Below are 72089 nucleotides of genomic sequence, written 5' to 3'. Positions count from 1 at the left end.
CCAAGTTGTTCTAAAACATATATATATATACATGTATTAAATAGTTATAGAAAATACAAGACAAATAGAAACTGAACAAAACATTACATTACATTAGATAAATGGGGGTCAATTCACCTAGCGCCTCTGTGACTTAGACCAATCGGCCACCGAAGCCCCTAGCTGCTGTAAAATGAGTTTATAGCTTATTAAAAGAAACCATTTCAGGACATTTTTTATATATATTCAAACTAATTAACTGCATGATTGTTTGTCCTGTGACTATATAGGCTATTATGATCTTTTATACAGGGATGGTGCAAATATGATCAAAACAGACTATGAAGGGAACTTAATAACCGTTGCAACCCATTTTTTTTACAACCATACAAAATGATAGGATTTATGGTGTGTTAAAAAATATAACGATAATAACTGGACCATAAAGGATTTCCCCTCAGTCTACATTGAATTTAACAGTATTGCCTTTAAAGTCAAACCAATGTACTTGTAATATTTAACAGATTCTATGATATTTTGAACAAAATTTCTGCAAATAAGACAAGGTGTGTTAAAAATAATCACTTTTCATCTTTTGTGTCAACAGAATAATTCAATAATAAACATAATCCCATGTGGCACCTCTCTGTGTTGGGAGCCAGCTGATTCCACTAAACCAATGAAATTACAGTATAATGACATGACCTTGAATCATAAATATCATGTGTAAAAATCAATGCTATCACAACCGGAACCATACATAATTTTCATAATTGATAAACAGCTTTATGTGGTTGAATCGTGTTCAATGACGCAATATTGATAACAATATTAATGTGTGCTTGCACAGGATTTTATTTTGACAAACACGGTGTTGATCTTTTTATAAATTTTACAGGTAAATTTCGAACTGTCACCCCTCTATATAAACTCGTCCGAGAAGGAAGTGATCATCACCTGTGAGACTGTCAAACACAAAACAACGTGAGTTGTCAGTGATTCTAGAAAGAATAATAACATTTGGATATAAAGTGGAAATTCAGCAAAGTTTTAACCATGCAAAACGATATGGATAAATCATCTGATGGGAAAAGTTCCCTTTTGGATTCTTTGAAGAAATTTGTGGGCGCGGTTGAGGCGATGAACGAAACTGTGATGATTCCAAGTAGACTCAAAGACATGGAGATTTCAGCCTCCTCCAAACCAGTAATCTCAGAAAATAACAATAATGAAACTTGTTCTTCTTTGCCAGATATCGAACCAGGAACAAGCATGTACAGTTTTTACAAAGTGCTAAATAAACTTGAGAAGGAGATAGTTTCTGGACAATCTACAGAGGTTGATGATGCAGATTCCACCGACAGCAGTGACGATAATTCTGAAAATTCCGACGATTCTGCAAATATATCAGCAACTAATTTCAAATATCATTTACGGGGACTTTTCAATTCTTTGAATCAAATGACAGCTACTGCCAAAGTTCTAACGGACACGTATGAAACTGAAGTAGGACAGTGTACGAGGCATGCTCATTTTTCATCGTTCGCAGTTTAAAGTAGTGGTAACTTGTATGTGAAACACCGCATGTGGAACAAACAGCAGTCTGAGGGTAAATACTGTCATGAATGCTGATGAAATATTGAAAGGAGTAACGGTACTTGAACAGATCGCTTTGCCAGTTTCATAATTATTAAGTGCAATTTCTGTATGTTTTTTGTTAACATTTATTAAAACTTTCGCACCATGAAACTCTCCTTACTTCGGGCGTGACTAAGTGCAAGTGTTATTGAAGTCGTTGCCACAATACAGTAGGCATTTAAGTTGTGATTCAATATTTTTAATACGACATGCTTGGTAAATCACACTTTATTGATGTGTTCACATATATTATTTATTTAATGTTATCTATGTTATATGCTTTCAGTTTCTTTTGAATATAAAATTATAAATTTTTATTTTTTTTTTTGTTGGGTTTTCGATCGTGCAGTATGTACACATGTACAAATATAGTTAAATCTGTTATAATTGCGGTTCAAACGATAATTCCATAAATAATCACACCCAGAGTTTTTATTGGTACTAAGGTCTATGTAATACGAGGAAATACAAACTTTTCTATTTTGCCAGGGAAAAAAATAATCATGGATACCAGGTTCAAAATTTTGTACGCCAGACGCGCGTTTCGTCCACAAAAACATCTTCAGTAACGCTCGAAACAAAAGATATAGCATCCCGGCTTCTCATAGGTCGTCTTTATTTTTGCTCATTTCAAGGTTAAAATGAGCAAAAATAAACATTTAACTGATTATTGTTCTATTCTTTATTATAGAAAAGGGGGGGGGGGGGGTGATGTTTTTCGGTCTGTATGTCTGTCCATCTCATATCGGGTTAAAGTTTTGGTTTAAGATAAGTTACCAGGAATTTGTGCTCTCATCAACTTGAAACTTAATACCATGTTCATTATATGGTGTGAAGATTTTACGGCAAGACATGCCAAATTAGGATTTTGTCCCTAAGTAACATAGACATGTTACAGTGCAAGCGATACATGGTATCATTTGGACACATACAGTATTCTTTTTAGGTCAACTGACCTCCAATGGGCCAAGTGAGCTTTTCTCAACACTAGACGTCCGTCGTCATCCGTTAACTTTTACAAAAATCTTCTGTGAAAGAACCGGGTCAAATGTAACCAAACTTGGCCACAATTATCTTTGGGGTTTCTAGTTGTAACTAATGTGTCCGATGATCACGCCTGCTAATCAACATGGCCGACGTGGCTATAATTAGAACATATAAGGGATTAAAGGCAAGTTTTGTCTATCATCTTGAAAACTGAATTAGAGAAAATCTGACCGGCAGAAATGTTCACAATTTTGAGATTTACCTACTGTTTATTTACATCAAAAATGTCAGACCACTTCTTGTAGGAATTATTGCCTTCAAAGGACACATTTTACAAATTTTGTTCTCTTTTTTGCCTATTATCTTAAAAACTGTTATAGACGGAGATGAACTTTGATAGCAAAAATGATCAGCAAGACGAGATATACAAATGATTCAAATTATTCGGAAATCGTCAACGACTGCTTATTGTAGTTATTGGTCGTTAATGACGAATTTTACCAATTTATTGCGTTTTGCCTAACATCTAAAAAACTATAATAGATACGTTAGATAGAAACTTTAAAATCTAAAATGATCAGCAAGACGTCAACATATAAGTCAACATGGCCCAAACCGTAAGTCTAGTTTATAAGCTCAAGGTTAAAGTCAGAATTAAACATTATTTATGTCCACGCACTCCGAAAAAAATAAAAGTAGTCCAAAGAACAAAGACAGACAACAATGAACAGGACAAGATATATAGACGAACAAAGAACAACGAAATGCACATGATCCAGATACATGTACCTCGACTGGTACAGACTGTAGCCGTAAATTTGGTGGGATCAAACCATTTTCCGTGCGCACTAATCTTGCAATTTATCGGCTATCTAGAAGTAAAACACAATAGTACAGTAATACGACTAAATTAAACAAAGAAATAAAGGACGTCACATCATTTGGAAAGCAGGGTTTAAATGTGCTTGCTACTATAGATGCAGAAAGTTAGGTACATGTAGCTATTGGTTGAATACCGCCGCTTAAGTAAACAAAAAAAAAGAAAAAAAGAAAAGATACCAAGTACAAGAATGGAAGAAATAAAAACAGATTGGATAACAAACCTGGCAAATAAAAAGTTAGATCCTGAGTAAACGATTTTCAACTTCCATTGCAAATTTATGATTTTGATTCGTTACAATCAAACTTGATGGAATTATTACTGTTTGCATCTTCCACCTTGCACCATGTGGTCAACCTCATTAAAGGTAAGTATTTGGCATATCCAATAAACATTGTTTAGAGTTAATGTGTATGCTATATGGAATATTGTTGTCAGGGGAAAATGTAGATGGTATACGTACTCGCATGAGTCTCTACAGCCTTTTTTCCAAGTTTTGCTATTATAGGTTCAGTCATCGTTCTCGTTTCTATATTTTGATTAGTATACTTGAAATTTACCAAAATAAGCGAAAATTGTAGTTTTGAGCTATACTTACCTTTAGTCAATTACGTATAAAGGGTCATATGCTTAGAATACCCCCCCCCCCCCCCCAAAAAAAAAGTGAGGCTGTGATACTATGAATTCTAGGAAATATTGCATAGAAATCGTTTTGAAAATCGTCTTTGTGTGAAAAAAAGAAATTTGAACCTTTTTGTTTCACCAAAAGTGACCTAATAATACATTACAATTATATAGCACTGAAATATTGCATATGTTTTATGCATGCGAGTATACAAAAATGTAATGCGTCATTATGACATATCTGGTTAAAAAATGTACATGCACGAACATGCAGTTTTGTCATAGATTGCAGCTAATCTGTCTGGTTTTAAATCATATCAAATTAAACCATTTCGCTGCTTGCTCGCCCACTCGTCTGAATCAGTTTATGTGGGATGGCGGAAAACGGTGAACAGGCACAGTGACTCGGTAAGCCGGCAGATTATAATTTTGTAAATCAATGTTTTCAATTTGTTTTCGTATTGCCTGTCTTTTTATATTACATTATTAACTTAAGGTATATATTCATTGTTGGCTAGGATTTTGCAGTATACGGATATGGAAAGTAAACTGTACATTGATAGAAAACAAAGAAATACTGATGCCAATGTTAAATACGTTAATAATGTAATATAAATTGACAGGAAATACGAAATCAATTTTGAAAAACATTGCAGTTATTCGTGAATGAATAAACATATCATATTTATGGTGAACGGATTAGACCATTTGTCGTTTTTGTCTTTTCGCCTTTCATATTCTACAGGGTGAAAACACGAATTCGAAAACGCGAAATTGAAAATGCGAAAACTTCTCGTTTTCGCCCTATACAATATAAAAGGCTAAAACTCGAAATGGTCTTATCCGGCCACCATAATATTACGTGTATACTCATAAATTGTAAGTTGACTTCCTTCAGAGCTTGGTAAATAAAAGGGCAACCTGGGTGCCAGATAAATTTAATATATTACTACTGATTATTTTCCCTATAACGAATATAGAAATAGGCAAATGGTGTATAATTGCCAATGAGACAACTTGCATGCTTGCAATCTTGTCAACACAGAAATCCATAAAGACCAAATGACATCATTGTAAGTTTTACGTTATTTTGTTCTAGATATACCCTGACCGATTGACCTCACTTTCATGGTTCATTGTTTTTTTTCTCTTGTGATTAGGTAATTATTTCAGTTACTCTAAAAAAAAGGGGGGGATCTGAGGGAAGAGGTTAAATCATTATTTAATGACACTTGACCTTGACCTCGTTTTTATGGTTCGTTTTCGCGATTAAGGTCAATTTTCAGTTCACTGAATTAAGTACTACATGTAGTTATAAATAATTACAGCCTATTATTATTTATTACTACATGTAGTACTTAATTTATAGGTCAACTATATAAGTTGTATGATGATTGTAACATTTTCTCTCTTACAAGAGTTGCATCATTGTGACCTTATTTTCGTGTATAATGGATTCACATCGATTTCAGTGATTCAATCAATTCTACAGCATCTGTTTGCAATGTCCCTTGTTAGTTAACTTTCAGTAAACAGACCAGTCATAACCCGTCATGAAAACGAGATTTATCTTGCTTGTACAGTCTTGTTTTTGATTCGCACTTAAATGTGTATTTATTTACTTGAACATTTCATTTTTATTTAACTCATTTTATGGTTACCGTATTTCACACGTGTATATATAATTATGTACATACAAATGTATAAGTATATAAACAAGCAGTTTATGGTCCTATTACATAACTGACTATGTCATCGCCATCATGGATATATGTTGGTTTGCTAATCGAGATCACTTAATTAATTGGAACACTAAATATGATTTTTTTCTCGTTATAAAACCATAAGTATTTACACCAACTGTATACTAATTAATGTTTTCATTGTTTATGTGTTTTTAATTGTTTGCAGTTTAATTGTTATGATGCCAAAGGCTAACTAAAATAGTAAACGTCCACTAGTGTAGTGCCTATCAGACATGTATGATGAATTACATACCAGATAAAAGACACAAACAGTAACTTACATCACTAACATGTTATATATGTACATGTAGATAGAGCAGTGTCTTCTGTTATTTAACCTTGTGGTCTGTTCAAACATGAGATCCTTTACTTGGTGTTCTGAAAATCGTAAACGTAGTTCATTGGCAAATAAAGACATCCCTTGCTGCACATTACTGAACTTGGAAACGAATGTGTGATTGAGTTTTAAATATAAAATTTATTTTCTTATGGTGCATGATATATTATAATTTGATGTCTTTAGTTGTAATTTCTATTAAAGCTATAATCTTCAGAGATTTTGTAAAATCACTAGCAGTTTAAGTAATTATGTAAAATCCCTGAAATTGTAAGGAATTTTATAAAATCATATAACTGAAATAATGGCTATGGACTTTGTAAAATCCTATATATAGCCATATAAACAAATGTCACAAATGTATTGGAGATGTATTTTTGTCTAATAAGAATAACTTGTTTGAACTATTTTTGTCGAGCCTGCGACTTTTGTCGCAGAAAGCTCGACATAGGGATAGTGATCCGGCGGCGGCGGCGGCGTTAGCTAACTTCTTAAAAGCTTTATATTTTAGAAGGTGGAAGATCTGGATGCTTCATACTTTGTATATAGATGCCTTATGTTATGAAAATCAGGTCAAGGTCAGATGACACCTGCCAGTTGGACATGTACACCTTACAGTCCTTCCATACACCGAATATGCTAGACCTATTGCTTCTAGTATCTGAGATATGGACTTGACCACCAAAACTTAACCTTGTTCACTGATCCATGAAACGAGGTCGACGTCAAGTGAAAACTGTCTGACAGACATGAGGACTTTGCAAGGTATACACATACCAAATATAGTTATCCTATTACTCATAATAAGAGAGAAATTAACATTACAAAAAATCTTAACTTTTTTTCAAGTAGTCACTGAACCATGAAAATGAGGTCAAGGACAATGGATTGTCCTTGACCTCATTTTCATGGTTCAGTGACTACTTGAAAAAAAATTAAGATTTTTTGTAATGTTAATTTCTCTCTTATTATGAGTAATAGGATAACTATATTTGGTATGTGTATACCTTGCAAAGTCCTCATGTCTGTCAGACAGTTTTCACTTGACGTCGACCTCGTTTCATGGATCAGTGAACAAGGTTAAGTTTTGGTGGTCAAGTCCATATCTCAGATACTAGAAGCAATAGGTCTAGCATATTCGGTGTATGGAAGGACTGTAAGGTGTACATGTCCAACTGGCAGGTGTCATCTGACCTTGACCTGATTTTCATGGTTCAGTGGTTATAGTTAAGTTTTTGTGTTTTGGTCTGTTTTTCTTATACTGTATGCAATAGGTCTACTATATTTGTAGTATGGAAGGATTGCAAGCTGTACATGTCTGCCTGGCATGGTTCATCTGACCTGGACCTCATTTTCATGGTTCATTGGTCAATGTTTAGTTTTCTTGGTTAAGTCTGTATCTTAGAAACTATAAACAATAGGTCAACTATATTTAGTGTATTGAATGATTGTAAGGTGTACATGTATTTCTGCTTGGTTTATATGACCTTGATTTCATTTTCTTGGATCATGTCAAGTGTATGTGATAGTTGTAGTAAAGCTTTATATTTAGGACTATCAACATAATATCAATGATTAGTAAAGAAGGCGAGACATTTCAGCGTGTGCACTCTTGTTATGAACAGATATCATTCACCGGTTAAAATTGAGATACAGTGATTTTAAAAAGGCCGAATGGGATAACTATTTTACATCCCAGCTGTTCTAGATTACATAAAAAACCATTTACGCTTCATAACATCTAGTTTTAGAACGCCACACAATCATTATAATATACTTTATATATTACTATATAGTATATACCCTTTATGAGCCCCGGACACAATGTTTAAATATGCTAAATTAAGTGAGTTTTCATTCAGTCGTCCTGGTGTAGGGGTATGAATCGTGGGATATATGCTAAAGGTCTTGAGTTCGATTCCCAGCATATACACTGGATTTTTTCCACATAAATTTTGATAGTTAGTCTTTTCTGTATGTTACAGAACAAAGGAAAGCATGCAGAACAAAGAAACGCAAGCTAGGGTGATCTGGTAGTGGTGATCCGGCTCAGATTACCCCTGGTAGAACAAAGGAGCTGGGATGTAATTACAGTTGCACACATTACAAATTACCGCTAATGTTTTACATGATATAGTTTGGATGACGTCTATGCTGATACACAATTACCCTGCACCTATTGGCCCAAGTTCGCCACTTTTGTTTCAAGAACAACCATATTTTACACGATCTAATAAGCACAGTCAGACACAAATGACAGATAGTTCACTGCTTGACAAAAAGATAACATTCAGAAATTTATAAAACATCACCACGTTGCAGACATGTACATAGGGGATTAAAAAAGAGGGGTACTCACTCGGCACCGTGCGTGTTCCTTCTTAAATGGTTGAACATTTTTTTGCACTGCCTGATTTGGATCGCTACACCCCTAACCTCAAACCATAGATCCCCACCTCGACGTTTATTATTCAGGGACTTTTGGAATCCACTTTATGATAGGTGACTCGGACGAACTTGAAAAAATATAAATACGAAGCATGTTTTCAAACGCAAATTGAGGCATTTCTAATTGATATTTTCATAAACTTTGATGAAGTATCTTTTAATATGCACCAAAGACGAACACAAAAATAATATTAAACAAGCATTCTGAGAGTATTGCATGGCAATAATAGTCCCCTACCGGTTAAAATTCATTGTACTGGAACAAAATGCTAACTTGATCTATAACTTGTCATGGAGTAAACTATATAATAATTTTATCAAATCAATATATTCGAGCATGACGAATAAAAGTGTGGAAAACTGATTATTAGCATGAATTTTCTAAGTCCATGGACCATAACTCTGAAAAATAATCATCCGATCGGAACAAAATTTGAACTTGATCTGTAACATTTCATGGTCAAACTATTTACCAAAAATCAAAACAATATCTTCAAGGTCCTTCAAGCATAACAAAAAAAAGTGCGGAAAACTGATTATTTGCATGAATTTTCTAAGTCCAAGGACCATTACTCTGCACAAAATCATCAAACCAGAACAAAATTCAAACTCGATCTGTAACTTGTCATGGTCAAACTATATACCAAATATCAAATCAATATCTTTAAGCATGACGAAAAATAGTGCGGAAAACTGATTACTTGCGTGAATTTTCGAAGTCCAAGGGCCATAACTCTGCACAAAATCGTCAGACCGAAAAACCTTCAAACTCGATCTGTAACTGGTCATGGTCAAAGTATATACCAAATATCAAATCAATATCTTCAAGCACAAAGAAAAAAGTGTGGAAAACTGATTTGCCGGACTGACGGATGGCCAGACAGACAGACAGTCGGACGGAGTGCAAACCTATAGTCCCCTTCGACTTCGTTGGTAGGGGACTAATTAAATTTCTATTCCTTTATTTTAACAGAAGGTCTCAGAGGCGGATTTAGGGGGCAGGGGGCCCTGGCCCCCTTATGCAGCTTCATCTATATTGCTAAACGAAAAGAGTTGAAATTGGGTGTCGCGTTTTCTTCTTTCACATAAAATCCACGAATATTGTTTTATACCACAAAGGGGTAATGACCAGCGTAGTTTATTGTGTGTTCATTTCAAGATCTTTTGGGGGGTATTTGGGGGTTAAAATCGGAAAAAAGCCAGTTCGGATCGACCGTCCTTCACGACGTTCGGCTCTGAAATTTACGTGCCGTCATCATTTCCGTCATTGCACATCTGCCCGGCAAAATTAAATTTTATTTCGTAGCAGATACGGTAAATATTGACGCTCTCAGCAATTTAACAACAGATTTTTACACGTCAAGAGCTTTTCCTTCCAGGGAACCGAATCAATTCAACATGAAAAGGGTGGGGGGATTACTTCAGTTTTTGGTTAAAAATGGGTACCGAAGTGCGGCTGGAATGTGACCCACCCCTATTCATATATTAATGCATAAAATTTTCAGCCCGCTCATATATGGGGGTGGTTCTGAGCACGGAAACTCCAGAAATCAGGTGCGGGTCCAGGATTTAATGTTGGGGGGGGGGGGGGGGGGTTGCAAAAAATATTGTTCTGCGGAACGGAGCATGTTGCGAAATCTTTTTGGGTAAATTAGCAAAAATTTACGTGCCGTCATCATTTCCGCTTTGTCTGCAAGTACTATGGTCTGCTCAGCAAAAAGTATACCCTAAAGGGTGGGGGGATTACTTCGCCGTTGATATCGCCTTACACCAAAACTATATATCTTCAAATAATGAACCAAAGTATATTTCGCGGGTATTTTCTAGTATATGATAAATGCATAGACTTTTTACAAGGATCGCTCCAAACGCTGGCTTACCTGCCCCCTCAGCCTTTTCAAAATCCTGAATCCGCACCTGGGTTTGTCATTGGCGTAGCTTACGTTGAGGCAACGGTTGCCTCGGTAAAAAAAAATGAAAAAAAATAAAATAAAAACACTTTTCTTTATAATCTTTTAAACAATTTTCTAAAAAAGCCGCAGACTCGCTACTAAACGATACTATATACCAACTTGTATCGTCTTGTTGCCGTTTTTGATTCATACCCTTTGCGAGTTCAAGACTAATGGAAACATTTCCCTCCTTTAATTGGAAATCCCAATCCTTTAGTTTTTAGTAATCTAAAAGTCAAAATAATCGACACAATTGAAGCCTACCCTAAGCAAAATCAGTAGAATAGATGATGATCCAACACAAGAGCCTTCCCCGATCGAATCATTGACCATTCAGGTAAATTATTAAATTTTGTGTGAGAATAATTTCTAGTATATGAGGTTGGGTGAGGTTTACCGAATACAGAAACATGCCCTGACATAAATTTAAACTTATAAGAATAGAGATTTTTTAAACATGGTTCTTAAATATAAAAGAAATGAAAATCAAATCATGGACAAAAAGAATTAAAAATAGATATTTGAAGACCCCCATTCAAACCCTCATTTATAAACGGTAACGTCTAAAATTGAAATATCGTTGTGTGTTGACATTTTCCATAGCAGGGAATTTTAAATATTCGAAGGAGTCATTAATTCCAGCGACATATATAGCATATGTCTGTTAGTTCATACATATATCAGTTTCAATATAAAATTTTCAACCAAATACTGTTTTCATTTATTATGAAGACTTCAGAAAAAACATAAATGTTTCCGTTAGTACTTCACCGGTTGTCACTTTCACAATGGGAAAAAGTTCAAAACCATGTAAGGATCATGTAAGAATTTGAAGACCTTCCAAGAAATATCAGGGCAAAAAACAACCAATAAAATTGCCTTGGTGCACTTTACATGAGCATGTCTTTATTTCCTAGTTTATAAAGAAATGGTGCTAGCGGTATGTTTGGTAATGTTTCTGGTATTAAAACCCACATACATCAAATCCAACTAAGAGCATATTATCAGCATTGCAGAGCGCACGTTTTGAATCTTGTTGTTGCGTCCACAGCGCTAGCTGAGATCCTGAATTTGTTTGATTCTGTAAGTCAGCTGACATTGTTACTTGGTGGATTCACAGCTGTATTGTTGACTTGCTGTGTCATTAAAGTATACCCCATACCCATCTCCTTTTATTCGTAAAGAATTAAGATCTGGGAAGTTCACTGAAAAGATTCAATTTGAAAAAGTGGTAAATGTTTTTGAGAACATTTATGTATTCATCCGAACATTGAAAATGTATAGGTACCAGTAATCAACTAATAAATGTGAAGTATAACTTAGTGTAAGGCATATTAACATTGTTATGATGAAGTAAAATAAAACAACTGCTATAATATTTAATAGATTCTTCTTGTTCAAATTGCAAAACCTCAACAGCTTCTCGGGGGGTGGGGGGGGGGGGGGCACTTTCCGCCCAGACCACTTGCCTCGGTAATAACAGTAGGCAAGCTACGCCACTGTCTGTCGGTGTGATGGGTTTGTGATCTTCTAGGCTGTGTGAAGTCATATGTAAGATATCAGTAGTTTGTCTTTCTGAAACGGTTCATTTTTTAGTGTTTGGAATAGAAACCTGCAAAATAACGATTTACTATACATGCATGATAGACCATTACATGAAAAAGAGATTTTTTTTAATAGATCAAAGAATCAAAATTAAACGTGAGGAGTCACATTACATAACAGTAAAGTCGAACGTGAGGAGTCACATTACATAACAGTAACGTCGAATTACATAAACTGGGAAGGGATGAGTGAAAAAAATCCTAATTTAAGTTAGCTCGCAGTGACATGGTTTACTTTGAACATATCTCATTGTTTATAATGACGAATGTACCAGTCACATGTTTCATAACATAGTAAGGCCATAGCTGTCGTTTTCTATGATTTATGTCCGCTTGCCTGTAGGGTTTTTATGGTTTTTATGTATAAAAAAACAAGCACAGAAGTATAGCAGAAAATAATAATAAAAAATAATAATCATGATAAATATGTCTAAGGGGATTCATGAGCTTTACAGTCAAATACATTTTTAAACATAATTTTCTTCAAAATAAAAACCTCATTTCCTAATTCGTAGTTTTCTGCACCACATTTTAGAACAGACATTCTGATGTTCAAAATTTACCCAAAAATTGTATTCGTTGTTATTTGTGTTTTTCTTTCTGACAGAATTAGGATTTGAAAATTTTACTAAGAAAAACTAATTTCAAAACACACACGACCTAACGTTTTCTCCAAAATATATTCATACATATAGTCACGTTAATAAACATAACTAACATGTGACAATTATATAATAAATAAATTAAGTCAAGGTAAACTTCGCTTATAGGCACCAACCATAAAAATGCCAGACAAGAAACCAACCAATCATTAAAAAAAATAATAATAAAAAAATCAAAAACAAAAAAAAAACAACAAAAAAATCAGACAGGGATATAGTACCTTGGTGTGTCTCCATTTGCAAACAAAAATAAAAGTCTAAACAAAAATGGACATATCAATCGAATTGCGTAAGAATTGATGACAACCTCGGAACAGTTCATATTACATCCACTTATTTTGAACATTGGTGGATAGTTGTCTCATTGGCAATCATACCACATTTCCTTCAGACGGTTATTGCATTTACACAGCAACGGTAAGTATTAATTGATTTAACAATTTGTTATTTTTCATTTAAATCGATTGATACGTTACTGGGAACACACTACAACAATAATCAATCATCATCAATATGGTTACCTCATGAAACACTTTTCAACCCTTCCCAAGACCCGGGGGGCGGGGGAGGGGGAGAGGGGGGGGGGGGGTTACACAACCAATGTCTTCCTTGTAGCTGTATTATTACATTTTTCATAGTTTTAATATTCAACAAGACGATGATGATGATGATGATGATGGATTAATGTTTTTGTACAGTGGCACATATTAAAATTGAGAATGGAATTCACCATTACACCATATCAGGACATGGACATGTTAATTAAGGTGGTGAATATACAATTTAACCACGCTGTAATTGTACTAGACACATACTCTGAGCCAGATTTGTTATGTGCTAGCGTAGATCGCTAGGTAACAGTACACTAGAACGTTTGTCACTCTACACTGACACATTATTCTTACTCTGATCCGACAAGACTTTCCTCTTACTCCGAATGCTGCGTGCTATGCAGCGAAGCAGCAAATGGATTGTTTAAGTCTTTGTTCTGACCCATCCAGGGATTGTTGACTCTACAATACCACGAGACCACCTAGCTGGTTGTATATAACCAGAAGACACCAGCGTGTGAATTAGTTTAAACAATATTTATTTTCAGAAGTGCACAAATTACAATTATATACAACAGATAACAGGGATTCGCAAACAAGAAGAACTTGTATAAATCCGTCTCCCTTTGCGTGTAAATTGGATTAATACATTTTTTTCTTCAAAATTCACATAGTCAACTGATAAATTACATACATTTTAGTTACTAATGTTTAAAGAAGTAAGTGAACTATTCACTCCAAGTTCTTAAGCCTTATGATGGACTCAGTTTTGTTAGTCTTAGACGAATCTAATTTTCTTTTATGAACATTGTGGTGCGATGTTATTTTGAAATATTTGGTTGGGTTTTTGGGTAAATCTTGTTTTGATTAAGTACATTGTAATGCGTTGTTGTAATTTATTCATATATATCCGAATATACTTGAGCATGCACGAAAATAGCATAAAAAAATTAAAAATTGACATCACATTCAACAATTTTTGCAATTTTTTTAATAAAATTTAAACTAGAAATTGATTCTTAATACAAATACAGGAATTAAACATTGTAACGAACAAAAGACACACCACGTACATAAACTCATCATAGTCAAATATAGGTAAGGTATTCATTTGCTCATTTTGAAGTTTCAAAAAAAGTTGTTTGTCTTTAGAATGAACAGCGAGCCAGTACAATACACTCACTGTCTAACGAAATAATACCATACATTACCCTGGTCTTGTACAGAATAGAGTTTTTGCTATAAACACAGAAAACACTAATATGCGCGTCAAGGTACAGATGAATCCTTCGAGGACTGAGACAACATGATTTTATTCTAAGCTAAAAAGGCGTATCGTGACCTTCCTGAATATCATATGCACCAGCAAACACTAATTAGGTTGTGTCAAGGGGTCACCGACAAAGAAGCAGGCGATGCAGCATCCAACGTAAGGCCTAAAAGTATAGACGAGGATATTAATACTGGTTCCAGCACATTCATCAGGATATTTATTGTTAGTTGGGCGCATAGAAATCAGACAAGTGCAACATAATTATGTGTGAAGAAGGATAGCTAGTAGGGTACCAAGGCCAAACGTATTTTAAGCTGACTACCTCCTGGAAGTCTGAAATTGACAGATATATTTCTAGAGACAAGATAAATCTAGAAGAATGATAGTAGAAGATCACATTTTCCCGGGTCAAACAATTTAGGGAACCCGCAATTTGTTGGGAACCCATTATATTAAGTAAATTTGTTACAGTGGACCCTTGATGCAAAGGTTCTGTTTAAGGGGGAGAGTGTATATTTTTTAGATTGATCATATACATTTTCTTTGAAATGGGTATTTATGCATGTGTTTTATCATTTAAAAAAAGTGATTTTTTTAATAATGGGATATTTTGTGTCAATATATATGGCCAACGTCGATAAATAAAGGCGACAGCAGTTTACCGATGTTCAAATCTCATAAATCGATTAGGAACAACAGAAATCAAAGTAACAAACTGAGGGAATCGCATGAACTCCAAAAGGTGCGAGACCGGGTTCATCGGCAGGTCAACAGTCTCCTGCTATGCATGCATCACGCGCAATGCGACTTCAAACTCAGTCAAAATGTCATAATCTGGAACAGGAAAAATCGGTAAAATTACAGACCATACTATGCTGGTACTAGTATCTGAAGATCTAAGTGAGTGATAATGAGTCCTATTAAAAAAAAAAACTGTGGTAGTGTAACTACTATTATGGGTAGTCTCGGGTAACCAGACAGATCAGAATTCTCCTTGGTATATTATGCATACATGTAAGGATAGAACGGCTCGACCAGAAAATATGCCTTGCAACGGGTCAATTACGGTCTACTGAAAGAGATGGTGCATGGGATCTTAATGTCGCAGGGAGTACAGCATAATTAAGGCATCGAATTTAACGTTCCCATTCCGATAGGACGTGGCCGTGTATTTGTACATCCCATACAACCAAACAAAAGAAGCCAATATTAACCATAGGTTTTGCTGCCGAATAGGTTGAGAACTGGGTAGAACATATGTCTATACTACAGTCAACCCTTTAGAGTTATTTAAAAATGCGAAAAAATAAAAAAAAATTAATGCAGAAAATGAGGTTTTGCACAATGTGTCAACCGGAATGAAGAGAGGAAATTTAGGACCGCCACTAGGAAAAGAGTGCAGCATTATTTTTTATAGGAACAAATATTCTATTTTTTGTTTTTTTTTGTGACAGATTGTTTTTTTTTTGTGACAGATTGTTTTTCTTTGGACGAAAATGTGTGTTGAATTTGTGTGTGTAAGGGGGGGGGGGGGGGGGGATCGCTACAAATTCATACAAAGTATTTATCCATTTAAAATCCGGATTTTTATCATGAAACAATGGTATTTTCTAATGTGCACAATATCTTAAAATGTATCTCGTCTATTCTGATAAAAAAAAAATAATTCTGTGCATTTAAGTAGACACAATCTGATAAAAAATTAAAAAAACAACCAACAACCTGATATAGAATGACATGCATGATCATCTCTGATCATGTCATTGTTTAGATTCGCTGACATTAAAAATTAGATATACATGTTGTAATTTAATACGTCTGTGGGGTTTGCCTATAATAGATGCATGACAGATTATAACTGGGTGAACTTTAAAAAAAGAGGCGGAAGAGACCAACGGGATACTTAAGTATTCAAACCTCATAAGTCGAACGGGATAATAAAGTCGAAGAGAAAATGACAACTCATAGCAGAACGGAAAAACGAAGTCTTCTTCATATGAACAATGGAACATCGCAATGAGATGAGGAGCACTGTTGTTCCCTAAAGAACGGTGACTGTTTGTTGAAAAACACATCTACCAAAACGGAAGAAAAATGTTGTGAATTAATAATTCAAGTATCATGTAAATTTTCTAGTTCTAAAATCTTCTTTGGGTCAAGAGATTATTTACAAAGTATAAATTCTCCGTTTCTTAAAAAAAGATATTTTAATCTGCGTTTGATATATTTACGAAACACATTTGACTATTAATTTTGATTGTCTGAAATTAAATATCAAAGATTATATGTATTATGAGTATATTATAATATTATACTAGTATGTTATTTATGTATTGTATTATATGTCGCTGGTTACGGGTAGAACAGTTAAATATATATAACATCTCTGCTTTATACTATGATAGAATACACGTATATTTCATAATCTTGATACTTCTCTATTATTTTTTATTTCTGGTAGAAAATGTAGCGAGGCAGTTGCCTCACCGCCACTAGAGAAGAAGAAAGATAATTGTTGAAGTATTCTATTGGAAGGGACAATATTGTTTTTGCCATCTGAGGAATACCTCATGGTATTTTAGCAGAAAGGTTGTTATAGCAGACGACGACTGGTTACATCCTTTGAACAAGAAGGAAAAGCTGGCTACCAGTCGTCGCGAATCTCTTAAACCCAGAAGGGACAAGGTAAAATGACCATAGCCTAAACATTGATTTGCTGAAGTAATTCAGACGAAACTTTTGGTCAGGAAATTCTATATTTTCATTTGAATAAATTTTTTTCAGTTATTTGTCTTTGTATTTATCATGTCAAGTGTAAGTTTATGAATGCAAGCCAGACACTAACCAGAAATAACTGTACTAAATATATATCGGCAGAGGTCCCATGATGCTCTCTCGGACAGTGCAGTGCTAATCCTTTACCAGAGGAGAGCCTGGTCTGCTGTGATTCATTGGTTAATAACCACAGATTGAGACTAAACAATAATAGTTAAGCATTACTCTATATGGCTTATATAAACCAGCAGTAGTCATTTGAAGTTTAATAAACTTAAACGTGAATAAAAGACATGAACACGGTAATACAATAACACAAAGATCTGCTACCAATGATTATTCTAATTTTCTTAATGGATATAAAAGACAACCTGTGAGTAGGTTTTTGACTAGGAACATGCTCATAAACGCGTATCTGAGTTGAAATGTCTTTGTTAAAACTGAGTCTTCCAACATTCAATTTCGTTTAGAAGAGCCTGCATGGTCATGTCCCATGATGCTAACTGACATCCATCAATGGATATAATAACAAACAGTTGAAAAGAACGCACAGCAGTCCAGAAAACACATCTCAAAATATTAGTGCTATACAGAAAATATAAAACTCATCTACAAGTAAAATAATTGTAAATAAAAGAACAGAGTCCCAATGTCCCCCGCGTTGCACATATTTTATATTTCCAAGGGACATAACTCTAAAAAAAAGTCGATCGTCCATCATTATAGAACTTGTCCTGTCCGAGATATTGCTGATATTAACCTATAGTATAAGTTTTATAAAAATCTGACAATAATTGTACCTGTGAGAGCGCTAAAAAGACCGGACACACGGACGGACGGACGCCCGGTATTTCCATGTCCCCCACAACGCATTTGCCATCTGAGGAATACCTCATGGTATTTTAGCAGAAAGGTTGTTATAGCAGACAACGACTGGTTACATCCTTTGAACAAGAAGGAAAAGCTGGCTACCAGTCGTCGCGAATCTCTTAGTCCCAGAAGGGACAAGGTAAAATGACCATAGCCTGAACATTGATTTGCTGAAGTAATTCAGACAATTCTCATGTAAAATAATTGTAAATAAAAGAACAGAGTTCCAATGTCCCCCGCGTTGCACATATTTTATATTTCCAAGGGACATAACTCTTTAAAAAAAAAGTCGATCGTCCATCATTATAGAACTTGTCCGAGATATGGCTGATATTAACATATAGTATAAGTTTAATAAAAATCTGGCAAGAATTGTACCCGTTAAAGCGCTAACGAGGCCATTTTCCATAAATTTAATATTTCCAAGGGCATAACTCTTTAAAAAAAGTCGATCGTCCACCATTATAGAACTTGTCCGAGATATTGCTGATATTAACCTATAGTATAAGTTTTATAAAAATCTGGCAAGAATTGTACCCGTGAGAGCGCTAACGAGGCCATTTTCCATAAATTTAATATTTTCAAGGGCATAACTCTTTAAAAAAAGTCGATCGTCCACCATTATAGAACTTGTCGGAGATATTGCTGATCTTAACCTAAAGTATAAGTTTTATCAAAATCTGACAAGAATTGAACCCGTGAGAGCGCTAACAAGGCCATTTTCCATAGATTTAATATTTCCAAGGGACATAACTCTTTAAAAAAAAATCGATCGTCCACCATTATAGAACTTGTCCGAGATATTGCTGATATTAACCTATAGTATAAGTTTTATAAAAATCTGACAAGAATTGTACATGTGAGAGCGCTAAAAAGACCGGACACACGGACGGACGGACGCCCGGTATTTCCATGTCCCTCACAACGCATTACGCGGGGGATAATAACCGTATGAAACAATGCTCACATTTACGGAAAATTACAATATAGAAATAACTTATGAAAAAAAATAATTTAAAAAAATAATAATCACAACATATATTACTAGTATGTATCTATAGTCAAAGGGGTATAACTACAATAATAATTCAATTTTACAACAAAAATAAACAATATTTCCTTTACGTCAGATGAGGTAAGTGGCACAGGTTCAGGTCCAAATACCGACACACCTTTAGTCCAATACTTAATTCTAAGGGGGGAACGACTAGGTAACGTGTGATAGGGATGAGCCGCTGGAATATGTTACTATTTCCAGCTTCATGCATGGATATCTGGCAAGGTCGAGAAATTAAAATGAAATATATATGACAAGGATGCAATATCTCAAATGCATCATATAATTGTCAAAATCTGTTGGTAAAAATTGTCAGGAATATGGCAGTTGTTATCAAATAGTTCGTTTCTATGTATGTTGGCGTTTGTTTTTGTTGCACTTCAGTGTTCCTGTTATTCCTTTGTTTTCTTCTTATAGTTGATGTGTTTCCCTCGGTTTTATAGTTTGTAACCCGGATTTGTTTGCTCTCAATCGATTTATAACTTTTGAACAACGGTATACTACTGTTGCCTTTATTTATCATGAAATCGGGTAATCATGATGGCTGTAGATATATTTATTTGAAAAGAATATTTATAGGGTATGTATATTTGATATTCAAAATATACGAAAAAGATGGGGAACAAAATATCTCAGACCGTCATCCCTACTACTATACAGATGTATCGAAGCGTCCCCATTCCGAGACTTCTGTATAGTCCTGCACTCTACTAGTACGACGGAGGGCCTTGTTTGGTCTAAATTTTTACTAAATTTGAACTTTTGATTTTAAGATTTCCATTTATATAAAAATAAGGAGATGTGCATGTTTTAATCGCAAATATAAAGTACACGCAAGAAACAACTAGAAATATTACTACAGTGTTTGTCTTTATTAACAACACATTTTATGTAGATATTTATATGATTCTTTCATGAACGTTCTACATATTCCTTACTAACAAATGGGTCATTTTCAAAAAATGTCGAATTTTCAGTACACCTATGCTATTTTTTTAATTTTAAAGAAAAATGCAGTTGCAAGTGTTTAAATGAAAGTTTGTAGGATTTATGAGTCAGAACATCAATAATAAACATGATTTCGATCTATTTTGATAAGATTAAAATATATTTAAGTCCGATTTTTGCGTAATTTCTGTGCGTACAGTGTCGGGGTAACACATTTCAAATAATTTTTTCCCTATTTTCTTATTGCCTTGCTATCTGCAAAAGGAACTATATTAGGATGTTAATAATAACTCTAACGAAACATCACAGCTTCTTTATTATTCTATGTAACATTTTTTCTACAAACTAAATTCAATCGGCGTACATGGAATGCATGTCTTTCCTGTTACATCGCTACTACATGTAAATCAAACGTTATTTTTTTTCTCCCTATGAATATGGAACTATGCAGTGAGGATTTCAAAAGCACAAAGCTTCCTTAAAATTTAACACAGCACGTTTCTTGCATAACAGTGTAGAGAAAAGAAAATTCAAGACATTTTGTGAAAAAAAAAAAAAAATAGTGGGTACCCTTTTGTCATGTCTATGCTGTTATCAACATATTATATATTTATTAATTACACCAATATTATACTTGTAAAAAGTGCAATTACGTGCATCTAGGAAACCAAAATCACAGAAGAAAAACATTAACCCTTCATCATCAGCATTCGTAAATGAAGAAATTTGTCTATTCTGTTACTATGGTTACTATGGTAACAGTAACAGAATAGACACTATTTGAAAGAAACGTCTTTAAAAAGTTTATAATTACATATAGTTTTACACATAATGAAATGTTTGGTTGTTTAAACTCATTTAAAGCTTACAACGTCTTAATCTTCGCAATTTAGCATATACAAATGCAATACTGCTATCGGTAACAGGTTAGGCAAAAAGGGTTACAGGATAGAACTGAATAGTAACTAAAATTGAGAATGGAAATGGGGAATATGTCAAAGAGACAACAACCCGACAAAAGACCAGACAACATCAGAAGGCCACCAACGTCCCGTTACCAAATCAATGTAATGAAGTACTGAACATCGGATGCGTAAGTTCTGGTGGATGGTCACAGGCACTTGTTTCAGAAAAAAATCGTATCTCTATACCAGAAAGTTAGGTTAAGGTACATAGATATATTGTTTATTTCTGAGACAATTTCCTGTGTGGATGATGAATAAATGACAGGGAATTCAACCTCACCGTAATAGTTATTATATTATTGTGATATAATCATTTGTTATCAATATGATAAAGCTGGTTTGTTGTTATACATTATATTAATATTTGTATAACAGTTATATGTATAGCAGATCATCTTAATAACTCTACAGGCAAATTTTCATCCTTGTCAGTGCAAAACGTCCTAAAGATACTCTTCCGCATGCGTTAACACACATTTTCGGTATTCATAGTTTGATACTGAAAGATATATTTCTCACGACAAATCATTTTCACATCATTTAAAATATTTTCATGAGTATTCATTGAAGAAATGAATTTATAACAAGCGATGAGGAAGTTAATTTACACTCGATAATATCCGCGTATTTATACGAAATACGTTCGGTTGTCCGTCAAAAGCGCAAGAAATTTCTGCGGCAGCATAACACCGGTATGACCTCTCAAGGTCACATCCGATGTAAAAAAGGAGACAAAAGTAAACCAACATTCGAGGGAATTACTTGATGTTTAGTTTATTAGAGAGAGAAAAAAAATGCTGAACATTATTTATTTCTATTTTAGACTTGCGTTGCTGGTGGTTATTTTTATAACCTCTGAAAACCAATTTTTGGAGGTATTTTCCAGTACAGCAAGGAAAATTGACAAATAAAGGAGGGGCGAAAGATACCAGAGGGACATTCAAACTCATAAATCGAAAATAAACTGACAACGTAATGGCTAAAAAGAAAAAGACAAACAGACAAACGATAGTAAATAATCTATCATTACACAGAATGAAAATATATAGAAGTTTTTACTCTGAAAACCATCTTATTGGCTATGAAAAACAAGCTTAAAATTTTATCGAAACCTTTCCTAAATAACCCAAAATTTCTTTTGAACATGGTAACAGTAGAGACAAAATATTCCACCACCTATCAAAAAATGTTTCAATATATTCTTGTATGACATTATCAAGATTACATCTTTTTATATATTGTTCCATAAGTACTGTTTGTTTTGATTTGCTTATGAAGAGAGTTTGAATTAGTAACTTTAATTCAATTTTGCTATTTCAAAATTCGACATTTTTTAAAAATGACCCAAATATGTGTGGAAATATGCAAATTTTGAATTGTACCTTTCGACCGTCAAATTTCTGTGAATATTCCTAATTTTTCAAAAATCTTACAGTTTATATCTTTGCACGAAATTATAAACTATATTTACTACATAATACTTCAATTTTCTAGGCCAAATTTGGACCCTTTTTTGCCCATTATTCAATTTAATCGTAAGATTCAAGCATGGAGACCACATATTTTCACATTTCTTAAAATTGATATATGTTACCAATGACACAACACATTGTTTGTACTTTAAAAAGTTGGATATCACTTTACTCAATAAATTAGCGCATACAACGTTACTTTTCAAGCTCTTCTCTAGTTACAATATTTCTAGCACCGGCACCTTTTTTCATAATTAAATGCATCTCTTTTATATAGATCTGTCAACAACCCACCACTTATTACTAAGTATGTCACCCTCAATTGTCTAACCTTAAAGAGGTTGGTGATTCGAATTGATAACTAGGTTCTAAGATAAAGTAAATACGTTTTATTCACTAATTTTAAAAGCAGGACTTCATCACACGCCTCATATTTTCAATTACTCTACGGAAAATATAAAAAAAATTTGTGGTCTACCAAATTGTAGTAAGGTTGAAACCTCTATCTTAAAATATAGAATACTTTGACCTCATTTTAATGGTTCATTGGTCAATATCAAGCTTTCATATATACTAAGGTCAGATTCTCCATAGGCGGATCCAGGGGGGCCCTTTCGTGGGAAAAATTTGGTTGATTATATAGGGAATCACTGAAGCATGACTGGAGCGGCGCCCCCACTCCCCTTAGGTCAGTCAGCGGGCCCCCCTTATGAAAAGTTCTGGATCCGCCACTGTTCTCAGTTTAGGTCCAGTAATAAGACCTTATAGGTCAACTATATGTGTTATGTTTTCATGAATGTTTTACGAACTCATATCTCCAAAACCGCATTTTCATGGTTCATTAATTTAAATTGTATTTAGTGTCAATTAATTCAGTTCTACAGTATTTTGCACGTCAAATCTAGCATCTATGTTTACAATGTCCCTTTCAGTACAGTGTTGTGGAATCAAACTTGTACCGAATCTTTGATAGAGACTGTGAGCAATAAGATTCACAAATAGATGATAGTAGCTACTAACTGTAAATTACAATTTTTTCCCAGTTTAAGCGGGTTTATTTTTTGTCAGTTATCTTGCAAATTATATTAGACAAAGATAAATTGTAAACAACAAAACAAGATCTATCAGAAAATAAAGTGAAGGAAAGTGTTAATCGATTCCTTATTGGGGTTATTGTCCTAATATGTCATGACCATTTAAAGAAAGAAAGAGGTGAAAGGATCTGGATCAAACCTAGTCAAAATTCTGTGTTTTTACCAGGTGAGCGATTCAGGTTCCCGGGAGTCTATTGTTCCAAAAGTCAAGTAGGGTGTAATTATAAGGTTCTCTCAGTATAACTAATATTTTTTTCTAATAGTAATGATGAATTCGTTACTTACCAGTATTTCATTGGCATTTTTGAGCGCAAATTAATTAACTATTTTAAATACAATGTATCTTAGAATTAAATTATTTGAGTTACATGTACTTCCCCTCCCGAATAACAAACCAAAAGATGTTCTCTATAGTCCAACGAATTTTACCATTTGGTTTGCTTCTTATAGTCGATTTTTCAGACAATGTTCACAGACATTAAGTTACTATAATAACAAATAAATCATTGTAAATCTGCATTGTGCGAGTCAACGTTAAAATAGTAGCATTTGGATGAAGTTCGTAAATTGAAATGTCAAACGTACTGTTTAACATATCTAAAATTGTCAAAAGTATAAACAGGTCTCTGAATATCTTGTATTAATCTATTATCATTAAGATATTATTGTATGCATTCAATAAGAATGTTTTTAATTTTGACATTATTTTCTCAAGAACTCAAAACCAAGTCGGTCGAGTCTCGAAGTGGTGTGCTCGCCTCGAGAGTAGGGGAGAGTGGGTTCGATCTCCGGCCAAATCTAACCAAAAGACATGAAAATTCGTACTTGCTGCTTCTCAGCTAAGACAACGGCATTTAGGATTAAGAGTAAAGACTGGTCGGCTCGGATTCAGAGTAAAGACTGGTCGGCTCGGATTCAGAGTAAAGACTGGTCGGCTCGGATTCAGAGTAAAGACTGGTATGCTCGGATTCAGAATAAGGTATCCAATAAGATTGGCATATCTTCCTGATATCTTCCTTTCGAACTCGCATGTTAATAATCAGAGACAGCGACTCATGATATATTTGCAAATGGGTTTTAAACACAAAGCCATCGTATCCTCAAACTTAAAAATATCAAAATAAATGGATATTGTATGATTACCAATTAGACAACTATCTGTATAGACTAACAGACAACGATGGTAAAAATGTATGGTTTTTGACTACTGAGGAGAAGTTATCATCGCTGACTGAAGTTTTTTGTTATTGTTTTACATTTGCGTGATAAAAATCAGAGATATGTCTCTGTAAACATCAATTGACCGCCAGCTTTCTAAAAACAATTCATTAAAGAAGTAAAATTTGTTTTAATATTTATTTCATACGAGTTAAAGTGTTCTGTGTACAGAAAGAAAGAAAAACAATTACTTAAAATATACAGGAAAATATATACAACTTATATTGTTCACAAATTGCATCTCCGGATGGAGCCATGTTATGAAAATATGGAAATGTGGTATAATTGTTAATGACATGCACAACTATCTATAAAGAGATAAATATATTAGATATAAACTTCATTGTTATTGTACCACAAAAGATATAGGCTTGATGCACATTGTAGATTGTAAAAATACTGGGGACAAGATCAAAACTAGAATATAACTAATACTAGTATTCCAAAGGAACGGAGTTTTATTGTGGATCTTCATCGTTATAGTTCTACTGACGTAACCAAAATACTTAAAATATACCAGAAAATAAAGGGATATTATCTAAACCAATTTCTTTATATTGTTGCAGTGATAATATCTGATTTGAAAATGCATCCGATGAAGCAAGAATGGACCCTCCAACCCATGCCGAGAAAGCACGATCGGGAGGCGCAGAAATTTGAATATTTATAGACGGAGGTGCTAGCGATGCCAAGCCATTTTTGAGTCTTTCTCCAAAACCAGGTGTCATAGTGACTCCTCCAGCTAGAACCACGTTGTGATACAGATCTTTGCGCACATCCATGTCACATTTCATAATGCTGCTGTATACTAAATCATGTAAACCAGGTGTCTCAATACCAAGAAGCCCAGGTTCAAATAAAGGCTCCGTACATCTGAAGCGCTCTTTATCCAGTACTATTTTCTTTCCATCAGAAAAAGTATGGTTTTGCTCCAGCGATGAATCGGACAAGTTCATATCCTTTTCGAAATCCAGAGTCACATATGAATGTTTTTCTCGAACATCTTTTAATAAGGTTGATGCGTATTCTTCCTGAGGTATAAAAGAGTATCCTTTCTCACTTAAAAGTTGAGCTAGACAACTATCTAAATCTCGACCCCCTAGATTTAAGCTTACCATCGCTTCCGAAAGCAAGACCCCTTCATAAATTGGAACAATGTGACTTAGTGAGTCACCGCAACTACAAACAATGCCGGTTTTTCTACCAGAGGCCCAAAGTGAAAGAACAGCATCAACTGCAACCTGCATGCCTGCAACCTGAAACTTTTCGAATAAGATTTCATACATTTTATTTCTGTTTTTCGTATCATCTTCTGCACTTCCGGTCACCAACACCGTATGATCCTTCGGATTAACTTTCAGTGCTGATGTAAACATGAAATCCCACACCTTTTCCATATCATCCCAGTCGTCCACTATTCCTCTATGGATTGGATACTTCAATGATAAAACTCCTCCTTTGTGTAATGCGTCCTCTCCAATAAATGTGGCTTTCAGAGGCACGCCATCTTCCTTAGCAGACTACAATTGAAATAAATACAAAATTATTATTTTTTTTTTAATTATAATTATAGTAAAACCATTTCCATAGATATGTTGTTGCAGATTGCATAGTACATCTGTGAAATAGAATCAATCACAATCATAAAAGATAAAAGTATTGAGGTTTCGGCTCGGCCTGATTTAGAAATATTCATAGAGACATGATATTGTATATCTATAAAAAGAGAGAACGCGATAAACAGATGCTTGACAATTTTACTATTCTCTTAGCAAAACGTTGCCAGTCAGCGGACTTGTGGCAGGTCTCCGAACTGTTGAATGAAAAATAATTTTAGCATCAATACAAATCAAAGTACTGAAGTACTGAACATCGGATGACCGCAAGTTCTTGTGGTTGATCACAAGCACTTGTCTCAGAAAAAAAATCACATCTCTATACCTGAAAGTGAGGTTAATGTACAGAGATATATTTTTTTCTGAGACAAGTTCGTGCGTGGATGATGAATAAATAACAGGGAATTCAACCTCACCGTAATAACTATTACATTGTAGTGATACACATCAGTATACTCTGCCGGGTTTGTTGTTATATATCATGTATAGGTATAAATATTTGTATATAACAGTTACATGTATATATAATTTTCATCCATTGGTATATCATTCTATTCTACTATTCTAATAATAGTGCAGTGCAAGTGCATAGTGGAACTCTTCTGTAATAATTCGATTTTTCTAATAGATTGGATTTGAGTAGGCACTCGGCATTCATATTTTCCCGCAAAACGTTCTTGAGATATTCTTCCGCATGCGTTAACCATGACAATTTATCTGTACGTGTGCATAGATATTAATGATTGTTTACTTATATATACATATTTCTAACGACAAAACATTTTCATATTATTAATTTGTGTTCTAAAAAAAAATCTTATGAGTATTCATTGAAGAAATGAATATATAACAAGCGATAAGGAATGTTATTTTGCACTCGACAATGTCCTCGTATTTATAGAGCGGTTACCAATCAAAAACGAAAGTTACGTAAGTAGAAATTTCTGTGGCAACAATACATCGGAATGCCCTCACGGTCATCGCGATGTAAAAACTATGGAATTGGTATTTCTTGTTTATTTCAACGTCAAACAAATTTATAGCATTTTAAAAACAAGTAATTTGCTTATTTTCTCAAACCTTCTAAAATCTACATTAATTTACAACAAAGTTCGACAACTGGTGTCTAGGTGTCAGATTAAATGACCAAGTACGATAACTGCTGCAAGACAACTTATTAGCCAGTTAAAACTACGGGGTGTAACAATCTAATTAAAATATATCTCTGATTTCGTTATACTCATATGACGCAAGTTACGATTGATCGATATTTTAATTAAATTAGGATGTAATTATCTCATCTCCCGAAACAGAAATGCATCTTTTAATTTTTTTTTCTTTGAAGTCGGCCGCGTTTCAATTCCTTTTAATTAGAAATAAGAAGATGTGGTATGAGTTCCAATGAGACAACTCTCCATCCAAATCACAATGTGTAGGCCTTCAACACGGAGCCTTGGCTCACACCAAACAGCAAGCTATAAAGGGCCCCAAAATGACTAGAGTAAAACAATTCAAACAGGAAAACCAACGGTATAGTCTATATAAAAAACGAGAAACGAGAAACACTAAGAACCACATCAACAAACGACAACCACTGAAACAGGTTCCTGACTTAGGACAGGTGCAAACAAATGCAGCGGGTTTAAACGTTTTAACAGGCGCCAACCACCCTAACCTGAAATAGTAGTGTAACATTACAACATTGAAAGACACACTATAAAATATCAATTGAAATGGCTTAACTCAATCAAAAAGACATATTAACAAAAACAAGTAAACATACACTGAACGAATAAATTTGATCTATGACACAATGTCAAAAAGACAACTATAACCTTGGACAAAATGGCGTTAAATAAATAACACAGGTAAATTTGAATATAATAATTTTGTTGTTAGGAGTTACGGCTACAATACCAAGGAGATATCTTCAATAATTGAGGCCGGTGTAAACTAACAGTCACTCTGCAGACAACTATTGTGTGACATATACCACATGAAAAATACATTACACATTGATTGTGATTGAATATTTGACACAGCATAGGTTTGTGACACAAAATGAATGTGGTCAAAGAACTGAAAAAATTGAAATTGGACATTTACCTATTATGGTCCAATATCCAAAATCTAAGTACATTATTAGAATCAGCATGTCAAAGAACCCCCAGAATTCAATTTTTGATGAAATCAAACAAAAGTTTAATAGAGGACCCTTTGGACCTCAATGTGGACCAATTTGATAAAGGAACCCAAAATCCAAAATCTCTAAATACATGGTTAGATTCAGCATTTCATAGAATCCCATAAATTCAATTTTTGTTGAAATCAAACAAAGTTAAATTTTGGACCCTGATTTGGACCAACTCGAAAACTGGGCCCAAAAATTCAATATTTAAGTACAAGTTTAGATTCAGCATTTAAAAGAACCCTATATATATTTAATTTATGTTGAATTGAAACACGGTTTAATTTTATCCATATACTTATTATTTTTCTGTTCAAAGGGAAATAACTCAAACTGAATAATTAAATAGTTCTCTAAAATTAGATATGATTTAACCACTAAAAAATAGTTCTCTAAAGATAGATATGATTTAACCACTAAAAAATAGTTCTCTTAAATTAGATATGATGTTATATCTATTTTCAAATTATAATCAATAAAATTAGATATGATTTTACCACTAAAACATTGTTAGAATCAGCATATCGAAGAACCCCAAGAATTCAATTGCTGATGAAATTAAACAAATTTTATTTTAGGACCCTTTGGACCTCAATGTGGTATTATCTTATTAATAATGAAAATAAATACAGGTTTAGATTCAGCATTTCAAAAAACCCTATATATATTCAATTTATGTCGAAATCAAACACAGTTTAATTTTGGACCCCGATTTGGACCAACTTGAAAACTGGGCCCAAAATCAGAAATCTAAATATATGTTTATTAATAGACAAAATAAGCTTAGTTTTTAAAGGAGTTCACTTCATCAAAAAAATATATATATATAGCATTCAGAAATATAGTTTATACAGAAAAACAAACAAACCTACAACAAAATTCTTCAAACAATTCACCAAAGAAAAGACAAAAAAAAATCCAAAATGTCATTTATCATTAATACAATGTCTTTTAAAAATCTATAAAAACTTATCTGTAAGTGTAATCACTGTTCAAAGGGAAATAACTCAATCACATAATAAGTACCACTTTTGGCTATCAGAAAAGGTCATAACTCAACAACGAGAAAAGCTAAAATCGTGAAAATTGAACTTGATCTTCATTTAGTCACAGGAAACAACATATCTAAATTTGAAAAATTTCGTCAAAGCGTTTTCATGTAAATGAACGGACACTGTTTGGCAGCCGCCCTCCCGCCCTCCCGCCGTACATCCCCAAATCAATAACCGATTTTTCCTTCGAAAATCCGGTTAAAAATTCGCAATTTCTTGTTTTTGTTTCTCCTGCGACCGAACTAGCAACATAACTAGTATAACATTTAACGTTATTACCATTTTCACATTTCAAGTTGAGCAAAATGTGCTGGATGATGTTCAATAGTGAGACCACATTACCCAGTCATTATCACGTGACCTTGAATTCATTTTCACATCCCAGTTTGTTACTCTCGATTATACCCAGTTGTCAGTTATGTTCATGGTTAGATATATATATCCCGCGGTGACTATAGTACATGTCTACATGATTGATACATTAAAAATATTTGGAATGTGGATTGATTATAAGAATTACAGTATGAATATATATATATATATATATAGCGAAAGCAAATTTACAGATCTGGTGACAGATATATTACATGTACGTACATACATAACGGAAATATGTTGATTTGATGTGAATAAGAACTAGATTATAATGTGCTAGTTTTCAAGGTAACAGTCCTAAAAATACCCGCCACATACCCTAACACATCTTCCGAGCCAACCTGTCATTGCTCTTACTCTTAAATGTCGCATGCTTTGAGGAGAAGTAGTAAATACCATACAATTTTCCTGTTAAATATTTGAACCGGCCGGGGGTCGAACTTTTAACATCTCACAAGACAAAGAAAGCTACCATGAAACCAACGAAGCGATTCCTTACTCATAGAGAACACAACAGTATATACTTGTTAGCACCATACCCCAAAGTAACTTAACTATACCATTGTACGTAGTAGGCCGAAGCATGATAAAAATTTATATTTGTATTGCCTAGTTATTGGTCCGAGACTTACTGTTTAGGCATGCGTTAAAAATCATGACATCCCGAATTCTCTAATCGGGTTGCAAAACCGAGGTGTTTTTTTCACTCTGCGGGATGTATTAATACGAAATGGGGCCGTTAGAGAGACGCGCTCTCTGCATTTTAAAGAACTTCACCATTCTTCTTCAAGTTTATTGGTTTCCTATTTATATTTTTCTGTCGTTTTGTTTGTGCAGGCAAATGCACTGTTGCGTCAATAGAAACTACGGTACTGTAGATTAGCGGTAGAGAATAATTTCTATGTCACGTATCCGGGACTTCAAAAAAAAAAACTGAACATTTGATTTGTCGCCCGTAGACCGTTAAAGTATTAATCCTTGCATGTTTATTGACAGATTTTTTTATTGTCATATCGCAAACAAGGTACGATATATATTATAAAAATACACAAAAAGAATTCTTCACTCTGTTTGGACGTACATATTTTTATCTACATTACTGATAATGATACTGAAATGGCCATCCAGTTTTTTTTATTAATTTTGGCAAATGTTTAGAGAAAATAAACAGGGAGAATTTCACACAAATATCAAAATTCTATCTACGGTAAATCTATGTATTGTTTTTCAGATAATATAAATTATAAGTTTTAGTTTCAAAATTCCTGCAATGCAACATTTTACAAAACGTAGAATGCCAATATTGTTTAAACAATAATTGTTTTAACAACAAGGCTGAATAATCTAGCATTTTGATTTTATGGATATTTGTAAAAATGTTGAAGAATTTAGAATATATATTTTATTCGATAATATTCAACCATCATCCTTCCGACAGTGTCTCTGTGCATCAAACATATGATTGTACATAAATAGTGGCCACAATCTATGCAAACAGAATACTATCGACGTAAGAATACCCACTTCGGCATGATAACGTGTATACTCAGTATGTAAAATGGAAGGTATATATCAAGGTCAACTATGAAAGCTACATTGTTATTGTTTACGTGTTATAACATGATATATTAACATGTAACTTTTCATTCTATCATGTCAATTAATGTAATTATATATATAGGCAATGGGTCTTAACCATTTATTGTTAATGAGTTAGTGCCAATAAAAATATTTGTATAAAATGACATCATATTAAATCCCTTTACATACCTCATCTTTTGAATAACCCAAGATAGTTGGGATGATAGCCGCCGGCTTGTCTTCTCCTGCAAATCCACCTTTGCATGATCCGGAACCATTGTCCATCACAATAACAGAACCCGACATTTTTGGGGGATCAAACTGTATCATAAATGAGATAATATTTCAAATATTTTAGACATCTATATCAAATATCTGAAAATCGTTTAAGCATGTCAGGAAGTTTGAGGCGCTCAAGGGATTAGATGTGTCTGCTAAATACATAAAAATTGCACAGTGTGTAAATATTTAAGAAATATTGCAACAAGTATTTCTCGTAGCGTGTTGTTATCTTTTTACACTAAAGGTTTAATATTGCTATACTATTCTAAATGAGAAGGTCGATGAATGTTCTTCCTTCTTTCTCTTACTCGTTCACAATACTCTTAATATGTTATCACATGTACCAGCTCCTATTTAAATTCGTTGTCTCGTCTCTATCTCTTTGCGACACGCCCCTATATTAAAATGGTCCAGAAAGATCGCAGTCATTGTAAGTTTACATGGGATTCACTGAAAAGGACTGCGTTATCATTATGTTTATTTGTCCATAGCGGTAAGAGACAAGCATCAACAGACGGCCCGCCGACCACGGTAGAAAATTAGATAAGAAGGCTCTAGCTTTAAAATCGAATTTTAAAAAAGGTTTCATGAAATTAAAAGATATTTTAAGGCCAAAACAAGGAATGTGAATATTTTGATAGAGCAGTGTCTCATCCTACCCATTGTTAACCAACAGAGACAATTGCAATTATTGACATGTTTTAAGCCTTTTTTATTTCACAAAGTACTGATATGGAAAGGGAAGAGGCATGACAATTATGGGGTATAAGTTCGTAAGACAATTAAAACACATTTTACAGACCTATTTCACAGTAACAAGGACACAGAAAAGAAAACAGTTTATTCTATGCGCTGGGTTTCGAACACGATAAGACAATTTTATTCTTTAATAAACCTTGTGAACAAATTTATACAAATAGTTTTATAATACATATTACAACATAATCATAAAAAAAAAACAAAGTGCAGCAGACAAAACGAAGAGGTATAAACATTTTATATCAGAGTAGGAACAGAATGGTATCGAATAGTTTTCATACCACAGGGATTACAATTATAGTAAAAGTAAAGTATAGACTTGTTGTCTTACAGCTGTCCTAAATAAGATGAAAGACACAATGTTACAAGTGATCAAACGTACCTGACTCATGTACATGTATTTTCAACTTTCTCTAAGAATGATTTAAGCAGCTATTTAGACAATTAAAACAGTTTTATGTAAGTTATCACTACTGATATTTTACCACTTTTGCCTGTATTGAGATATTGTGTATGGTTTGACATTTCTATGCTAATAACCATATAAGGTGTTGACGAGTTCAAACTACGTATTTGTTTTTTATGTATACATATATAGTATAACAAGCAAATACCTCTATAAGGTATGAACAAAAGTATTGTGTTTTTTTCGTCATAGTTAAATATATGTTGCATAAAATTGTCTTTTCAGTTTCCTTGTGGGTATATATAGAACATAAACAACCCGGTGTTCATTTCATCTCAAGCTGATTAAGCAGAAAACCTTTAAACAAAAATTTCGTCACGGAAATATGTTTTTCACTGAACTGTCATATTTTGCTACGGATATCAGTCGGAAAAACAATATATAGACTCATCTCATTTACATCTTTCAGTACTCCACTTCATACATCCTGTTTAATTTGATACCTTATTTGGTAATAAATGTTATGAGATTGTTACATACAATAAGTAGTTGGTCCTTGCCGGTCTTGACTTCACTTTAACGTCTACAGTCTGTCTGTGAGTATCGAACTTTAGCCTAGCTACGATGTGTGACGAGGATCTAGCAGCTTTGGTCGTTGACAATGGGTCAGGAATGTGTAAAGCTGGTTTTGCGGGAGATGATGCCCCACGGGCAGTTTTCCCGTCTATTGTGGGACGTCCAAGACATCAGGTAAGATATATATCAATATTTTCCATTTTTTCTACAAATAAATTATTGTGATTATAGAATGATTGATGTTTGATTAAGGCGTTGCAAATATTTCAAACTGCAAGACGAGAACTAAATATACAATACATCAATGTGTGCTTAAAAGTTGTTGATCTAAGATGATAGTTGGGAAATTTTGATACCCATTTGTAACAAGGACATAAGTGTCGATCAACAGATCCCCGAAATGTTGTTTCTTTGATGCTTTAATGTATTCAAAATCTCCGAATTATTGTGTAAATAGTGACTTCTAGCACGATGGCTATTGTTGTATTTTGCACATATGTCATATCAAATGAGCAGAAGAGAGACTTTATTCGAAACAATAATTTCCGCCTAGAACTTTGCAATGTTTAATGTTTTAATCTAAAATATATAAAATTAAAGTGAAATCAAACAAATAATTATGTTTACAACACTAGCTCATAATACAAATGGTGAGATGTAGATTTTATTTGTGCACAATAAAAAAACAAACATTTAGAACTCAACAACTGTAAAACAACCTACAATTCAACGAATTGATTTTTTTCTTTGTCTAATTATGGTTAACACAGTAAAAAATGTGAAACATTTTAAAAGGAAGAAAATGTTTAAACTGTTAAGTTAACAAGGAAGTTACTGGTGAAGTTAAACGGAAAACATGTTATTAAATACTCCTATAAAATGTATCACGCACTTCAACTCTCTTAACAATTTTGAGCCAATGGGTCAAATATACAACATTTTGAAGGGTATACCATGTTACACCGAAAAATCTAATGACGCTGTAAATTATCTCTAATTAAAAAAAGTTGATATTTTTATTTAAAAAAAAAGTAGCATGTAGTCTTTACTATCTCTGTCTGTATAATGCTCGGTAGATAGTTGCTTCATTGACAAAATTTCATATTGTCATATGTTATTTCCGTATTAAGAAACATAGCGAAGAGAATTCGAAAGTTAAATTTTCCCTATGTTTAAAAATTGAATTTACTTTCAGGGTGTCATGGTTGGTATGGGACAAAAGGACAGCTATGTTGGTGACGAAGCACAGAGTAAAAGAGGAATTTTAACACTTAAATATCCAATTGAGCACGGAATTGTTACAAACTGGGATGACATGGAGAAAATCTGGCATCACACATTCTACAACGAACTCAGGGTTGCCCCAGAAGAACACCCCGTACTTTTGACGGAAGCACCTCTTAATCCAAAAGCTAACAGAGAAAAGATGACACAGATCATGTTCGAAACCTTCAATTCTCCGGCAATGTACGTAGCTATACAAGCAGTACTCTCCCTTTACGCTTCCGGTAGAACAACAGGAATCGTCATGGACTCTGGTGATGGAGTCAGTCATACAGTACCCATTTATGAAGGGTATGCTTTGCCGCATGCTATCTTGAGATTGGATCTTGCTGGAAGAGATTTGACAGACTACCTGATGAAAATTCTTACAGAAAGAGGATATTCCTTCACAACAACTGCAGAACGTGAAATTGTCCGTGATATAAAAGAAAAACTTTGCTACGTTGCTCTAGATTTTGAACAAGAAATGCAGACCGCAGCTACATCATCATCACTTGAAAAAAGCTATGAATTACCAGATGGGCAGGTCATCACTATTGGAAATGAGCGTTTCCGATGCCCAGAAGCCATGTTCCAGCCATCTTTCCTGGGTATGGAATCAGCTGGGTTACACGAAACCACATACAACAGTATAATGAAATGTGACGTAGATATCCGTAAAGATTTATACGCTAATACCGTACTATCTGGAGGTTCCACCATGTTTGCTGGAATAGCTGACAGAATGCAGAAGGAAATCACTGCTTTATGTCCACCGACCATGAAAGTCAAAATAATTGCTCCACCAGAGAGGAAATACTCCGTCTGGATTGGTGGGTCTATTTTAGCCTCACTTTCTACTTTCCAACAAATGTGGATAAGTAAGCAAGAATATGATGAATCCGGCCCAAGCATTGTACATCGCAAATGTTTCTAAACATAGATCTCTTAATAAGACAATCATTATTTTTTTTTATCAAACATAGTATGAACTCGTTTAAAACCAAGAACCATTCTTTATGTTGCTATTTACTACTAAAAATAAATTGTAAACACAATCTATTTGCTGGTGTTTTGAATACTGAAAAAAAATGTCTGTATATGCAGTTTGTTCATTGATAAACGATATTAGATTAATGTGTTTATAAAACAAAGTCTGCATGTCAACTATATATGTTTTAGTTCATTTATATGTTTTGGAGTTTAGTGTGACGTCCATTTTCATTGAACTAGTACATATTTTTGTTTACCGAACGGTGACCTATAGTTCCTTGCATCTACGTCATCTTGTCTTTGATGGACAGTTGTGTCATTGGGAATCATACACCATCTTATTATTTTTATATTGGCGGTAATGTACATCATAACCAGAAAATGTGTTGCAATTATTTGTATACCTATAAGGTCAAATTCACAAGATTAGTTTTCTTGGTGTAGGTTATTGAAGTTTTATAATGCCGTATTTGACCTGTGCCCTAATATATATAGGCATATCATAAATATGATTATGCAGATCATAAATACCCCCATACAGACCAATATTAGTGTTCAATTTACAAGTACTGCTATGAATAAAAGGATTTGTGTGTCATACCTCAATGAGACAGCAACCCCAAAACACATACGGAACTCTGAGGGACTATGTTGCATAGCCAAACAGACGCCCAATCATTAGCAAGGGTTGTAATACCTGACGGGTTGAAATCCAGGGATTATTCATATTTCGATACTGCGGCCATCTCTTGGAATTTAATACGATAGTCCGACTGGAAATCAATTAAAGTAATCTTTATTTAAAGTCGGGTTTTTCAGATAAACAATTTTCGATCGAACATGAGCTCTTTAACCGACCGACATTTCATAATATAACAGGTTAAATCATTGAAATATAGACAGATGCATATACAGCACACACAATAGATCTTATCGCTATTTTGGGACCTGGGACACTTGACCTGAGAATTTGCAACACTTGAACTATTGACGTCATACAACAGTCACTTTTCCTTTGTGGCGTCAGACATTTTCTTTTGTGACGTCAAAATTTTACGGGAACTTCTGTTATGTCCAGTAATGGCGAACAAATAGCGATAAGGTGTATCAATACAAATAGCACATATCAGTAAATACAAAGCACATGCAGCATATAAAGCATAGCAACATATGCACATAAAAAAGCACGTCATAGATACCAGTATTAAAATTGTGTACGCCAGACGCGCGTTTCGTTTTCAAATCACTCATCCCAAGTAATTTTTAAAACACGCACATATGCATTGAAAGCATTAGATATCAATACATACAAAGCACATGGAATATAAAAAGCAGATAAGTATATTCACATAAAACACATAAAACACATACAAGCAATACAGACAATTATTATAAGCTTTTACATGTCGGACTTGAATTGATAGATAAAAACAAAATACTGACAGGTGTCGAAATATCAATTTAATATGTATACATATATACATATATATAAAGGATAGCCCAAAAACGAAATTTTGACAGTTTTTTCTACATTTCGAGTATCATTATACAAGAATATTAAACAAAATCACGTATATAAAAGAAGAACCTTCGTAAAAAAAAAAAAAAAAAAAAAAAAAAACAAATTGGAAGTAAAGCTATATATATATATATATATATATATATATATAGTAATTCGGATACAAATTATGTACATTTAGTCTAATCAACTGTGTCTCAAATGTCTTCAAGAGCAACATCTAACGCTGAATACTAGTAACATTTGTATTCTAAAATATGTGAAATTGTTGAAAAATGTGCTTTGTATATCGTATAGAATGTTAAGTATTTAGTTTTGAGAAGGAATCGAGACATTTTGTAAAAGAGAGGCGAAATATACCAAAGGGACTTTCAAACTCATAAGTCGAAAATAAACTGACAACGACATGGCTAAAAAAGAAAAAGGCCAACAGACAAACAATAGTACAAAAAACACAACATAGAAAACCAAAGACTGAGCAACACGAACCCCACCAAAAATAGATCCTGCTCCACATGTGTCACCCGTCGTGTTGCTCATGTTAGTACAAACCCGGTAATAAGTCTAATTCGGTAGGTCACATTCGTGAAAAGGGCACGGGATTGTAGTTACGACATTAGGAACATATCCGCTATCATCTGTGAAACGGATATTCCGTAACGGTCAACTAACTCGTGATGGCGTCCGTAAAATTTACGATGGGATAATTTCAACTTCACCACTTGGAATTCTTGGCTCAATAGCTTCCCTGTGAGCAGCAACCCTCTATCAAGGAAATCATGATAGGAAATACAAGCCCTGGAGTGTCGTATCAACTTGGAGATATACACTCCGTATGCAGGCGCTGCTGGAATTTTACTACATAAAAATGGAAAGTTCACAATTGGGAAGCTGAAATCATCTCTTTTGTCAAAAGTTTTGTTTTCAACCGACCCTCATCGTCAATTTATAGATGTAAGTCAATATGTGAGTATATTGCATATAAAATCCTGTAAATCATGATATTGTCCTAGACAATTAACAATGAAGAGGGTTGATATTAAAACCTTAATCACTGGTTATACGTCCGGTTTTTTGTTTTGTTTTGATTTTGGATATATATATATATATAATCCCGGCGAGGGAAGAACAAAAATTTGCTTCCGCAAATTTGCAGATTTAACATTGTTGTGCTGATATTTAGAGTAGTTATGTATATATATATATATATATATATATATATATATAATCTTTGCACCTTTGTTTGCGGTCTACCATCTTTGCCGCAAGTTTATTGTTTTCTGTTTGGTATAAAATTTATAGTTAAGATCCATTTATTACACCTTGTGATCCGTTTATTTGGCAATCGCCAATGGCAGTCAGCAGGGTTTAAGAACATTTGTTGTTCGACCTGTTAGTCAAATGCGTTTTGTTAAAATATACTTTTTCACTTTTTTGATCTTTTGGAAAATGTTGTTTGTGCTGTATTTAGACCCCTCTAACAAGAAATTTGTTTTGCATGCACATGTATAAAAATTGCGGTTTTTATCAAACCGCAATTTTTATACATGTGCATGCAAAACAAATTTCTTGTTAGAGGGGTCTAAATACAGCACAAACAACTTTTTCCAAAAAGACCAAAAAAGTGAAAAAGTATATTTTAACAAAACGCATTTGAATTGCAGGTCGAACAACGGATGTTCTTAAACCCTGCTGTCTGCCATTGGCGATTGCCAAATAAACGGATCACCAGATGTAACAAAATGGATCTTAACTATTAATTTAATACCAAACAGAAAACAATAAACTAGCGGAAAAGATGGTATACCGCAAATAAAAGGTGCAAAAATTAGTACACCATATCCGGATTTCGACAATTAATGTCTCTTCAGTGATGTTAGGAATCGAAACGGTATTTGGAAGGCCATTTACCTCAATTTAGGATAGACCCTTGAATTTTGAAGAGTCGAAATAGGATGAACGGATCATATAAACCCGAAGGCAAATATAATACAAGCCCAAACGAAAAAAATATAAACAAGTCTAAATTGAAAACAAGGAATATATATATATATATATATATATATATATATATATATATATATATATATGTACAGTATGCGTACTACATAACATAGGCGACATGATTTCCTATCAGCAGGTTAAAAATAGTTAGAGAGTGCTTTAACTATTTGCTAGCATTCTTTGATGGGTATAGTTTATTATCGACGTGCTTACACTTGTATACAAATATTGCCAAAAAAAAAACCAACAACCAACCATAGGTCAAAGGACTAAGATTTGAATATTTACTGGTCAAAGCACAGTCTTCAGGAATAAACAAAACCCATACCGTATATTAGGCTATAGCCAGCTATAAAAGGCCCTGACTTGACAAATGTGAAACATTTCAAAAGAGAAAACAAACGGCCTGGTAAATGTTAGAAACAATAAACGAAAAACAAATATGGAAGACAACACCCAACGACAACTACTGGATGACAGGTTCTTGGCTTTGGACATACACATTTATCAGTTTATCAGATTGGTGCTTGGCACTAAAAACAACAACAAAAGGATTCAAGACGCAAAATACCGATGTAAGAGTATTCACAGTTAATGAAAGCCAGCTTGAAGCTTTATTTATAAATAAACTATGTTAGTCTACAAGACTTAAATGTCAAAAAGTACAAATACGACGGATTAAGTGTAAACACGTCATAAACAGTCTTAGAAAACCATTTCAATGTGCAATGCAAAAAGTATCTACATGGGATGTAGGACCATAACAATATATACAGCCAAATTTCCAAACCAATGATGTAATTCAATGAAATTTTAAAGCTATTTATGGTAACTAAACCCCTAGATTCAGTTTTACACAGATTTTATTCATTGAATTTTAAAACATCATAATAAAAAAAAAAGATTCGCTTGTGCTCTATGATGGTTAAGGGCATCATAAATATTACCAGGCAAAACTTGTAATAAAATTTTCTTTAACATATGCTATAAATCAGATTACAGGACCAAATAAACTTTTTTGGTTTCTTACGGTAATCATTATCTATATTGAATTCAAACACTGATTATTGTAATTTTTTAAAAGTTAAATTATTAAACATTTTCTGTCGGTCAAACTCCAAACATTTATTGGTCAAATAGAGTTATCTCTCTTTGTACAATGCGAGTACACATCCAATCAAATTACCAATCATAAACTCAAAGTGGGCATAACAGAGAAGAATCATAATATAAGGTTATAACACTAATATTTAAGACTATTGTCCAGCGGAGTATATCATATTGCACGAGCTTGCAATTCTCCAATATTAGTTTACTAACCAATTTATAATTTATAGCCAAATATTTCAGTAACATTGATGATACTTCTTCCAATTCCTGTAGATCTGATGCCTGCAACTTAAGAACGCAATGTTCGTTTCCGCAATGTTTATATTCTCTCGTTTGATTGCTTGATTGCGCGTAAATATCTTTTTACTTGGAACCTCTCTAGTGCGTACTAAACTATGAGGAGAAGGTATAAAAAGTTTCAATATCGGTCAGGTTGCAAAAATTTTACTCATCGGAAATCCTCTACTTCATAGGTTTATTTACAATGGAAGACTAGTAAAAATATTGGTAAATATTACATTAATATTTTACACAGAAATTTAATGAAGTATTTAATACTATATTATAATTTTAGATATACAATCATGTACATAAAACATATACAAAACAAATTATAGAATACAAATATTCATGCATTTGTTGAGCACAATTATTGCTTATAGGAGCTGGAAGCTTAGTGTAAGATTTTTACTTTCAAATATTTCAGTGGAAAATTATTTAATAAACTCAAATAGTGCACAATGAATTGTTTGTACAGTTACTTTTTTTGTCTCAGATTATTTTATACGGTTCAGCTAAATATTATCGCGGTTAGAAAGTCAAAACTGTTTTTAAGGGTGTATAGGTAAATTTCAAATATTATTTTTTACAATCGAACAATTATGCAAGCTTAAAGGAAATGTATACCATAATTTATTGCAAACGACCTCACTTTTCTTTACTTTTTTTTTTCTTTCGTTGACGAAATTCTGTCTGGTCTTCTTATGGATTCCACGTTTCTCCATGTGTACGATATTCAAAAGATAAAAGATGGACATTATATTTTTATTATACTGAAAAGTTCCAAAACAGATACATAGACGTAAAAAACAAATAAAAAAAATTGCAAAATTTTACCATGAATATTTTATTGTGGACGGGTGATTCCATGTTCATGAATTTTATATATAAAGTGGCATCTTATACCCAGCTTTCTATGGTAATGTCTTTAAAAAAATAAGTAAGAATAAAAAATTTCCTTCAACTTTTTCATATCGATTTGAAAATGACTATATACCAGTTACATTGGTCGTGCTGTTCTGCAGTGTTTATAACTTTGCACTATGAAGTTTATTTAGTACTAGTCTACAGAGGTCCGAATTAAGAGTGTACGAAAACAATTTTTTTATCAATAGATTAATAACTTTGAGCTAATACTTTCTGTATCTGTGAACATTCATTGATAGGGGATTATTTCACTTGCATCTAGTTTTATTTAACCATTGTAAATCATGTTATTTGCGGTCTGACTCATTCCACATATTTTTTATCCACCAGAATTATACCATTATTGCAACTGTGCATTTGTTTTGTACCCGACGTAAATCAAAAATTAAAATATTCTAGTCCATAGAGCCACTGGAGGAAGTATCGTAGTGTATCAAGATATTACCCTTCCCCGCCCCACCCCTCTTTTTAGTTGTGCTTTTATCATACTCGACGTTTTTCATTAAATCATAATTACATTTAAAGATTTGGATCGTTTCCTTACATTGATGATATGTGAGTTTTGAGGTAAAACTCTCGAACATATAAGAATACTTTACAATAGTAAATATTTATATCAAATAACAAATAAAACCAAGAATCAAGGTTACAATTTTATGAATATTCATAACAAAATCAGAGGAAAATGTCGTGGGTTGCTTATCTTTCTGTTTCTTGTCAGTAACTCCTGGCAATTATATAAACAATTCAAATCAATACCAAATATAGGCCATTGGGTGCGATTTGACAATTTATTAACTGTTAATTGTACTTCTTTTGTTTGCTTTTCCCAATTTTAAACCTAATTAATAGACTGACTTTCAATTCTACAATAATACGCTCATCAAAAATACGGGAACTGCGCCTAAAGAATATCTGATTTGACATTGTTGTCTTCTTGTAATATCGATTTATCAAATGTGTTAAGTAATGATGGTACTTTTCAATGATTGTTAAGTTTTCTGAAAAGGAGCTGCAAAATCGTTGTTTCCATCTTTTTCAAACATCACTCAAAACTTAAATGATTTAGACAGCAAACACGAAGTCGATGACTGCTAACAACCTTCATATAACTACAACAGACACAGCAATAACAATAACAAAATTATTTAGACGAGGTTTCGCGGAATCGCAGTTTGAAGTGATTTTAACAAATCAAATAAGACTGTGTTCGTGCATCCTTTGCATTTATAGATCTACTTCACGAATTGTATAATAATTTTATACTAGAAAATATATCTCTTTCGCGATAATTTAAGATACAGTTCAACGAGTTCTATAAATGCATAAAAAAATCATAACAATTGGAGAGTCACCAATTACGTATATTCTGCCTACATCAAAATCATTAAAAAAAATCACACACAATGACAAAGTATACGTCATTTAACATTAATTGATGTTAAAATTATTTTAGAAATGCCTTGTATTGGTTTTTATCCTGCAGTCTATCTTTTTTATGAAAATATTCTCGCAACGAAAATGGGAAAAGCTCCGCGAGTCTCGCTTTTCTTCCTGTTTCTTAAGCTTGTACACATAAATTGTATATTTCAATACAATGTATGAATGTTGTAGATGAATCAAAGAATAAATGCGGAATGAATGCCAATATCATGTTCATTTAGTAAGGTCATGTTTTAAACATCAACAATATAAGGTTTAACAGTCTAGAACGTAATGCAAGGAAAAAAAACACAAACATGACACGTAAAAAAAAACATTCTACTAGACTGAATAACAGTTCCTGTGCTAGTACAAGAAATAAAGTTTACAGAGTTTTTATTTAATGTACAACTATAAAATCAGTTTTGACATGACAACACTACAGAGTTATCTCGCTTTGCACTGTGAAGATCCCACACTAGTATAGCTGCGCCAGGTTTAAAAAATAATTTGAATGAAACTTCTATCTAAAAAAGATATAGAACAATAGAATAAAAAAAAAATCTTTCTTTCTGGGACTTCGCTTGCTTAATCAAAGCCGTTACTTTAGCGAAAAATTGATGCTCGTGACACATTTTGATACAAATATTCAATATTTTCATTGTTGGAAAGTAACCTGACAAAAATCTATGTCATTTAAACATTATGTATATTACAACAACTATTCAGACAAGAATGTCGTGGGTGAGTATCTTTAATTCAGGCAATATTTGCAATTATGTACACAGTTCAAAATTATATCAAATATTGAATGTTTGGTTCAGTTTAGGAATGGATTATCTATAAATTGCACCACCTGTATTTATTTTTACCCACACAATTATCTTATTTATAGAAATCCAATTACGAAGTACGTATTGTTCCTAGACATAATTGTTTTCCAATAATTGTCTTTTACACGGTCATTTCTAAAACACAAAATATACGCTTTTTTCAGACTGGATTATTTGTGCAAAAGAATCAGTTAATATGTTGTAAATACAGTAAACAGGCAGATAAAACATTAATTGAAACTTAATTGATTCACACATTTTGTCACTAAAGTACTTACAGCCTACACTTTACATACGGCATACATTTATCCGTATCTTAAAAAGTTAATTTAAGTTAGAAATAGGCGGTGTTTATCCCCGCCACATTCTTTATGTTGTGCCTGTCCCAAGTCAAGACATGTAATTGAGTGGTTGTTGTTGGTTGGTATCTGTCCTATAGTCGTGCCACTTTGCAGATGCTACTTATCAGATTTATTGTTAATTTGTTCTCGTCCAAATTTTCATGATATATTTGCCACTGTACGTTCAGAAAACAATAATCAATCAATTTATCATATTTTCATATACAAATTCTAGCTTGGGAACATGTGATTTATTCGTAGATATTAATATAAGACAAAATTGCACTAGTCATAACATGAATTCAGGCAGTGCCATGCACACAGTTTGTCGTCTCTTTTACCTTTGCTACTCTTGATCTATACATAAATGATTTGGCCATTCAGCTAATTCACATTTGAGCGCCATTGATGGACTTGTAGACGAAAATGTCTGTCTGACGTACTTATTATAAAGTATATATCTTAGCTGACTTTTTACTGCTGCTTGGTCATCCCATTTGATACTTAAGGAAATGATCAGTCAAAGAAAAAAAGTGGTTGTATTTTCATACCAGATACAAATTAACTGCTGTCGTGCTTGTACAGTGCGATGTACAGATATCGATGTACAGATATTTTGCTACATCTCAAGTCGTATCTTTATTTTGGTAGCACAGGCAAAAGTATAAATTAACATTCATGAATATATCGGTGATCCGTTGAAAAATTAACTACGGGCAATTTTAACTGTTGGTTTGTATAATGATTTCCAAATGTATTTCTCAAGAAAGGATCTAATTTTATAATAAGTTCCAAATAGAATAAAGGCACAATATTGTCCTCTCTTATAAGCTCACGCATGTTCTTGAAATAACTGTTTCGTGCTATGAACTTCATGTTCATTTGTATCAAGATGAGACTGTTTATGTTCAAATAATTCAAAACGCCCATACGTACTTGACTATATGGACTCAAAGAATTGTCATGTGTAATTAGGATACTTTCATTGAAGCCGATAGAACCGGAAACCGAAGGTTCCTAATAAACAAGAATTTATTTCTTTATTTCAATCCAAAGTTCGAATCAACACGAAGGAATAAGATGTATCGGTTCTTGTTTTCTTAACAAGTATAATAACTTTGTTTAATTAAGATACGCGTAAAGATTAATCTAGCATGCAAACTCGTTTCCAACAGAAATACATGTATAACTACATAGAAATTTTATTAGTTATATTTCCAATGATTTCCTAAAACGCTATTTCGTTTATAAAAGTATTTTAATTAACTGTATGGATTCGATTGGCAAACCAAGGAAATAAGGAAATAAGAAATAAACTCTATGGATACAATGGGAAAACAAGGTCAATACTAAATTAGCAGCTGAAAAAGGGCGTCTACCTAACGACATCCCAAAAGTAAATAGATCTGGATAGACATGGAAACTGTATGTTTTCGTCTTTTGTAGGAACAACGACCAACCACGCCTCTAATGACAAATACACTTAATAGATGTATGTCCTTATAATAAAGTGTCACTGGTTAGTTAAGGAATGGCAAGAATTTGAATCAGCTTGACCGTATTAAATGTATTAAGATTCGAGTAGACATTATATTTACAAGTGCTAGTATAATAAGATTGCTCGGCAGATTAACTGACCACTACCAGCCGTTAAAGATTGCAAATGTACTTATTTACCTACAAGTATTTACTATCAGGTGTAATTTTAAACTTCGGGGAGTTATGGATAAAGTCCATATTGTTTAGCGATTATATTACATGTCTGAACAGTGAAAACCTATTTTTAATTTTGTCTCTAGGCTGTTTGACTGACCATACCTATATTTTTTGGAAGCAAATCATCGCACAAATATCGCGAAAAGGCAAAACTGCTCTAAACATGAACTTACTTTCATAAATGTTTTTCCCTTCACTATTCAGATAATCCGCTGTTTACAGTATGTATATAACACTGAGATTTATGCATGGCAATCTTGGTTACAGACGTGTATACATTTTTAAATATGGTCTACTCATTATTTCAAGTTCAGCTTGAATTGAATCAAACACGAATGATATTTTAAACAGAGGACCGATGCTAACACATCTATCAGGGCTCCTCTTACATTATAAATTCTACTGTACCTTTCCTTAATTTCGCTAAGCTGTGTTATTAATGTAATATTTTTTAATAAAAAATATCAATTTCATACGGGTAGACTTAGGAGACAGAATTATTTCTATTTTTTTGCCAATGTATATCTATACCATCTAAATGAACTATACAAATATTAAGTACCATTTCCTTTTATGCAAACATGAAATCATCATAATTGCATCAGAATCAAAGTGTGTAAACTGCCTACAAATTTCAAGCAATAATTATTTAAAATCTAGCTCTCAGTATAAATAGCCACCCTCCAAAGCTTTTAGCTATTTCATGGACATTCAAGCACAACTTAAATCTGATAAGTGTGTATACTTAGCTTATACTGTCTGCCAAATTTTCAAATAAACATCAAAGTCAAAAATAAAACACAAGGTGTAAAAAGTCATTTGACGTGAAAAGAAAAATATATTTTGTGTCAACTGATCTTAACCCGTATCGTTATGCCTTCGGTATTCCAAAATCTGATAAAATCTTACATTCTGAAAAGTACACCTCCACTAGAGTTTTGTATTACATATGTCAGATTACATATTATTGGTTTTGTTTTACCTGAGTCTGGTATGCACACCTGAGCAGACTTTAGGAAGTGCTCAGTCATGTCAGGTTAAGTGCCTGACATGTATAAATTCGGTAAAACCACAGATGCATATTTCACGTCAATCAGAACGGACGTAGGGTATAAAACATAATGTAAACATGCATGTTAAATATTGTTTTACTTATCATAACTTCAACTGTACGTGTTGGTGATATATAGTTATTATGTAATAGTCATTTGAAATTAATTCTTGCTGATTCTGTGAAAATTGAGAGATGGTGGAGACATTTGTAAAACACATCACACAAAGGAAGTTCATCAGTCTTTGAAATTCCTGTCTTTTCTTACGAACGCAAACACATTTTAACGTAAAAATTAATGTAAGTCCAACTTTTATGTTCACATGACAAAATTGATAAAAATTTAAGCGTAATTAATGGACCATTTCCAAAAAGAATGCAAATTGTGCAGTGAAAAAACGTACACCTTCTGTAATTGCATTCAACATGAAATACAAAAAACAATACATCAATCGGTAATTCCCTTGTCATAGTACAGTTATAACATAAACAAGGGTTGATATATTTGTCTAATATCATGCATAAATCACAATATTAATTATGTATTTGGAGTTTTAAAAAACATCTGTATAGCTAAAAATCAAATATGGGTCAAAGCGTGACAATTTCAGCAAACCACAAACTGTTATCAATTTTATTTCTATCACAAATACATGAAATGAATTTAAGATTTGAACACACTTTCATTAATCAAATTCACATAAAATGAACATGCAACAAGTACTTTTATTTTCTGTGAAACAGCTCTGATCATAATTAATAAACACAGAAAAATATATGTTATTATAGGTATAAAATCAATTATTCATGGCCCATTTAGAGAATATCATATTATACCTACTTTAATTTCATTCAAATCCTCGAAAAAAAGGGGGTCTCTAAAAAGGAGAAGTTACTTTTTTAGCCCCCTGAATTCGAAAATAAATAAAGTATTGTAAATCACCAAATGACATCCTTCAGGTGTTAATCAAGGAACGACCATTGATGTTCCGGGGAGGAGGGTGAAGGAGGAGGATTTTTCCGGATTTATCATATTTTTTCTATTTTTTTCGCCGCTTCGTCGCGCGAAAATTAAAATTTTCCTTTTGTACTTATAGATTATCTATTGTTTTTCAAACGAGAGGGTGTTTCTCAGCTACAATCTCATCGAAGGGCGACATCATTAAGATGAGATGTAGCCGAGAAAAATCCTCAAGTTTGAAAGACCATTGATAATCTGTTTATTGCTATTTTGCCTATATATGACGCCGTATTTACATTGACAACGGTACGTGCGCTCCTAGTTTCTGACGATAATTTTCTATCTCAAACGAGTAGCATGATATGAAAAATTATCACAAAAAAAGATCAAAGGAAAAATACACAAAATAGCGATAAACATTCGTATCCTGCATTTTTGTGTTGCAGGATATTCATTTTCACCCTGTATTGTGCAAAAGTTATTCAGTTCTCACCAGGCAAAGTTGTTCATTTTCCAAATACCCCCCCCCCCCCCGAAAAAAAAATAAAATAAAATTGTCATCCACTAACACATCAGGATTCCAACATGTGCAAAATTGCAAAACTGCTCAAAATAGCCCCATTTCGAAATCTTGTTATTAAGATATATTCATATGGGCCAATGCCTTACCAAAAAAGATATTTCGCTACAAATTGTATTTTACAAAAATGCTAATGTGTGTAGAATATCGTTTTCGGTATGATTCGCTCATATCTGTTTTGATAAAAAAATGTGTAAAATTTTATAGGGTCAAATATGTACACCTCGACATGTTTATGGCGTCATAGTGACAACACAAGTGACCTTTCTTCATAAAAGTGCCTCGGAATCCAATGATAGCCGTGAATTTGGTATATGTGATTTTGTAATATTTTAATTTATCGATATTGAAGTTTTAAATTGTTAGTATACCATTTAGAATCTGTTCAAATTCTAGTATGTTTTGACAACTTTCTGATTTTGAACCCGTGAAAAAACGAATACTGGGAAATTAATAATACCAAAAAAAAAAAAAAAAAAAAAAATTTTTAGAAAATAAACATCAGTGTTTTAAAAATGACTTATTTGTGGCTCTTTTATTGTTATTGTTTATGACTATGATGGACTTGTCATTTATTTATATGTTGGAGCATTCGCGGTAAACCTGAAATCAGAGATTTTAATAGTCAAGAACGAAATAAAACAAATAAACTTATTTATTTCAGAAGAGGATTACAATTACTAGCTAGCATACAAAAGATTTATATAAAACATATAAAAAATAGATAAAAGATCATTTTCGTTGCCCACTGAAAATAAGATTTACCAACAAAACAAAATAAGCTGCCTTTCAGTTAGACAAAGATAGAATCTAATTAACCTGATTATGAAAGAAGTACGCAGACATTAACAACTTCCGGCTATTTTATCATAGCAGCTATGACTAGAATCTCGAAAATAAAAATGAATTTCAATATTAATCCTTATAAATCGTTGACTGTTGTATCAATCGCATAGCATTCTCAATTAGTCATGTTATAAAACCTTATTTTTTTTTTACATTGAATGCTATCAGCTGCAGGAAATAATAAAAATGTTTTACTTTAATGTTTAATTATTTCCGTTTCGTCGAGCTCTGCATTTCAGAAGTACGATTTTTGAAAATTTTCATTTAATAGTAATAAAATACCAGTGTATTTGCTACCAGTCATCTAGGACAAGTTTCTATGCATATGCCATTTTTGGTATGCCGTTTTTGAAACATAAAATCTTAAAACGCTTTATATGACAAATTTTACATTATCTTCATTTCAATTCGTTTTCAGAACCTTGATTTACTTTGCTGGCCTTCGATTTGTTGTGTTTCCTGAGAGGTGCTACATATAAGTATTGAAGCCATATTGTTAAGTTAGCTTATTGTCTCATACAAAATATATTTATTAATGATTTATGAATACTCATATAAACTGACAATATTTAAGTCAAAATACACCACAAAAATATATGTTATTCACTAAGACACCTTTTCTTCAAAGTAGAAAGTGTAAGCGATGACTCGGAATAGAAATGCATGATTGGGATTTGTTTCTCAGTTAGGCCGTAGGTCACTTGTTTTTACAAAAGAAGTCTTTCAAAGTTAGACACTTTGTTTCATAAACCAAATTGGACAATATATCTATACTTTTCACAGTAACAGCGGACCCCTCCCTTTTTTTTTTCAATAACAGAGCATTGAATGTGTTAATTCTTTTGTGGTTGCCTTCCAAACGCTCGGTGTAAAGATAGATATGCCCAGCCATGTCAAAATAAGCTTAGAGCACACACCTAAAAATATTCCTTAAACAGATACGATACAATGAAAATCAACTTGTTTTTGCAAAGACGGAAGGGTATAGAATAGAAGAATGCACCACGCATATATGATGACGAATTTAAATACACGATATAAAATGCGACATTTCAGTTGATAAAACAAAACTAAAGACATCATTTGGTAGTTTCAATGATAAGTCACAGTAATCTCGTAGTTGTAAAGAAAATATCATTAAAAAATTTAAATTCATGTGTGATTAAGTAGAAAGTGAGATCACTTAACAAACTGATTGCTTACTTTTAAAATGAAAATAACTATAGGCCCACTTCAAAATTCAAATATTACTCTTTAATTCTTGAATTGGACCAGGTTTTATGATTACTTTTAGGGGTTTTAAGCATGTAATGTAAAATGACAAGTGTTGTCTGATTGTACTTATCATTAACTTAATAAAGATTTTCTAACAATATTTTCATTTGATAAGTTCATATTAGTAGACTAGAGTCACAGTCGGTTTAAAGTCGAACAAAATTGGTATTTTGGATCCAATATTTAGTATTTTATAACAATAATAAATAACAAATGTTCTTAACTACAAAGTTCTACAAAGTGTGTCAGTCTTAAAATAATGGCAACTATGCGAAATAATAGCAAACTGAGTAATTGACTAAATGATAATATGCAAAATATCCCATTCCTGCTTTGGTATATTTTATGAACTTTTTGTTTTAAAGGAAAGGATCAACTAAAAAGCTAGCATGATACTTCTTTTTCTTGCACATGAGCGCTGAACACAATAGACACATAATCTTATATCAAAGTTTAAACAATGCACTTTTAATCACATAATTATACATTTACAGTTGTAATTGTGGATTCTGTTCATGTACAAGGAGAAAATTGTACATATACAATACAAATCTGGACCTACATACAACACGTAGCGTTTTAAAAAAAAGTTTTGAACTAAGCTTTTTTCAAATTTGGAATTGTAATGAAATAAACACACATGATAAAACCCGGAAGTCTGAGCTATCTCTATATATCATTCTTCCTCAAAGCACACAGGAATACGACAACACATCATTTAGTAAACCAGAAAAATAGTCTTACAGTTGAAGAAAGTACTAATTAGCGGTTATCGTCATTTCAGACTATTGTTCTTTTCAATATGTTGCTATCTGATGAAGGTACAACTACAGTTACTTAATGTCACAGATTTCTAAGAATTTTGCATACAACTTTGTAATAATGGGAACCTTACTCGACACATCCAATTACTAAATTGTAACAAAAATAAGTGTCAATATCATAATGGTTTATATATTTGTACCTAAAGCATGATACCCTTCACCAACATGACGCATGTTTTTGCATATAATTGATAATACGATATATACATAGTTATGAACAAAAATATCATCAAAGATACCAGGCTTATTATTTTGTACATCAGACATGTGTTTCGTCTACAAAAGACTCAGCAGTGACGCTCGAATATAAAACGTTAAAATCGTAATCTATTCCTGGAGTAAAAATTCCTTTAAGTAGTAATGTTTCGAATAATTCAAAGTTTAGTAAACAGTTAATTTATTATTATTTGTTATACCATATCAATGATAATTCATGTCAATACATAAGTAGTGGGCTGGTGATACCCTCGGAGAACAAACCTCGACCAGCAGTGGCATCGACCAGTTTCATTACTATGCGTATATTTATATACTTCGTTTGAAATTTAGCCCAACAAAGTTAGATCTGCAAATTCGCGGTTGCAGATTTTTGTTCCTTCTTGTGCGGGATTTGAACCCTTGATAATGTGACATCGTGGCAACACCACCTGCACTATGTCCAACGCCCTAGACTACTCGACCAACTAGGCAATTTTAAGATAATTCTTTTGTTAGTCGAGTAATGCCTTGTCTGGTCGGCTTAATCTAGGATTGTAACACAGTACATGGTGTATAGTGGCAAGTAGATAGTATACCTTGCAGAACAACTGTCTGTCGTAAAGGATGATAATTTCTTTAACGATGCAGTCACATCAATATTATTTTTAAATTATACATGTCTAAATATGTGACAACTTTATGAATAACTTTTGTCTCAAACAGAGAAGACGTTTACTCGTAAACTAAATTAGTTGAAACGAAGTGGCACATTATAGTTTACAGGGTTTTTGGTGGTAAAATTTGATTGACACCAATTCATTAAACCTGATCATAACATGTTTCCTAGAAGTGTTATCGAATGGTACAATCTTGTATAAGAGATATGCGCAAAATCTTTACCACAGGTTATTAAAATGCATTTAAATACGTTTCAGATAAAAAATATATTAGTTCTATTGATAACTTTGAATTCAATATTATAAACATTCCCTGGTCAGTGTTTATTTTTCTCAAACATAGAAATACATATTAAGTTGCTTATTCAACTATGCCGTAGTTTACGGTAATATTTTCATTTTTTACGGCTATTTATTTATTAGATTAACATGGTTCAGTTGTTTTGTAAAATCAAGCAAATGTCGGTGACATGTTTACCGAAAACAAAAATGATGTGCTACCTATAGATTCTTTATCTACGTATTCTTTAAGAACTTAAATAGTTCTCGTTAAACTTTTTTTTTTTATTTCATTGTTTGTATTGTATTATGAAAAATTATTGATGTTGTAATGTTTATGCAAAAATTATTGATGTTGTAATGTTTATGCCCTTTGGGGCCCATAATTGGAAATAAAATATCTCTATTTGATATACTTAATTTTGAAATTAGTAGCATCCGGTTCAAGCAATGTTGTTTGAATGTCATTTTTTATATTTTTCAAGTTGAAAAGGCTTATAGAATTATGACTGATGATAGAATTTGTTTTTGATTGACATGATAAATCAACAAGGGTCATGACTTTGATATCCTAGCACCATACTTCAAATCGATAGACTAAAACAGTCACATTCATCAACGACAAAAAGAAAATACCTCAATGTTGGAATTTGTGACCTGTAAGCAATGTTTTGCTCTCATTTTTACGGTTTTGAAATATGTTGTAAGGAAAGATAAGATACTGAAAAATCCGCATGTTTCACCCTAGATTTCTTATCTTGTTTTATTGTGTTTCGGGGTTACCTTCTTATTGACGTAGATCTTACATATCTTTATTCATATTCTTGTTCTGTCAATTTGCATGTTTTTATGATAACTCACATATCTTATGATGATTGATTAATTGATTGTTGTTTGTTTAACGTCCAGTTGCAAATATTTCATGAATCTTCAGCACGAAAAACAACAATTAACTCAAAGGTTAGGTTCTGTAAGCACGGATCGACAATTCTTTTGTTAGTCGAGTAATGCCTTGTCTGGTCGGCTTAATCTAGGATTGTAACACAGTACATGGTGTATAGTGGCAAGTAGATAGTATACCTTGCAGAACAACTGTCTGTCGTAAAGGATGATAATTTCTTTAACGATGCAGTCACATCAATATTATTTTTAAATTATACATGTCTAAATATGTGACAACTTTATGAATAACTTTTGTCTCAAACAGAGAAGACGTTTACTCGTAAACTAAATTAGTTGAAACGAAGTGGCACATTATAGTTTACAGGGTTTTTGGTGGTAAAATTTGATTGACACCAATTCATTAAACCTGATCATAACATGTTTCCTAGAAGTGTTATCGAATGGTACAATCTTGTATAAGAGATATGCGCAAAATCTTTACCACAGGTTATTAAAATGCATTTAAATACGTTTCAGATAAAAAATATATTAGTTCTATTGATAACTTTGAATTCAATATTATAAACATTCCCTGGTCAGTGTTTATTTTTCTCAAACATAGAAATACATATTAAGTTGCTTATTCAACTATGCCGTAGTTTACGGTAATATTTTCATTTTTTACGGCTATTTATTTATTAGATTAACATGGTTCAGTTGTTTTGTAAAATCAAGCAAATGTCGGTGACATGTTTACCGAAAACAAAAATGATGTGCTACCTATAGATTCTTTATCTACGTATTCTTTAAGAACTTAAATAGTTCTCGTTAAACTTTTTTTTTTTATTTCATTGTTTGTATTGTATTATGAAAAATTATTGATGTTGTAATGTTTATGCAAAAATTATTGATGTTGTAATGTTTATGCCCTTTGGGGCCCATAATTGGAAATAAAATATCTCTATTTGATATACTTAATTTTGAAATTAGTAGCATCCGGTTCAAGCAATGTTGTTTGAATGTCATTTTTTATATTTTTCAAGTTGAAAAGGCTTATAGAATTATGACTGATGATAGAATTTGTTTTTGATTGACATGATAAATCAACAAGGGTCATGACTTTGATATCCTAGCACCATACTTCAAATCGATAGACTAAAACAGTCACATTCATCAACGACAAAAAGAAAATTCCTCAATGTTGGAATTTGTGACCTGTAAGCAATGTTTTGCTCTCATTTTTACGGTTTTGAAATATGTTGTAAGGAAAGATAAGATACTGAAAAATCCGCATGTTTCACCCTAGATTTCTTATCTTGTTTTATTGTGTTTCGGGGTTACCTTCTTATTGACGTAGATCTTACATATCTTTATTCATATTCTTGTTCTGTCAATTTGCATGTTTTTATGATAACTCACATATCTTATGATGATTGATTAATTGATTGTTGTTTGTTTAACGTCCAGTTGCAAATATTTCATGAATCTTCAGCACGAAAAACAACAATTAACTCAAAGGTTAGGTTCTGTAAGCACGGATCGACTGTGATGAAAGTAGATAAATATTGGATTACCAGTCAAGGGGCTTAAATCGCATCATGTGAACAGGTATTTAGCATGAGCCAGATGGGCATTAAGTCATTTACATCAATACGACTGGATATATTCGCTTTAATGATGATTTATTACAAAGATACTGTCGTAACCATCAATGGCAGACAGAGAGAAAATATCCATAACACAGTTAATAGTCCTTCACTAGAAATATCAATAATAAGCCTATCATGGCGATCATGCTCTTCACAAGTAATTTGTAGTACCATATCACATATTGAATAGAATCCGAGTATAAGAATTACACGCCCTGGGTATGTAAGTGAACTAAAGTAAAACAAATTCTTTTAATGTACGAAAAAAAAATATCAATCTGATTATACCGGTATCACAATATAACATGACCCTGAACACTTTACCTTCATTTGAAGATACGCGAACCTTCATCTTAATGTAACATGTTCCTGAATACAAAACCTTCGTTTTATGATCTGTAAACCATCCATCACAGTAAAGGTGGTTCAGAAACCATTATGTGAAGATACCTGAACCATGCACTACAATATACTTAAGTAACATGATCATGAACCCATTACTTTCATTTGATGTTATGTGAACCATCATCTTAATATGACAAAGTCCTGAACATATAACCTTCATTTAAAGATACGTGAACCTTCCCCTTAATATAACAAGGTCCTGAACACATAATTTGTATTTGAAGATATGTCAACCATAATTTTTATATAACATGGCCCTGAACACATAATCCGCTTTTAAAGATATGTGAACCATCATCTCACTATAACATGGCCCTGAACACATAACCTGTATTTGAAGATATGTCAACCATCCCATTTTAATATAACATGGACTTAAACACATAACCTGTACTTGAAGATATTTGAACCCTCATTACAACATATCATGGTCCTAAACGCAGTTCTTTCATTTGAAAAAAAACGTGAACCCTCATTACAATATAACCTGCATTTGAAGATATGTGAACCATCATCTCACTATAACATGATCCTGAACTAATAACATACATTTGAAGATATATGAACCATTATTTTAATATAACATGGACCTGAACATATAACCTGCATTTGAAGATATGTCAACCATCATTTTGATATAACATGGACTTAAACACATAACCTGCATTTGAGAAAAAGTCAACCCTCATTACAATATAACATGGTTCTAAACCTATTACCTTCATTTGAAGATACGTAAACCATCATCACAAAATAACATGATACTGAACTTATTTCCTGTATGTCTAAGATATATGAACCCTCATCTCAATATAACATGACCCTGTACCCATTAAATTCATTTGAAGATAAATTCACACACATCACAATATATCATGGAGCTGGACAAATAACCTCCATTAGAGATACAGGAACTATCTGCACACAGTAATATGATCCAAAACCCGTGAACCATCATCAAAAAATAACATTATCCTGAACGCATTACCTTCATTTCATCATCAAAATATAAAATTATCCTGAACCCATTATCATCTTTTAAAGATACGTGAATTATCAAAATTTTTTAATCAATGAATACTGTATATATATTACTCTATCATGTGTACTGTGCATAATAAAATCAATGATGTCTTCAAAATCATGAAAGATTCTGAACTCAATAATGAGACATATGCGCGTACATAATGGCATCTTTATATATTCCTAACACAAAATTGATCATAGAGTTGCAGTAGGAACTGTTCCTTAATGTTACTGGATTTTTTATCATTTTAAAAATACTTTGTCGATCCGATATTTGCAGCCGAAATTTGAAAGTTATGTCATACATACAATATTACGTTGTTTAATATATAAAAAAATATAATGTTCTCTGATATAGCTGAAATAATTAAAGCAAATGGTCCAATCAATATGATTTATGAAAATAAGTCATAGTTCTTACTAACATTTTCATATCACCTATTTAATAATTATTCTTTTTAATCGGCTAAGGTACGATTAGATATAATCTCGTTTCTAGACGAACATAATGTTAATTTTGATTGTATAAATATTGATATAAAAGATACAAGAGATTTCTATATTCACAAATCCCCTTCTAATTATACCTGTACTTTTAACTTGGTTTCTGGTTCGTCTGGTTCTACTTTTAACGTGTTTAGATTACGTGTTTAATAATCAGCAAAATGAATAGAATTTCATATTCATTCTATCATGTTTACGTTACTCCATTGATCTTAGATTCTCGATTCTAAAAACTTTCTTGCATCAGAATATCTATTGCTTTCCCTTTCCGTGTTATATACTCTCTTTTTTAACTTTCCATTGCAGTTATTTAAGTCCCGTCGTCCGTCGTCTTCGTTTGCCAAACTTTTTAGATTTTTCTTGTCTGAAATCACTGGGACAATTGTAACCAAACTGTGTCATATTCATTTTTAAGGTGTTTTGTTTTTAATTTGTTTCTGGTTTCCTTAAAAAGGCCACCGTTATAAAAACAAAAACAAAAAACAAAAAAAATACCACAAGGGTAAAACAGGCAGATTTCTTATTTTATTATGGCTTTCTTGTAAATATGTATCAAAATTTTATACTTGTATTATAAGTATTAAAACAAATTATTGCGAATATTGTTTCAGATGCACTCTCTTGACGTTGATCATGTTATTTCGATATATGCAGTCGACACAATTCGATAATGTCATTAAAATAACAGTTTTATTTTCATTTTTAGCCTTCTTTTCAGCTGTTATTGAGCTGATGTTCGATTTCTGACATGGTAACACTAAATTAGAGAATCCTTGTGAGTTTTATTGTAGTTGACCTTTTTTTATCCCTTTAATGGACAATCGAAATTTTACTTAAATAAACAGGTTTCTTTTCTGTTTTTAACATCCTTTGGAGATAGAGTTGAGTTTATCAGTGTATATAATGAGTCCCATCACCCATGAAGTTTGATCTAGGTATTCCACTTTTGACCCAATTATGTCAATTAGACTTTAATTGACTAATTTTTCAAACTAAATCATTGTCCTTTGATTTTAAAGTTTCTAGAAATAAAAGCGTGTTGCTACATGTTCAACCTTTATAGTAGATATGGACCGGATTCTTTGCAAACAATTTATAACAAGATTTCAGATTATTATTTAAACTTATATCCTGGCGAATTTGAGGAGTCCCTGTCTAAGTTCTGTCTTAAAGGGTTTTCAAATAAAATTTCTAAATTGCAAGTTTTTTTTAAGTTTAATTGATACGAATCAAGTAAGTTGGGTATACGAAACCGCTACTCACACTTTTCTGAACGTAGTTTGACAAGGGGTTTTCTGCATTGGTAAGGCCTTCAAATACCAAAGCATCATGCTACTATTAGAATCTTGCAGGAATATTAGTCGATATCATGCATATATATCAATGAGCGACGCAGTCACCTTTAAACCCTTATTTATTATTTAAAATCACACAGAAATATAAAAAAACGAAATGAAAATAACAACAAATGAAAGCACTTGTAAAGCATACATATGCATTTGATGACCGACCTTTGTCGAAAGTCATTATAACATAATTGAGATAGAACATAATTCTATAACAATAACATAGTAAACTGCAAATTTGCAAATAAGGATAGACAACTAATATTGTGCCAGTTCTGAAAACTGACCTCCGAGCAAACATAACCGACCCACTATTTGTAAATCAAAACGTATGATATTAATACAAGCTGTCTGTGGTCTGTGGTTATTACTTTGACCCTAACCCGTTATTCATTTTGAGAGGCAAATAGAACAATTTTCAGCAGCTGTGAATAACTTTATCACTACTCTCAACACCGGTTCGTCTACTAGTATGTTTTTATAAGTTGGTCATAAAGTCTCAAAGATTAACTATATGGCCATAAATTTAAATGCTTAATCAAATTATTGAATTGTCTATCTGTTTTGGGGGCATTTTAATAATTTTTTTATTGTGTATTTGTATTCAAAGAATATAATATGGGAACACACCAAAATTGTTGACAAATTTGCAATGATTTTGCTCAGAGGGGAAAAAAAACCCTCTACGTTAGACGATTTTTGCGATGGCTCAATTAAAAGTATTCCTTATTTGCACTAACATTGGCTAGAATCCTCCTTCTGAATACTTATGACATCATATAACTATCAGCGGTATAACACCTACATATTAATAAAAAATATAGCGATCATTTTTAAATGTGTTACATTTCACTCCCCTATGGGGACAAACTAACTGTTGTTTTATGACATCAGTCATACAATTTTACTTTGTTTTTAACAAAGTCTATATTATCACCTCCTTTTATTTATTTCAGAGGCGAAGAGATGGATTCGTCAGCTGTTTCAATTAGATTGGGAAAGTGCAATGTATGGCTTATTACACCTCTTATCACTGTAAAAAGCAAAAAACAAACAATCACTAGGTGTTAACATGTTTCATTTTCTGATCTTAACTAAAATGCCAGCCCTTCATTCTTTCTTGCTTTTTTCTAGCTAAATTGATTCGTTTTATTTAAAGTGTTATACATTCCTGTTTTAGATTTAAAGTTTGAAATGACGGAGTGAAATAGAAAAAAAAAATCATCCGGCATTTCTACGATGATTCTAAATACACATTATATCAAAATGGGATGCATGCATGACACTGAAATTCTAGTTTTCTCGGTCTCTCATGTTTGTAGTGTTTTTCTACACGTGCGCACATAATTATGCCTAAACGTAGTAATGCAATGAGTGCATTAAAGTTTCAGTAATTATTATATTGATAGCAGTTTATTTTGTATATACCCGACTGGTAACAGATGATAAGCTTGATATGTTATCGGCATATCAATAAATATTTGTCTACGTAGAGCCCACCAATATTCATATGTTTCTTTTTTCCATTCCCATATTATGGTTGATAAACTGTTACGGCCCGTTGAAATGACACATTATTTTAACACTTGTTTTTATCATTTTTTATAGTTAACTTTATTTATTATCTGTTTTAATAGATGAAGGCGTTCGAGGAATCTGTCATTTTTCTAAAAGGACAATTTAATTTAATTTAATTTATTTTTATTTAATTTTCATTAGCTCATTCAAAAGATGCGCCATACTATATACATGTTTGCTTACACCTCTATCTACTGTAAAAGCTACTTCACTTCAAGCAAAAACTTGCTTTGTGTTAGACTATTTATCTGTATGTTTTATTGTCCTTTTCTATAAAAATGATGTCGTAACGTGATAAGTATCTTTCTTTTTTTATGCCTGTGTTTGTGATGATCAGAACAATTTTTTCATAGATTAAAAATACTTTACACTTTATATTATATTTCCAATTTAAATGTAAAAGAATAATTGAATAAAACTACAGGATCACTACAAATGACTTGTAATATTTTAAATTCTCCCTTTTTTATTTAAACTATTTGTATATTTTTAATTTAGAATTCGACACTATAATTTGGAATGATTGGTTTTCACTGCTCTTCAATTTCGCATTACAACTGTTTTGATTCGAGCGCCACCGATGAGTCTTGTGTAATTGAAAAGCCCATACGGCAAACTAAATTATAAGCGTGGTATCTTTGAGAAGTTTGTAATTCAGAAATTAATAAATATTAATAATCATTAAGGCGTAAGAGTAATCACTGCCAAAATACCATTTAAATAAATATAGAGAAACAATTTGAAGGAAACCAATGTCTCCACCCGGTAATGGCTATGCGACATATTTTTCTTACAAATATCTTTTAACAAGCAGTGTATACAAAGTGCAAATCCTGAAATACCATTCTTTACTGTATCTGTCATGTATTTTTGATGTAGAATGATAAACAAACAGATGAAACATGGAGGATTTTTTAAAATAAAATGAGAAATAATATATCAAATATATTGTTTTAAGACATTCATGATACAGGTAAGAGATGCAGACGGCTTTATTTCGCGCTTACAGCCATTCAAATTTGACCATTTTTGCGGTGGCTGAATTAATAGTATCCATAATTTGCAATTAAATTGACTTGTATCGTCCTTCTGGGTACTTATGCAATTTTACCTATCTATCATCGGTATGACACTTACGTATTAATAAAAAAAATGTAGCGAAAAGTTTCAATTGTGTTTCATCTCACGCTCTTATGGGGACGAATAACTGTTGTTCTATGACATCGGTCATAAACTTTTACATTTGTTTACAAACTCTGTAATGCCACCTCCTTTTATCAATTTTAGTAGCTAACAGAAGAATTATTCAGCTGTTTTAAGTAGATTGGGAAAATACAATATATCGCTTATAACACCTTTTATTACTGTAACCAGTATTTTACCCGAAACAAATACTCATAAGGTGTTAACATGTTTCATTTTCTGATCACATCAAGTATGCCCGCTCTTCCGTCTTTCTTGCTTTCTTTAAGCTAAATTAATTTGTTTAATTGAAAGTGATATACGTTTCTGTTTTATATTTAAGATTTGAAATCAACGAATAGAAAACGAGTCCTCCTGTATTTCTTTGAAGATTCTAAATACATATTATATTAAAAGTGGATGCACACATGACACTGCAATTCCTAGTTGCTCGGTCTCTCATGTTTGCAGTGTTTTTTTACGCATACACACATAAAAGCCTAAACGTAGTAATGCAATGAATGCATTAACGTTTCAGTAATGATTATTATATGTATAGCAGTTTATTTTGTGTATACCCGACTGGTTACAGATGATAAGGTTGATATGTTATCGGCATATCAAAGAATATTTGTCTACGTAGAGTCCATCAATATTTATATGTCACTTTCCATTCCCCAAAACTCACCAGCCCAGTAGCTAGTACTTCGGTACTGGTATCAAAAGACGGATATTGTGTTTTTAAAATATGCTGTTACAAAATTTTGGAAATAGTTTTAAATAAAAGAATATATTTCCCTCATGCAAAGCCTTGATTCCTTGCCTGGCAGTTGGCTATATTGTTGTCCGTTTTGGATTATAAGCCATTCATATTTTTATAAGTTTTGGATTTCAAATATTTTGGCCTCGAGCTTTACTGAAAAGATATTTATTGTCGAAATACGCAACTGGGGCAGAAAAATTATTACCGTTAATGTTATTATGGTTGATAAACCTTTACGGCCTGTTTAAATGACACATTATATTAACACTTTTTTTTTCATTTTTAATAGTTAACTTTATTTATTAGCTGTTTTAATATATGAAGGCGTACAATGAATGCTCCATTACAGCTAATCTTTTTCTAAAAGTACAAAAAATGGCGCTGTACAATATATGCTTGCTTACACCTCTTATTATTGTAAAAGCTACCCTTCTTTAATCCAACACTTACTATGTGTTAGACCATTCATCTGTATGTTTTATTGTCCTTTTGTTTAAAAATTATGTCGTAACGTAATAGATATCTTTCTTTCGTTAATGTTTGTGTTTTTGATGAACAGAATACTATTTTACATAGATAAATGATACTTTACATTTTATATATTATTCCCAATATTTAAAAAAAAATAAATTAAATAAAACTGTACGATCAATGCAAATGACTTGTAATATTTCAGATTCTCCCTATTTTACTGAAATCCCAATGATTCTTCTATCACCTTTTAAATCATTAGTACTTTTCATACCCATACATCTCCAAAAATGCAGAATTTGTATTACCGACTTCACAAACACCACCACGCGCGCGGACCTTAATTTAGAATAAAACATTCCATATATAGAAAGTGACACTTCCTAGACACAATATTACTGAGTTTTCCTAAAAATTTAAACAAAATGCACACACAACAAATAAATAAAACATGGAGTCCGCGGTTGCGTAGAAAATAAAGAAAATTTATAAAAAGAGGATGCTAGATTCAATTTTTATTAGGACATTCAATGCGTCCGTTTGACTGTGCGGGATAGATACTTACGCAGCCGCGTTCATTCAGGATATGGACGCATAGAGAGAGTGTCATGCAAACTTTCAATCAATCAATCAATCAATCAATCAATCATGTTTCAGAGGGGAAAGACAGTTAACAATTGATTTATCTTCCTTTTTTACTTTTCTTTTTTAGCTTCTTTGAATTGTAATATAATACATGTACGACAATTTTTAAAAGAACGAATGTAAAAATAATTGAAAGTAGATTAAGTATCCAAAACGTAACCTATGACGTAGGTAGGATTTGTGATATCATTCAAAGACCTGTTGACACTTTGCATTTGTACGTCATTTTAGCATGTTAGTAGTTTAATAATAAACTGCTTTTATGGATCAGGATGTACAATATTTGCTTTGTCACACCTATCAATTTCTATGGTACAATAAAATTGTTTTTTTTGTTTTTTTTTATAAAATATTACAGTTTATCCTCCTTCTTATTTCTTATTTCGTTTTTCAGTATCTGTTTCAATAGATGACGTTGTACAATATATATTCCTTATGCACCATAACATTACAATAAACGAAAGCGTGCTATGTTTTTAGACCGTTTATTAAAACAATACATAGTATATTCTATTAAATGATGCCGATACGTGGAGATTTTCTCCGTTGTTTTTAAAATTATTTATTTCCATTAAATTGTAATGTAATACATATATGACAATTTAACACCGTTGTTGAAAGAACGAATGTTAAAGAAAAATTGAAGGAAGATTAAGTACCCACAACTTAACTTCAGACGTAGGTTGAATTTGTGATATCGTTCATGAGATACACAGTAAAAATGCAACCATATTAAACCATTACTATTTGTTTCTAAACATGTCAGAAACGCATGTTTTGAGCACAGTGCGTTTAACGCATGTTTGAGAAATGTATAGTTTAAATGCATTTATGGGAAAAATGCGTTTGTAAACACATGGTAAACGCATGTTTATGGTAATCAAATGTCTGAAAACATATGGTAAACACATGTTTGATGGATGAATGGATGATGGTTGCTTAACGTCCAGTGGCAGGTCAGATTCATATTGAGGACGAGAGCATGATAATAAGAAATGGGTATGTAATTATATTATTATACTTATTGCTAAGCCCATTAGGATTTTTTTTCATAAAAGATAGTATAAAAATATTGATAGAAGGCTATAGCCGTCTTTGCCCCTGATTTTGTAAAAATGCTCAGACTTTTTAATCTTTTCTTCTTTTTAATAGATAAATAAGTGTGTTATATACATATACATAGTTTACTACCTAAATTTTGTGTTGGTGTCCATGTTATGATTTTCACATGTTTTAATGGACACTTTTTAGAAAAATGACTTTCAATCTAAAGATATTTCACTCACATTATATTTGTATATATATGTCTTGCGGCAAAATTTCGTTTACGATAATGTCCCAACACAAACCTGAAGATCTAAAAATAACCCTGTTTTGGAAGGTTGATCAGTTCTCTATATAAGTATATTTTATTATCTGATTGAAATACGTAAGACAAATTCAAATACAAGTATATATATGGTAATATCTGACTTACACATGTCTCGTCATCATTTGAATACAGTGTTTGCAAAGAGCAAGATTAGCACATACTTTGACTTTATCATACTTTTTTCCTTTAAACAGAGGTTCTAAATTATTTTCTTGAATTTTAAAAGTGATTCGTTCTTTTCTATTTGATATCTGTATTCTGTTTATATTTATCAGATAGAACATGTAATTTAAACACTCTCTTTGTGTAATCTGGAATTGTTAATTGCTTAGTTAAATGTATATGGCGATCGCAAGTTATGTTGAAACTAAAAGGGAATTCTTTTGTATTTTTTATTGTGTATCTTCATTTGGTCCAAAATGTTTGCATGTAAAATATCATCAAAAGAGTACCTACTTACACTTTTGTTTTTGATAAGGTTGTTAATTTCATTAAAAAAGATTTAAAGAAACTCATCACAGATACCAGGATTATGATATAGTACGGTAGATGCACCTTTCATCTACATAAAGATTTATAGTGGCGCTCGCAGCAAAACAGTTGGAAAGTCAAAGCAAAAACTCAGTTGAATAGCATTGAAAACCTTTATTTCAAAAAAAGTTGTTCCAATTTGACTAAAGGTATAGTATGCTTGAGGTAGAATTCCTTATCGTGTCGAAAGATTTTATTGTTTAAAGAACAGAAGATTTACAGAAAAGAACCATATGAAAGATACTAGAATGACAATGAAGGGATGCTAACTTTTAGGCTGGTAGTTCCTTATGGGACGAAAAAGCTAACAGCAGTGCCATCGGAGTTCTTACAATGTTGGCCGATTTTACATCGAAAGGGTATAATTAATTGATAAACAGCAAACCTAGTTTGAAAAAGGACATATTTTCATTATTGATTTTGCTGCTAGATTTTCTCTGACGTGAGGTATTTCTGAATTAATAAATAAATTTAGCACCCGCTTCATCGGTAAAAAACTAATGGTTTACCAAAGCCGAAATAGAGAATTAATTACTGATGTAATGTCTTCAATTTATTATATTCACAACTTAAAGCAGGTGTATAGAATCTGTCAAAGGACAGGTCGGAAAAAAATATTCAATAATTAAGAAGTGGTGTTTTTTTTTCTATAAATGTACGTCACAAGTGATCTTTGAAACTAATTAAAGTGATGACGAATAACAATAATAATGAAAATGTACTGTTAGCACAAAATAGTACTTAAATTATCTGTCTGCTGCTGTCTCATAACTCATAAAGTATGCCTCAAATACATTTATTCATCAATATAAATGCAGTTGCCCATAATCAACAATTAGTATATCAATTTGGTTATTGTAATAAATCCTTCTTCCGTTTTTGTCTAGATTTCGTATGAAAAAAAGCTCCCATTTTTTAGTGTTTTTTTTTGTACCCCTGTCCTACTTCTTTTGGATTTGTCTCGCTCATACATCATCCGCTGTAATCTGCTTTCCTTTATACAAGAATGGTTGATAAAAAAAAAATAAGGCTTGTAAGTACGCTATACCAGCATTTCGTCTCATAAGACTCATCAGTGGTGCTGGAATAAAAACAGTTGGAGAAAAGATCATTCTATTCTGGGAGAACACGGCGTATTTATTAGGCTGGCTATCATATTGTTTTTTTTTTTGTTTATTTTTGTTGTGTAAATTAGGCCGTTAATATTCTCTTTTGAATTGTTTCACATGTTGTCATACCGGGACTTTGATAATTACGTATAGATTGTTTTATTTGAGCACGACTGATGTATCTTTTGTAGATGAAACGTGGGTCTGAGGTACAAAATCATAATCCTTTTATTTTTGAAGACTTTTTACTTACGGTGTAAGTTTTGCTAATTTTTTAAGCCCCATTATAACCTGCTATTACTAAAATCTTAGTTTGTTTGGTGGTATGTGATAGTTGTTTCATTGGAAATCTTATTTATATGATGCTGATGAGCATTTTAAATCAAAAGTAAATAAAGTTGTATCAAAAATGGTCAAAGCAATCTATGGCTAGGGGTAACAAAACCATACTTTTCTGAACGATTTCGACATTTTATAAACAGTAATCTAATATCTAGACCGCAGCAATGATATTTATGTGCTGACAACTGAGCCTGGTGGTACCATCTACTTAAGACTCGTAGGTGGTGATAAAATATTTGAAAAGCGATGGTGATAAAATATTTGAAAAGCGATGGTGATAAAATATTTGAAAAGCGAATGAATTTCAAAGTTAAAGAGCACAGAAAAAAAATTCGCTTACTTGATTAGTTTGGTGGTAAATATGACTTTCTATCTATTTTATATTTATTTAAATAAATAAAATAACATAGCAATAGAAAAATGATAACAACAAGTAAAACTAAGATTTGGTTGAAATCAAATTTATCTACTGAGCTTTATTAAAACAGGTTATCACAAGTCTTCACTGAAAATTAGATTTGATCTTAAATGAGATGTTTGTAAAACACGTTTTCGAGTCAATATTCACAACAAACAAACATTTTTGTATTCGGGCACACTAGATAAAAAAACAGTGTAGGCTTTGTTATTTTGTTGATGGCTGAACGATGACCTGCAGTTGTTAACATTCTAGTTCTATGGTCTTTTGTTGGATAGTTGTTTCATTGGATGTTATAATACATCTCCTGATTTTCATATAGCATCACAACATGCTAAGACGTTGCTGTTAAATTTTATTTACACCCTAACCTTGTATTACTGTAAATAACATTTTAAAGTTGTAAAAACATGGTTGTAAGAAAGCAACAAGTCAATTACTAGTTGATTGAATATATAACATAAAATATGCAAACTTGGAATTAGTTTATCATAAGTCCTAGTAGATAAAGTGATGCTTTACTTCTTTTGATATTTCTTTTTGCTGAGGCAGAAGAAAGTATTGCATATACACTGTTTGATATGAGGAAGACCCTACGCAAATTTTACGAATCACGAATTAGATATCTCAGTTCGCGATCTTAGAACGTAAGACGCCAGAAAATTCGTCTAATCTGTAGACTTACAGATTATGTCCTATTCCCTAGTGGAACACTTTTGTCTTAGTCTTGACGCACCGGTATTGCACAAGATATTCATTCGATTCCCTCAGATTTTTTTCTCTTCGTATAGTCATTATGTATTTATCAGTTTGAATATCAGGAAACTAACGTGGCCTCTTGTTCCGCGTTCTGGGTTTTCAATATATCTAGTAAACGTGATTAATGGTCGCAAAATATAATATTATATAAATAACACATAGCTGAGAGGGCGATAGAGCAGATTGTTAACCCGAGAAAACATTGTCAACTGAGGCGAAGCCAAGGTTGACAATGTATTTTCGAGGGGTAACAATCTGCTCTATCACCCTCTCAGATATGTGTTATTTAATTTATTATACTGAATGTTCTGTTATTACTGTCGATTAAATTGCAAACTCAAAGTAATAAACTATGACGTCTTGTACATAACAACCATCCGTATTTAATAAAGCTTGATAAATCGTCTCCGTGAAGGGTAATAGAGTATTTGTCATAGGATAGAGTCGTATTTAATAAAGCGCACACTTGATCAAGCGTCTCCGTGAAGGGTAATAGAGTATTTGTCATAGGATAGAGTCGTATTTAATAAAGCGCACACTTGATCAAGCGTCTCCATGAAGGGTAATAGAGTAAATTAACACCCTCGTATTAGCCAATCAAAATATGGCATTTTAACGTGAAGTATAATAATATGGTATGGACATCTTTATATCTATTTGAGTATGTATGTGTAGAAACTTTTATAATGTACTATATGACATATTATTGTCTATTGATTTTGGGTAGTTATTATGTCACTGTCTCATTGACGTTTAACCTATATTTCATATAAAAATAAACGGAATTTGTACGAAATTGAAATACTATAGAATTTTTCCCGTTTTTTTGTTTGTTTTAGAATTGATTAATGTTTGTTCCTCGTCATACGAATTATTCCTACATACATTTTTGGTTAAAATAAGTATTTTCTAATAGCTACTTCAACATTATTATGAAGAGGTGAACTATATCATAGGTACATTTAACAGAACAATCATTTAGCATTGTTTTAGTTTTTTTCAATCTCTAAGGGCACACATTGCCAGTATGAAGTAAAAAAAAAAGATATATGTCTATGCATGCTGTGAAGCATTTACGAACATTATCTTGCTTTGGACAACATGTTGAACTGGATGATTTAGTTTTCCCATTTTTAAAGTCCAATGGGAAATAATGGGTTATTCGTCAATAGTAAGTTACCATCTGTTTAGCCTTCTAATGAGGAAGAACGAATGAAGTCTGCACTTAACTAGTTATCGTGCCAGCATTGAACGTTTCAAATCTTACAAAGGACATTTTCATTCTGTCATACATCCAAAATATCAAATATATTTAATCCAAACCGGTTTTGTCATTCACCTTCATTGATCAACCTAAGAATCGTTTTTCGGTTGATACACTTGTAGAATATGTTTAACCTCTCACAGCAATTTTTCTCACACGTTTAATGTTTACTCCATTCCGTCCTTTTTATAGACCCGGGTCGAACTTGAGCTGAACATACAATACGAACGACTGACTATTGTTCAGATATCCATTTCGGCTTTGTTAACGTTGGATTGAGGTACCGTTAGCACATATCCTACATCCATTGCATATATATATATATACAAATGCATCAAACCGTTCATATATGATAGACCATCCTCGCGGAACAAACTTACTAAGATGAAAATATTGTTCATCAGTGAAAATTTCTTGACTAATAGCTATTTTTTCTATATTTTGTTTAGAAAACTAACTGTGTAATCAAATGTATGCACTTATTGCTTTTATACATTGTTGATCTGTTTGTAAGATAACTAAATCAGGGAAGATACATGTAGTTGTTGAACGGTGTAACCCTCATAAACAATACTTTGAAGATTTTGTTGTTTATTCATTCTAGATATCACCAATTAGCAGTGAAGTAACTGTGAGAACTCATTAGAGGCCACATTATTGATTCAGCACGTTTAATATGCGTTTCAGTACAAAGTCTTTAGAAATATCTTGTTGTCTGAAATCATGGTTTGATATCAAATGCCCAAGGTTGTTTACCGAGCAAAATCCATAAGTCAAGAATTGTGCGTTTAACAAGTTATTGATGAAATAGTCATTGCACTTAAATATATATTCGTAAATAAGACTATGGAAAACAGAGTTTTAAATATTTTAAAATGTGTTAGACTTTACATTTGCATTTGTTTCTTCGGTTTAATATCGACGACACGGCGTTATGCATTTATACTTATCTTTTCTTAATGTTTCTATCTACTCCTGTCTCTGTTTGTATTTCCATAAATTTTGATTACTTTTGTTTTATATATACACAAAAGTACAACCTTTCGACAGAATCAATGATTTACAACCGATACACTTGATGCATTAGGTATGCTTATAGAAAATACACATCAGTAAAAATAGTACTTCGTCTATTTCGTTCACCTCACATATAAATTAGTTCATGTGAAATGCTGTTTGTTTTTTCCATAGTGTTTTATATATTATTATATGAAAATATAATCATTCAATAAAAATGAGTAAATATGCACGACATAGCCACTATATGACTAGCTAAGGGTTACCCTGTCGTATCTACTCGGGTATGTAAAATCACACTTCAGATCGTAAAAGTTCTGTCAAGCTGCTGACCAAATATTAAAATATTCTGTTCAGTAGCATCTCATGAAAATGTGACAAAAATATTGTCGGTGAACAAGGATTTACAAATAGTCCTTATTCCTTAAATTCGGAAATAACAGTTGATGTCCCTGCGCCGTAAGCATTATATACAGTTTTGGTAGATATTTGCTTATTACACCTGTTTATCACTAGGCAAAATGATCGATGTCGCAAGTGTAACGTTATGTATATCTACGGTTTGGATCAGATTATTGTTATATTGTACATTGTAAACATGTATTGTTACTAGAGTCTTATCCTTGATATTTCAAAGGATAACAATTTTATTTAAAGTTTAAATGATAGGAAATAGATTTGTTTTATATGTGAAAATATAGGCAAGTTTTTTATCATAAAGCGTAAATCATTTTTAATATGTTTAAATGGTACATATTTGATGTATACCAAATGTTTAAATATTTCAAAATATTTTGACAAGTATGAAAACAGATTAAATGTATGCACCACGATAATGTGGTAATCTTTAAATTGTCAAAGCCTGAGAATGATTTCTCTACAAACAAACTTGTATAAAAGGATAGTGGTCCATAATTGCCGTTTTCCCAAGAATTCCGTGATATAAATCAACAATTTACCTTAGTATTTTCATTCGTTTATAATTTTTATACTGTTAAAATGACAAAAACCGGTGATTTGTTTGAACTATGTATTTTAATTTCACAGATATGATAAGATTTGCATATACATAAATATATGATTTGGTGACGAGAAGTAATTTCCCTCTTCCTTTCATGTCACATATTGCAAGAGATTTTCTGTTTACATTTTACTGTAATAGCTTTTAAATATCAACATCGCCTAGATTATAATCACAATTGGATGGCGGTCGACGGAAAGAGAAGGACAGTTGTCTTCCTCTAGCGAAAGTGAAGTGATTTCTTTGTCAAATCCAACAGTACAATATACTTTCCGACTTACTATTACCTATCAGCCCAATAGCTTTCTTTTTTCAGAAAGAACATATCATAACTTGATTTTTCAAATTCGACCACATCTGGTCACTCAGTAAATTTTACATAAACACTATTTCAATGATCACTGCAAAGCAAAGTGATTTTAAATGCTACAACTTTACTTTAAGCATTATGTCATGTCATTACCGGTAGTTATTAAATATAAAAGTATGTAATATGTAATGATACAAGAAAGTAGGACTAGACTGTGACTATATCCAACGCAACATACCTATGCTCATTAGAGAAAAATGTGATGTAGCGACCAAACAAATCAGCACAACGACACTAAAAAATCAAATTTATAAAGAAGGAAAAACAATTTAAACTCTACAGATCGAATAGTCAATTTACTAATTACCGGTTTTAATACAAATTTTTAAATTTCGACTAAAGAAGACTACTTTTATTTGTGACACAGTCTATGCAAAACTTAAATCAGTACATTTTTATTCCGAGTAAAGACTAAGTCAAACT

At 32.5% G+C, this 72089-nt stretch overlaps 3 protein-coding genes and 2 long non-coding RNA genes across 6 annotated transcripts; 4 read left to right on the top strand and 1 right to left on the bottom strand.

Annotated features, from left to right (window-relative positions):
- Positions 1 to 709: 709 nt before the first annotated feature.
- On the top strand, positions 710 to 1934 carry LOC127738266 (mid1-interacting protein 1A-like). The gene has a single exon (XM_052249453.1). It carries the CDS (start codon positions 1036 to 1038, stop codon positions 1531 to 1533), a length of 498 nt encoding a protein of 165 aa, XP_052105413.1. The 5' UTR covers positions 710 to 1035; the 3' UTR covers positions 1534 to 1934.
- A 2538-nt stretch (positions 1935 to 4472) lies between these two features.
- On the top strand, positions 4473 to 8553 carry LOC127738270 (uncharacterized). The gene is made up of 2 exons (XR_007999977.1): positions 4473 to 4516; positions 8176 to 8553. It is a non-coding gene; the product is annotated as an uncharacterized LOC127738270 (long non-coding RNA).
- A 4366-nt stretch (positions 8554 to 12919) lies between these two features.
- Positions 12920 to 25698, top strand: LOC127738268 (uncharacterized). Of its 2 annotated transcripts, XR_007999975.1 has the most exons (3): positions 12923 to 13273; positions 17142 to 17365; positions 25646 to 25698. It is a non-coding gene; the product is annotated as an uncharacterized LOC127738268 (long non-coding RNA). The 2 variants fall into 2 exon arrangements; XR_007999974.1 differs by lacking the exon at positions 25646 to 25698 and having other exon boundaries at positions 12920 to 13273; positions 17142 to 17467.
- Positions 25195 to 32294, bottom strand: LOC127738262 (actin-like). The gene is made up of 2 exons (XM_052249449.1): positions 32081 to 32294; positions 25195 to 26599 (listed from the first exon to the last, which is right to left on the bottom strand). Exons 1-2 carry the CDS (start codon positions 32219 to 32221, stop codon positions 25586 to 25588), a joined length of 1155 nt encoding a protein of 384 aa, XP_052105409.1. The 5' UTR covers positions 32222 to 32294; the 3' UTR covers positions 25195 to 25585.
- A 1595-nt stretch (positions 32295 to 33889) lies between these two features.
- On the top strand, positions 33890 to 36239 carry LOC127738263 (actin, cytoplasmic-like). The gene is made up of 2 exons (XM_052249450.1): positions 33890 to 34088; positions 35110 to 36239. The coding sequence occupies exons 1-2, from the start codon at positions 33963 to 33965 to the stop codon at positions 36112 to 36114; spliced, it is 1131 nt and encodes a 376-aa protein (XP_052105410.1). The 5' UTR covers positions 33890 to 33962; the 3' UTR covers positions 36115 to 36239.
- The last annotated feature ends 35850 nt before the right edge of the window (positions 36240 to 72089 follow it).

The sequence above is a fragment of the Mytilus californianus genome, unplaced genomic scaffold (genome assembly GCF_021869535.1).
Source record: "Mytilus californianus isolate M0D057914Y unplaced genomic scaffold, xbMytCali1.0.p SCAF_4, whole genome shotgun sequence".
NCBI lineage: Eukaryota > Metazoa > Mollusca > Bivalvia > Mytilida > Mytilidae > Mytilus > Mytilus californianus.
Note: the sequence above shows the minus strand (reverse complement) of the source record. Positions and strands in the feature narration are given on the sequence as shown.

Coding starts and splice junctions, on each gene's coding strand:
- LOC127738266 (XM_052249453.1), top strand. CDS start 1,036: ATGCAAAACGATATGGATAAATCATCTGATGGGAAAAGTTCCCTTTTG.
- LOC127738262 (XM_052249449.1), bottom strand. CDS start 32,221: ATGATACAGTTTGATCCCCCAAAAATGTCGGGTTCTGTTATTGTGATG. Junction 26,600..32,080: donor TGGGTTATTCAAAAGATGAG/GTATGTAAAGGG, acceptor TTTCAATTGTAG/TCTGCTAAGGAAGATGGCGT.
- LOC127738263 (XM_052249450.1), top strand. CDS start 33,963: ATGTGTGACGAGGATCTAGCAGCTTTGGTCGTTGACAATGGGTCAGGA. Junction 34,089..35,109: donor TGGGACGTCCAAGACATCAG/GTAAGATATATA, acceptor ATTTACTTTCAG/GGTGTCATGGTTGGTATGGG.